The 60948-nt window shown below is 51.8% G+C and overlaps 2 protein-coding genes and 1 non-coding gene across 4 annotated transcripts; 1 reads left to right on the plus strand and 2 right to left on the minus strand.

The window, feature by feature from the left end:
* Nucleotides 1-1286: 1286 nt before the first annotated feature.
* LOC127491929 (small nucleolar RNA U13) lies at nucleotides 1287-1390 on the minus strand. The gene has a single exon (XR_007920853.1). It is a non-coding gene; the product is annotated as a small nucleolar RNA U13 (small nucleolar RNA).
* Nucleotides 1391-25080: 23690 nt separating this feature from the next.
* On the plus strand, nucleotides 25081-41044 carry EPHA1 (EPH receptor A1). The gene is made up of 18 exons (XM_051849013.2): nucleotides 25081-25238; nucleotides 26176-26243; nucleotides 31083-31364; nucleotides 32643-33045; nucleotides 33258-33413; nucleotides 33715-34059; nucleotides 34191-34318; nucleotides 34567-34717; nucleotides 34991-35087; nucleotides 35290-35348; nucleotides 36104-36229; nucleotides 37043-37228; nucleotides 37358-37419; nucleotides 37512-37718; nucleotides 37869-38018; nucleotides 38302-38495; nucleotides 40424-40579; nucleotides 40665-41044. The coding sequence occupies exons 1-18, from the start codon at nucleotides 25160-25162 to the stop codon at nucleotides 40741-40743; spliced, it is 2928 nt and encodes a 975-aa protein (XP_051704973.1). The 5' UTR covers nucleotides 25081-25159; the 3' UTR covers nucleotides 40744-41044.
* Nucleotides 41045-41080: 36 nt separating this feature from the next.
* ZYX (zyxin) lies at nucleotides 41081-49724 on the minus strand. Of its 2 annotated transcripts, none has more exons than XM_051849015.2 (10): nucleotides 49445-49724; nucleotides 49092-49311; nucleotides 48407-48606; nucleotides 48157-48249; nucleotides 47501-48043; nucleotides 43509-43629; nucleotides 43211-43380; nucleotides 42943-43121; nucleotides 41994-42114; nucleotides 41081-41641 (listed from the first exon to the last, which is right to left on the minus strand). In XM_051849015.2, exons 1-10 carry the CDS (start codon nucleotides 49604-49606, stop codon nucleotides 41537-41539), a joined length of 1914 nt encoding a protein of 637 aa, XP_051704975.1. In that variant the 5' UTR covers nucleotides 49607-49724; the 3' UTR covers nucleotides 41081-41536. The 2 variants fall into 2 exon arrangements, with proteins under 2 accessions (XP_051704975.1, XP_051704974.1); XM_051849014.2 differs by having other exon boundaries at nucleotides 49092-49314; nucleotides 49445-49636.
* Between the last annotated feature and the right edge of the window lie 11224 nt (nucleotides 49725-60948).

Below are 60948 nucleotides of genomic sequence, written 5' to 3' on the forward strand. Positions count from 1 at the left end.
CTGAGTAAAGCCACCGACTACAACGCCAGCATCCCATGTGGGTGCCGATTTGTTTCACACGCTGCTCTGCTTCTGATCCAGCTCTCTGCTGTGGCCTGGGAAGGCAGCAGAGGATGGCCCAGGTCCTTGGGCCCCTGTGCCCACATGGGAAACAGGGAGGAGGCACCTGGCTCCTGGCTCCTGGCTTCAGATCGGCGAAGGTCTGGTCATTGTGGCCATTTGGGGAGTGGACCAGTGGAGGGAAGACCTTTCTCTCTGTCTCTCCTCTCACTGTCTGTAACTCTGCCTCTCAAATAAACAAATAAAATATTTTAAAAAATCAGATAACTTGGGGCCAGCATTGTGACGTACTGTGTAAAGCCACCTACTACAACACCGGCATCCCATGTGGGTGCCGATTCGTTTCACATGCTGCTCTGCTTCTGATCCAGCTCTCTGTTAATGGCCTGGTAACTGCTTGGGCCCCTGCCACCCACATGGCAGAGCTGGATGAAGCTCCTGGCTCCTACTTCAGCCTGGTCCAGACCTGGCCATTGCAGCCATCTGGGAAGTGAACCAGTGGATTGAAGATTCTCTCTCTCTCTCTCTCTAACTCTCTCAAATAATAAATAAATCACATTTTAAAAAGATTTATTTATTTGAAAGGCAGTTAGAGAGAGAGAGAGACAGAGAGAGAGAGAGAGAAAGATCTTTTATCTGCTGGTTCACTCCCCAAATGGCCACAAAGGCAAGAGCTGGGCTGATTTGAAGCCAGGAGCCAGGAGCTTCTTCCAGTTCTCCCACAAGAGTACAGGGGCCCAAGCACTCAGCCATCTTCCACTGCTTTCCCAGACCCATTAGCAGGAAGCTGGATCAGAATTAGAGCAGCCGGGATTTGAAATGGCACCCAAATGTGATGCATCACAGGTGGTAGCTTTACCCACTAGGCCACCATAAGTAAATTAAAAAAAAAAATAAGTAAATAGGAACCATAAGTAAGTAGGCACCATAAGTAAATCTTTAAAAAATAAAATCAGATAACGTGAGGTTGTTCGAGTTCCTCATATATTATGAGTATTAATTCTTCATCAGATGGGTAGTTTGTGATTATTTTCTCCAATTATGTATATTATCTTTTCATTTTGTTAATTCTTACTTTAGTTATGCAAAAGCTTTTTGGTTTGATGTAATCAATATTCATATCCAAAACCTCTTTGCTTGGTCTGATATCCTGAAACATTGCCCCTATATTTTCTTCTAATATTGCATAGTTTCAGATACTACAGGTAGGTCTTTTTTTTTTTCCAAGTAAGATGGGTAACAGGCTAGTGTCATAGTAAGATTTGAAGGAGGCACATCTCACATAGTAGCATGAAAACCCAATCATCACACTAATGAACCGCAAAAAGATCTACACTTAAGTCCTCCACGATTTGCGTTGATTTTTGTATATGGTAGAGACAAGGGTTTGGCTTCCCTCTTCTCCATATCTGTTTTCCCCAGCAACACTTATTGAAGAGATTGTTCATTTTCCAGCATACACTCTTGGTGTCTTTGCTTAAATAAATGTAATAAACATATGGATCTATTTCTGTATTTTATATCCTGTTCCATTAGTATGTCTGTATATTTTTAATCCCAGAACCATATTGCCTTGGTTACTATAGCTTTGTGGTATGTTTTCTTTCTTAAGATTTTATTTATTTATTTGAGAGGTAGAGTTACAGACAGAGGGAGGGAGAGAGAAAGACATCTTCCATCTGCCGGTTTGCTTCCCACATGGCTGCAATAGCCAGAGCTTGGCTGATCTGAAGCCAGGAGCCAGGAGTTTCTTCTGGGTCTCCCACATGGGTGTAGGGACCCAGTGACTTCAGTCATCTTCCACTGCTTTCCCAGGCCATAGCAGAGGGCTGGATGATAAGAGGAGCAGCAGGGACTAGAACCAGCACCCATACAGGATGCCGGTGCCACGGTGGAGGATTAACCTACTAAGCCACAGCACCGGCCCCTGTAGTATGTCTTCAAGTCACATACTGTGATGTCTCCAGCTTTATTCTTGTTGCTCAGGATTGCTTTGGCTTGAGGGCTTTTATGGTTCTATATAAATTGTAGGAGAATTTTTTCTATTTCTGTAAAGAATGCCACTGACATTTTGATTCCACTGAATCTGTAGATTACTTTAGGTAATATGAATCTTTTAATAATATTAATTTTCCTAATCTATGGACACGAGATGTCTTTTTTGGGGGGGGCCTCTTCATTTTCATCAGTATTTTATAGCTTTACTTGTAGAATTCTTTTTCATTAATTGAATTTATTTCTGGGGATTTTATGTTTTGTAGCTATTGTAAATGGGATTGCTCTCTTGATTTCATTTTAGCTAGTTTACTTGTGGATAGCAGTGTTACTGACTTTTGCATGTTGATCTTGCATCCTGCAAATTTTTATCAGTTCTTAACAGTATTTTGGTGGAGTCTTTAGATTTTTCTATACGTAATATCATGTCATCTACAAACAGGAGTTTTTAATTTCCTGCTTTTCAATTTGGATGCCTTGTATTTCTTTTCTGTTGCCTAATTGCTCTGTGGCTTGGATGTCCAGTAGTACATTGAATAGGGGTGGTGAAAGTAGACATCTTTGTCTTGTTCAAGACTTGGGGAAAAAACATTCAATGTTTCCTCATTCAATATGACGTTATGCTCTTTGTATATCTATTTTGTATACTGAGCTTCAGGCAAGCAAATGCTCAAAATTAAAAGTTCATTTTCCATGTCCTCTTTTTCTGGGAGCTCCTGGAGAACGTTCTCATCTATAGCCAGAAAGAAATTCATGAAAAAGGAAGATATATGACAGCCCATCTGAAATCCCAGATGCAGGAGAGGCAAAGGGCACCACAAGGATGACTGTTAAGGTAGGTCTCAACAGGTGCACCCAACACAGGGACAAGTCCTGACTATAACAGAAGAGGCTTTAGAGGAGTTTCTCATGCAAATAAAAATTTTCTAATATCTGTTTTGTCCAAAATTATTGAAAAATATTTATGAGTGAAAAGAAAACAAAGTAAGGAAATTGCTAGTCAGTAGAAAACAAAATTAGAAGAAGTGACTGGGGCTGGTATTGTCGCCTAGCAGGCAAAGTCACCACCTATGACACCAACACCCCATATGGGCACCAGTTCATGTCTCAGCTGCTCTGCTTCTGATCCAACTCCCCGGGAAAGCACTGGAAGACAGCCCAAGTCCTTGGGTCCCTGAACCCATGTGGGAAACCTGGAAGAAGCTCCTGGCTCCTGGCTTCAACCCACCCCAGGCCTAGCCATTGCCACCATTTGAGGAGTGAACCAGCAGATGGAAGATCTCTGTCTCTCCTCTCCCTGTCTCTTTCTCTCTCTCTCTCTGTAACACTGCCTTTCAAATAAATAAATAAATCTTTAAGAATATAAAAAATTTAAAAATTACATGGTTCTACCACAAATAGCATTTACTCTGTCATATTATGTTAAGCACTGAATATTTATTAACATTACAATAAAAGTACACGCCACAGACGGGAGTGAGAAGAGTTTTAATATTCCACAGGGAGAACTATGTCCAAGTCTGAAAATTCTAAAGTAGGAACACAATCTCGTAATTTGGAGACAAAGACATATACAAAACTCTCTCACACAGACACAGAGAGACACACCATCTGAAAGAGGTTAAGTAGTTGCCTTAGGAAAGAGGGAAATGGTGGATGACGGGTACTAGAAACCACTGTTTCTCAAAACAAATCTGGTAAAAATATCTGTCTTTTTAAACTAGGTACATACATTACTTTGACATATATATATAACTTGACAGAACTCTAGAAATATATAACTTTGAAGGAATATTTTTTAAAAATTAGAAAAGGCAACAAGTGGATAGCCAGACACAAAATGTAACCCAATTATGCTTCCATGGTTTTTGTACATGATGATGCCTCCTAGAAGTAAAGATTGATTTTCCTCTTGCAATTAAGTACTGGACTGCTGCTCCTGTAAACATAAATTATAATTATATAATTTTAATAAAATCTTCCAAGTGTGTGTTTCTCATAATAATTTGGAGGAAGAAAAGGCAGAAAGCAACATGAGTCATGTTTCATGGGATTCTGGCACTACAGGCGGTGGCTTTACCCGCTACACCACAGTGCCGGCCCCAATATTTCTATTTCTCTTTTTTTTTTTAAGATTTATTTATTTAAAGTCAGAGTTACACAGAGAGAGGAGAGGTAGAGACAGAGAGAGGTCTTCCATCCGCTGGTTTGCTCCCCAGTTGGTCGCAACGGCCGGAGCTGCGCTGATCCAAAGCCAGGAGCCAGGAGCTTCCTCTGGGTCTCCCACGAGGGTGCAGGGGCCCAAGGACTTGGGCCATCTTCTACAGCTTTCCCAGGCCATAGCAGAGAGCTGGATCAGAAGAGCAGCCAGGACTAGAACCGGTGCCCATATGGGATGCCGGCGCTTCAGGCCAGGGCTTTAACCCACTGCGCTACAGCGCCAGCCCAGGATTTCTATTTTTCAAATGATGCTTTTTCCCTTGAATTTTTCTCTCTCCACCATCCTGCATCTTGTCTCTCTTTCTACCCCTGGACAGCCCCCCTCACCACACACCATCATATCCCTTTTTGGAAGGGAGTGTTAGTAGTACCAGGTCACAAAGCACTTCTCAAGATGAGACCAAAATGTAGTGACCTACATACCACTCTTGGTGGTATGATAGTGCTGGGAGTTGGAGACCAGAATGAAGAAGCACCCACTATCTTCTCAAAATGGTATGGAAACTCACACATTTCCTCTTAAACTCAATGGAGAAAAAAAAGAAATTCAAAAAGCATTTGCAGCCCTTCCTGACCATCCTCATTTTGTCTGCACACGTAGAAATCAAGAAAATACAGGAATTTGGGCAGGGAAAAAGAAGCAGAGTTTCCAAGCAGGTAACCCTAAGGAGGGATTTCAGAGGGCTTGGCTGAGCACTGGGAAAGTGAGTGAACCAGCCAGAAATGGGTGCTAGCTTCCCAGTTGCACAGGTGAGCACATGAGCCAGTGGTGGTAACAGCTCTGACTGTGGTAACAAGAGGAAGAGTAGAAAAATTAAATCAAAGATATTAAGTGGTTCCAGAGCAGAAATACCATCTATAACAGAGCAAATTTATACTGAACACCTAACGTGGCTGGCCTTGTGCTCAGCACATGTGCCTCCACCATACTCTCATTTAACCTGATTTAGGAAGGAAGAATGCCCTACATGCTCCAGTTTTGTTCTTTATTACTACACACACTGTGTACGCCTCTGTTTTCTTTTTTTAGATAATACAGTCAGTCTTCTGCAACTCTACCTTTGCCAGAGTGGAACATCATGATACCACCGTGCCTCAGTATTCTTCATGGTGTGACAATGCCAAAAGAAAACAGCTTTATCTCCTTGCCATTTTTCAGTGATTAAGTCTCAAGCTTCTGAACAGAGATTGCTGTTTTGAAAAGCTGACAAGTGTTTTCTCACCTCCCTGTTTCTCCTGCTCCCCATAATATTTCTTACTTACCACCAGGTGGCAATGGGTAAATACACCCGAGCAGGCAAACATTAGAAAGAATCTAAGAAAATACATGACATTCCAAAGAAAGTAACAAATATAGAAGGTGCATCATAACACTCTACAAGTTTACATGAATTTAGAGCCACTTTTTTTGGAAAGGGCATATAATTTAGATGCAGAAGTCTGGGGCTTGTGTTTTATTTCTGTCACTTTTTCAACATGGACCCTAGGATAAGTTCCTCCCTTCTTTTCAATCTCAGTGTTTACAAGAACATTTGTCACAATAAATTCTGGCAAAGTCATGAATATCTGATGTGGTAAAATACATAAAGATATTTTTGCACACTGTTCAACCCTGTATATTTGTTATGAAGTAAACAGACGCATAACCTAGAAAAGATAACAGATACAACATAGAAGGAATAGGATGCAAACCTCCTCAAGTATCTGTCTGTTTTTCTCTTATAAAGGGAGAAATCCCCACAACATTCCTTTTTTTTTTTTTTTTTTTTTTTTTTTTTTTTGACAGGCAGAGTTAGACAGAGAGAGAGACAGAGAGAAAGGTCTTCCTTTTTCCGTTGGTTCACCCCCCAAGTGGCTGCTACAGCCGGCGTGTTGCTCAGATCTGAAGCCAGGAGCCAGGTGCTTCCTCCTGGTCTCCCATGAGGGTGCAGGGCCCAAGGACCTGGGCCATTCTCCACTGCACTCCTGGGCCACAGCAGAGAGCTGGACTGGAAGAGGAGCAACCGGAACAGAATCCGGCACCCAGACTGGGACTAGAACTGGTGTGCCAGCACCACAGGCGGAGGATTAGCCTAGTGAGCCACGGCTCCGGCCATCCCCACAACATTCTTACTCCAGAATCTTTCCTCACTTAAAGGGAAAGGTTGAATTTTCTATTTCTTGCTAGCAAACAAATCTCAGGTCTTATAACAGCATCTTCTTAATATTCTGAGATCCCACTTCGTTTTGTCACATCCAAGGGTATCCTGCTTCCTCTGTGGTCTCAAAAAGGATCCTCAGCCACGGGACGGGCATGCCAGACTATGGACGAGATCTCCTGGAGGCTCCCTGCTGGCCTCAGATTTCAGGATTCTCTTCTTCTGTCTTTCCAAACCGTTGTCTAAGAACTTTCACTTCATCAACCTCTCCCTGGACAAAGTCCAATTTTACTACCTTAGTCTACTTGTGCTGCTATAACAGAATACCTGGGACTGGGAAATTTATAAAAACAGAGACTTCTCGCATTTCTTTGGGTTGGGAAGTCCAAGAGCATGGTGCCTGCATCTGATGAGAGCCTTCTTATTGCTCTCATGGCAGAAGGCAGAAGGGCAAGAGTGAACAAGAGGGAGGCAAACTCACTTTTGTAACAAACCTGCTCTCATGATAACAAACCCACTTCATAATGATGACATTATTCCATCTGTGAGGGCAGACCCCTTGCGACCTAATCACCTCTCAAAAGTCCCACATGTCAACACCATTTCATAGGGGATTAAGTGTCCAACACATAAATTTGGGGGGCACATATTCAAACCATAGGACCACCTCTTCAAGTTCCTCCAAATTTTCTACATGCATAATTAAAATACTTCTCTAATAATGAAAGCTGCCCACCTTGCTCCTATTCCGAACCTGGCATGTGCCCAAGGAGTGGCACCACCATCAAAGGGATGTCTCTCAGGAAATCACGCACTGTTACAGGAGGTGAGTCAGAATCAAAGAGGCGGAAGAGTGGGGTTAGCTCTTTGAACTCATGAGAGGGCTTCCAAGAGCAGCCTGCCTCAGGGGAGGACTGGATTCCCAAAGAAGGGAGGGCGGCCTGGGCTCCAACCCGTATCAGGAGCCAGCTGGAGAGGAAAAAGAGAAAGTGGAGCAGAAAGAAGTCTCTGTTCTTCAGAGCAGTCACCTCTGTGGCCTCCCCAAGAGTGAGGACCCCTTACCTGAAACGAGGTGGGACCTACCTTTCCTTGAGCAACTGTTTTCACATCCATAGAAAGATGCTCCTTCAGGCTTTGTTGCCGATGGTAAAAATCTGGAGGGGAAAAAAGCATAAAAGTCATTATTAAGTCATTTACTCCTTTTTTTAAGATTTTATTTATTTGAAAGGTAGAGTTACAGACAGAGAGGGAGAGACAGAGAGAAAGGTCTTCCATCCACTGGTTCACTCCTCAAGTGGTCAAACAACGGTCAGAGCTGGGCCAATCCAAAGCCAGGAGCCAGGAGCTTCTTCTGGGTCTCCCATGTGGGTGCAGAGGCCCAAGTACTTGGGCCACTTCTACTGCTTTCCCAGGCCACAGCAGAGAGCTGGATCGGAAGAGGAGCAGCCGAGACATGAACTATTGCCCATTTGGGATTCTGGCACTGCAGGTGGAGGTTTAGCCCACCATGCCACATCTCTAGCCCCAAGTCATTCACTCTTAATGAGGACAGAGTCATTGCCTAATTAGAAAATTTATGCAGGGGTTTCTGATTGTCACCATCATTGAGTTACTGCTGGAATTCAATGGTTGGGGCCAAGACATATCCCACACAATAAAAAATTGTCTCCCTAGGCATCCCACTACACATTTGTGTAAGTGAAAAACATATGAGCCAAGAATGCAGCTACATGATATATAAACACAAAGAAATTTTTGTGCTACTATAATATATAATGAAGTTTCTAAGAAGGGACCAACCAAATAAATTGGGAGACTTTGGAATCTTGTTTAGCTTGAATCATCGCCGTGAGCTGTTCATCATCTCAGGAAAATCACTACACTGATGGCAACCTCACCCACGGTAACTAAATCAGCAACAAAACACTACTAAATTCGTCTGTGTGTTTGGAGCTATTGTGCTCATTTGAGTCTCCATATGGAAGCCTGCATCTGCCTCCTTTGTTAAGTCATCTGCCAGAATGTACCTGCACCATTTATATAGCAAAATGTGTGGCTTATTATAAATTGTTTTTCTCCATATCCTCATATTAAAGTTAGGACATTACAGAGTTTTAATCATATTATAAGTAAATTAATATTCTTTGTTAATTTCATTTTAGCATAACATGGGAGTCAATCCCCAATATTTTTTAAAAGGGCACATTATTCTGAACATTAATTAATCTTTAATTAAATGCAATATATTATATTAAGCCATGGAATGCAATGCAACAGTTAAACAGATTAGCTAAATCTATGTCTACTGATACAAGAAAAGTTTTAAGACATAAAGCTGGAAGAAGAAACATGTTTCAGAAAAATTTACTCACATTGTACAGCTGATATCAATTATATTAAAATTGTATGCACACAAAGCCACACGATGTATGGTTACATTCATAAACAGAGAGAAAACAAATGAAAAGTCAAAGTTCACAAAATAAACCAATAACGAAAGAATTGAATCCTGAATGATAGCCAGGTGGGTTTCACTTAATGGTGCAAGGTTTGAAAGTGCGCAGAGAGGAGGAATGCAGGTATTCACTACATAACTTAAAACTGCTAAAGTAAAAACTCTGGGAAAGAAGTGCTGAAAAACTGCATACGCCACGTGCCAGTGGTTGTCACCAGAGTATTGCTGCCTGGGCTGCAGGGTAGGTTTCTGTAAAACCAGCTGCCTACGCTGGGCAACACCTCCCTGGAACCAGCACTTCCTGGGTGCTGGAGGACTTCTCCAGGCCTGGCATGCTTGAGCCTGTCTGAGCCCAGCCCACAGACCCTGGTCAGTCATGCTGAATTCCTGCACCCTTCTGCACATGAGACAGGAATAGAAAGCACTTTGATTTAGGGCCCACACTAGCCCTGGTGGCACCCTCTACTGCATCTGAGGCCTGTGGGAAGTGGCTAGTCCAATCCAGAGGTTTGCTGCTCTGGGAAACAATATCCCATTGCTATCATCAGTCACAGGGCAAACCCAAAGCTTCACCAGGCTTTGGGGTTTAAATGCAAAAAAAGCCAATTTCTTTGCAGCCATCAGGGTAAGATTGAGCCAAACTATGTTGCCACCCTCTTTTCCATGCCAAGATTCCAATAAGCATTAGGATATCCCAGAAGAGGTGGGGCTGAACCCCAGGGTGCCAGCCACCACTAAAGCGGAGAGGGTACTCTGCACTCTGAGGCAGAAGTGGGTGCCTTACCCCCCATGAGCAGTAGAGACCATCGCCTCGCTGCAGCAGGGGTTCTGGTCAGCAGGAGGCGTCCCTCCCAGAAGTTCCCAGGGTTTGTTGTCCATATCAACAGCAACAGCAAAACCAGAGCTCACCCCTTGGTGAGACAGCTACAGCAAGAGACTTATAGTCTAGTTTGGAAGAAGAGGTTTTATATATAAAAGATCAACTTGCACACAGTCCTAACGTTATGTACCCAGGTCTTAACAGCTTGGTGGACAAGTGACACATCACAGTGGCACTAGGCTCTGTGCACCCTGCCAGCTTGCTCTGTGGTCTCTAGACCTGGCCCTCTCATGAGCTGCTGTGCCCCCACGCAGCTGCCCGGGTTCTGCTACCACAGCTGTCAGCTCCCTGCTGTCGCTGTCCATCTTGGCTGCAGCTCTGCCTGGCCATGACCTCACCTGACCACTAGCATGCAGCAGCTCCCAGACTTAGGGGAGTGGTCTTATTTGTGGAGTGGCCTTACCGAAAGGTGCTCTGTCCATCAACGTTGCAGAGTTGCGCCTTGAAGTGATCACACAAACATTCTTTTCACAGTTGGAGGCACACTCTGGGTGGGTATCTAGGGACCTAGGTACTCTGGGAAGAGCTTGGTGTCAAGATCATCAGCTCATACACCTTCACTCTCTCCAAACCTGGATGCACGCTCCCCAAGGCCCAGAGAACTAGGGAGGCACCATTCTTTACTGCTCTTTCACTTTTTTAAAGTTATATTTGTTCAATTATTTGTTAAGAGAGAGAGAAAGAGAGAAAGCTTCCATCTCCTGGTTCACTCCCCAAACGCCTGCAATGACCCAGGCAAGCCAGAGGACAGGAACTCAATCCCACATGGGTAGCAGTAACCCAATAACTTGAGCCATCACTGTTGTCTCCCAGAGTCCACATTACTAGTAAGCTGAAGTCAGGATCCAGAGCCCAGAATCTAACCCAGGCACTCCAATGTGGGATGCGCACATCTTAAATGATGCCCTAACCACTGGTCAAAGCACCTGCCCTTACTCCTTCACTTATTACATAATCCGAACCCTCAGAGTCCCAGGACCTGGCCATCACTACCAAACCCTTCCCGAAAGTAAGATTTCTGGTGTCTCCTCAGAGAGGCGAGGTACAGATGCAGTGACTGAGGGTGAGTTCTGCAGGCAGTCATGTTGGGTCTGAAGGCTGCTGTCACCGTTTCTAGCTACAGAACCTTGAGCTACAGAACCTTGGTCTCCCTTGATTTCAGCTTCCTTATCTATAAAATGAGCAAACCACGTGAGTTCTTCTAAGATTAAATGGCAACATACATGAAGTGCGTAGCACAGTTCTCTGTCTCCTATAGGAACAGCAAAGCAATGTTCTGTCCCAGGCCCACCTAAAGAGGTGTGCAAATGAAGCCTCCAGTCAATGCTCCTACACAGCAACGTGCATTTTAAAGGCCTGTTTACTGGGCCAGGTGTTGATGCACACTGAGATACCTGCATCGCATATCAGACTCTGGGTTTGAGTGCCAGCTCTGCTTCTGATCTATCTTCTTGCTAATGCACACCCTGGGAGGCAGCAGTAATGGCTCAAGTAATTGGGCCCCTGCCACCCACACGGGAGACCTAGATAGAGACTACAGTTCCTGGCTTTGGCCTGGCCCAGCCACAGGCGAGCATTTGCAGAGTGAACCAGCAGATGGGAGATGGCTCTCTCTGACTCACATACCATCTCATTTTCTTATTTGTTATGTAACTTATTGCCTGATTTCAGAAATCTTGCATGGAAAGCAAGAATTCTGAAATCCTGCCAGACCAATTATGACTTTGTTTCTGAGAACTTCTAGCAAATAGCATTCAGGATTTTAACACTGGAGGGGTTTTAGGAGATCAGAAGGCCCGACTTCAGGTAAGATCTTATCCACACTCAAAGCCAAGAGAGATCAAAAGACTTGCCTAAGGTCTCATATGTAGTTAGTAAAGACAGAGTAACCAAAAGCCAAAGCAACCTGGGATTTATTCAATAAAACTAGAACATTGGGTCGTTTCCATTGGATGAGTGTCCATGGCTCTTGGTGTCCTACTCTCGACTCCTCAAGGACCAAGAGAATTTTCGTACAACTGTTTGTACATTGCTGTCCCCACAGGCAAGTCACAATTAGGTGCTTTGTGAAGACTGAGTGATAACGGTGACAATAATTATAATAATGACAAAGTAAATGCCATTGTCTGTTAGCCTATTGGTACTGTTTTGTTTTATTTCTGAGACCTAGAAAAAGACAGGGAGAGCTGTATCTCAAGCTGAAAAGGTGATAAACAAAGACAGAACAAATCCTCACAAGGAAATAAAAGACCAGCGAAGCAGTAAGTAAACTTCAGAGCCCCTTCTGGACAAACACAACCTTTTGGCAGAAGGCCAGACCCACAGGGAGGACTGTGGGGGAGGCCGGCACTGACGGAGAGCACTGGAAAGCGAAGCAGCCATTAGGCAGTGACCTTTACTTTCAATCCAGCAGGACTGTTGGAAGATACAAATCAAAAGCCACGTCATAGAGCAGAGGCAGAGTGCCAGACACGAGGATTAGAAGCACGGGCGGCAGGAAGAGCAAGCACGAAACAGAAAAAGAGAAACATCAGCGCTCCTGAGACACTGACCCGTTCCCCGTCCTGCCAGGTAACGAGCAGCAGAGGAAAGCGGGACTGCTGACCTGGCCAGGGTAACTGCCCCTGCCATGCTCTTCTCTCCAGAAAGCCAAGGTTCCGGGTCCAAAAGCACCAGGTGGACTGCGTTTTTATAGAAAATCCCATGGAGAAGCGAGGGAGGCTTCACCCACCCCACACCTCCACACAAATGTTCACAAATGTCCCCTCAATTCTCCTGGCTGCTTTTAACCAAAGTTCTGTTCTGGAGGGCATCTGGGATGTCTCCACCCACACCCTTACCTTCACCCTCGTCCAAGCCTTTCTGGCTCCTGCCTCTCAATCGCCACTGCCGACCCCACTTCCCAAACGCCCTCAGCCTGCACACCCCACTCAGCCAAAGCCCCAGTACATCACTGTTGTCTCTGAAGCTTATTCCCAAGAAGGGGCCGTCAAAGGAGGAGGTACCTTTCTATGAAGGGAGGAGAGAACCTCCACTTTGACTATGGCCTTGTCTAAATAAGGTTGGAGTTTGTGAACCCAAGAGGCTTCCATAAACTTGGCAGCTCATGACAAGAGCCTCAGGTGATTACTGACGTCATAAACAAGAGTGTCAATCGTTAAATCAACAACGGGAGTCACTGTGCACTTACTCCCCATGTAGGACCTCTGTCCTTAATGTGCTGTACTATGCGAATTAACGGTAAAACTACTACCCAAATAGTACTCTGTACTTTGTGTGTCTGTGTGGGTGCAGTCTGTTGAAATCTTTACTTAGTATAGAGTTGATCTTCTATATATAAAGATAATTAAAAATGAATCTTAATGAAGAATGGGATGGGAGAGGGAGTAGGAGAAGGGATGGTTAGCGGGTGGGAGGGAGGTTATGGGGGGAAGAGCCGCTGTAATCCAAAGGTTGTATTTTGAGATTTATATTTACTAAATAAAAGTTTTCTATTAAAAAAATAAAGTTCATTCCCAGAGAGCAGATATTCACTCCAGCACCCCTGCTTCCATACTGAGATATGGATTTTTTTAATAAAAGTATACAACTTGGCCAGTTTGATTCCAGTAGCTGCTTAACCTCCGTAACCTGCATGTCCGACCAACCAACCCAGCCTGTGATTCTACAGATAGATGCCCTCATGCACTCCCTCCTGTATTCACTGCCAACTTTGAGCCCTTATTCCTTCACTGACCACTGTGGCTCTGCCCTGCGCCACCTGTTCCTCCAGTCAGCCACCAGAGCTCAAACCACTCATGTGAGCTTGTGGCTCCAATATTCAAAACTATTGCAAGCTCCAGGTTCCATAGGGAAGGAAGCTCCAACTCTGTGAGCTGGACACCAAGGCTTCTCTCTCCATTTTTCCCTATTACATGGCAGCTCATCACTCCACTCTGCACACTGTTACAGTTATCAAGCTGTTGCCTCCTGGGCCTGAAACAGCCCTCACCACACAGTGGACTCTCGCCAGCCCCTGCAGGACCCTCTGAAGCCATGCTTCAAGCCCTCATGTCTCATCACGCTAAGACAGCAGCCAGCTAATTTATCCCTTGGTCCTCACCCCCAACCCATCCCCATCTGTTCTCTGCACACCAGAGTGTCGCTCCCCTTCTTCGCGGAGGAACGACACAGAACCCTGCGCTGTTCTTTTGTCTGCTCGGCCCTCCCCGGGTTTGCTGCTGGTTCTTCCTGGGTTGGCTACCGTCCCTTCCACCTCCGTGGAAGGGCGGTTCCCCCTGCCACTTTCCCCACTTCCGCGGGGGAGCGGCACACCGCCTGCCGGCTCTCTCGGGGGCTGCACAGGTGTTCCTCTTAGATGTTCCTGGTGCATGTTGTCTCTCTCCTCCTTTATAGTCCTCTTCCACCAATCCCAACTCTGCTACCCACACGCCGAGTACGCTGCTCTCCTCCAATCAGGAGCAAGTCCTACAGTTTATTGGTTGAACTGGAGGCAGCTGTGTAGAAGCTGTTACTCCCTTCTCAGCGCCATATTGTGGGAGAGCAGATGCATAGAATAAGTCTTAATTCCAGTAACTTAGTCTAGTCCGAGTTGCTCCCAGTTGCTCCCCACACCAGAGCCACCTGCTCAAAGGAAAGCTGGAATACGCATCTCCTTGGATTGGACCCCAGTCTCATTCAAGGTCAAAGCCACGGTCCTTCCAGCAGCCTGGGAGGCCCTTTGTGGGCTGCTCCCCACCCTTTGCCTATTGCCCCCTCTCTCACGCTCCCTGACCTCCCCGCTCCCCCGAACATCCATGTTGGCTCCCTTGGGACTGCTTCCTCCACTGCAGGTGCTCTTCCCTACAACAATCTGTGGGACTCATTCCCTCTTCTCCTTCAGCTCTGCTCAAAACCACTGTATCTACAGAATAGACACCTCCTCACGTAAGTCCAGGTCCTCTCACCCTGTTTTTTTTTGTTTGTTTGTTTTTGTTTTTGTTTTTTTGACAGGCAGAGTGGACAGTGAGAGAGAGAGAGACAGAGAGAAAGGTCTTCCTTTTGCCATTGGTTCACCCTCCAATGGCCGCCACGGCCGGCGTGCTGCGGCTGGCGCACCGCACTGATCCGATGGCAGGAGCCAGGTGCTTCTCCTGGTCTCCCATGCAGGTGCAGGGCCCAAGCACTTGGGCCATCCTCCACTGCACTTCCTGGCCACAGCAGAGAGCTGGCCTGGAAGAGGAGCAACCGGGACAGAATCCGGTGCCCCGACCGGGACTAGAACCTGGTGTGCTGGCTCCGCTAGGCGGAGGATTAGCCTAGTGAGCCGCGGCGCTGGCCTCTCACCCTGTTTTAACCACCCTCCCAAGCCACTATTTCTCACCATTTGAGAACCACGTTTTGTTATTTATTTCTGTGCTGTCTCCTCTCCCCCTAGAAAGGGAGCTCGAGGAGGGCAGGGTCTGTGGGTTTTCCATTTTTGTGACCCAGTGCATCCCCAGAACCAACAGCAGTGCTGGGCTCCCAGTAGAGCCCCAGTATGTTTCCGCTGAATGGATGGATAAAAACTGTCCTATTGAGGGCACACTGCCAGGTCCACCTTTTTTCCATATCAATCCTGCCAGAATGAGCCCCTCCCCCCATCTTCCCGGGGTGTTGGCCTCTGCCTTGACCTTGAGGCTCACCAAAGGCCTTCCCTGTGGGTGCACCCCTGCCACAGAGGTGCTTCTAGAAGGCAAACGGAACCCATCTGAGGAAGCTCGGTCTCAGGCTAAGAAAAATGCTCAAGGTCTTACACCAGGAGGCAAAGACCCAAGACTTAGCTGAATGCAAAGGCTACCAAACACCATTTTTCTTAACCCTAGTCCCTGTCAAAACAAACAAGAAAAAACTTTCTAAGTCAATTAATCACTCAGTGCAGTGGGTACAAGGTTTAATTTTGGTCTAATATATAACACTGCCCAAGAATTATTGGGAAGGGAGGAAGGAATGGGGGTGGGGGGCAGACAGGCATTGGGTTAAGCTCCCACTTGGTATGCCCAAGGAGTTCTTGGCTCCTGGCTTTGGCCTGGCCCAGCCCTAGCTACTGCAGCCATTTGGGAAGTGAATAAGAGAATGGAAGATCCATCTCTCTCTCTCTCTCTCTCTCTCTCTCTCTCCCCCCCCTCTCTCTCTCCCTCCTTCCCTCCCTCCCCCCATCTCATTTCTGCCTTCCCTTCCAGTCACTCTGCCTTTCAAATAAATAAATAAATCTTTAGAAAGAGAAAAGAGAGAAAAGGAAGGGAAAGAGACAAGGAAGGGAGGAGGGGAGAGAGAACAGGAAAGAGGGAAGACAAAAGGAACAAGGCAGGCGGACCTGGACTGTGGCACAGCAGGTTAACGCCCTGGCCTGAAGCTCCGGCATCCCTTATGGGTGCTGGTTCAAGACCTGGCTGCTCCACTTCTGATCCAGCTCTCTGCTATGGCCTGGTAAAGCAGTAGAAGATGCCCCAAATCCATGGGCCCCTGTACCCATGTGGGAGACCCGGAAGAAGCTCCTGGCTCCTGGCTCCGGGCTTCAGATGGGCACAGCTCCGGCCATTGCAGCCAACTGGGGAGTGAACTATTGGATAGAAGACCTCTCTCTCTCTCACTCTGCCTCTCTTCTCTGTGTAACTCTGACTTTCAAATAAATAAATAAATCTTTAAAAAAAAAAAAGAAGCAAACAAACAAGGCAGGGAGAAAAAGAAAAGAAATACTTTTGTAACATTGGATTTTGTTCTATTTGTTTGTTTTAATTTTATCTGAAAGGTATACAATAGAAAGCTATCACCCATCCACTGGTTCACTCCCCAAATGCCCACAGTAGCTGGGACTGGGCCACACCAAACCAGGAACCTGGAACTCCATTTGGGTCTCCCATGTGGGTGGCAGGAACACAAATATTGGACCTATTGTCTGCGGCCTCGCAGGCTATGCATCTGATGCTCTTCCCAGCTAATAGGGCAGCTTTAGGATAAGATTGCTTGATGGAACACAAGTATCTCTCTCTCACTCATAACAAACACACACTGCAAACAGCAATTACCCCTTACCCCAAGCCTGTGCCTCCTAGATGATCTTGTTTATGCACTCCGGAGTGTGCACAAAGCAGGAAGCCTAACATAAATCAACATCATTGCAAATCTCTTTCTCTTCCTTCTTCACCTGGACAGAAGGTAGCCATAACTGAGATAACAAAGCAAGGTAAGATGGCTACCTTATAGCCTAAGAGACTGTCCATATTTAGAACAATGGGAACATGTGCAAATCATTGTCACTTTCAAGTATTCCCATGATATTCTGAGATTGTTCAAACAAGTTATCCTTGGAGAACATACCAGGAATTGGAAGATACAGGTGCAGTTACCAACTTTGCTCACTAGGTGGCTCTCATAGGAGTATTTTATGACCCATGGCCTGGATCCCTTCCAAACTTAGGGACAGATTGATTTGGAAATGTGTACATTAATTTCTTAACAGAGGTGATTGTTATCTGTATTCAAATGTGTATGTTTCTGCACATACGAATTTACAATAGAAACCTTCTGACTGCAACTTTTTAGAAGAAATTATAGATTGCCCTATTAGAATCTCTTTTAAAATGATCTATTTACTTTTCATCTACTTGAAAGAGTGACAGAGAGAAGAGACTTTCCATCCACTGGGTCACTCTCTTTTTTCCAGTCCCCCTGAGTTTAACAGCGGAACCAGTCTTTTAAGATGTAACAGGGCCCTTCCCTGGACACCTCCCAACAACTCAGACCAACGCACCTATTCCGTTTGACCTCCTTCTTGGGTGACCTATACTATTTCCCTCCAAAGGTCAGCTTTATAATGAAAAATACCCGGGACGACCGGAGTGGGAGCTCCAGACGCTCATGAGAAAATGAGAAGGCTCTTCCATCGCCCTGGGCCTGTCTCTCGGGTCCTCCTCCTCCTCCGTCTGCATCAGTCCCGCCACTCAGGCTTCTCCTCCTCCTCCTGTCCTGGCCAACACTCAGCTTCTGAAACTCTGAAGACGTCCTTGGGGAAAGGGTTAGGGATCTGTGTCTGCCCCTTCCTGTCCGGGGTACGTGTGTCTCTGCTTAATCCTGGTCCTTGGGTCCTGCAGGAATTCACTCCTCACCATGTATAAACTCCGAAACCACGTCCAGCAACTGCTGGGGGCTGGCCGCTGGCTGGCTGCGGGGCCATTAGCGAACGCGGGCCTCCCCGAAACCCATGTCCAGGAGGGAGCCGGGGACCCTCTCCAGCGGTGGGGGCGCTGTGCCGCAGCGGGGCGCCGAACCACGCGAAACCACGCCCGTCCCGCCCCTAGGTCCGGTTCTCGCCTCTTGGGCCCAACACCAGACGGCTCCTCAAGGCCGCCTCTGTGGGAGGCTGTGGTCACTCCCCGCAGCGCGGCGGCCTTCGCGGCTGCCCAGGACAAGGAGTGTGTCCGGCCACAGGGTCCCAAACTGGGGGCAGCAGGTGGCGCCAGGCCAGGAGCGGCACCACCGCTGGGCCTTGGTCAGCTCACAGGCTTCCGACGCCCTCCGCCCACCCGCCTGGTTCCCTCTTAAAGTGCCCGCAACAGCCGGGGCTGAGCCAGGCCAAAGCCAGGAACCAGGAACTCCATCCCAGTCTCCCACGTAGATGGCAAGGACCCAAGCACTTGAGACTGAATCAGAAGTGGAACAGCCAGGACTTGAACCAGCATAGCAAGAAACCCTTTAACCCACAGTGCCACAACACCACCCCCAGATTACCTTTATAAATAGCTTCTTGAAAGCGAAATTTGAAGAAGAAAAAAATAAAGCAATTTGTGCCTAATTCAGAAGTTCCATTCTTATAAAACATGTCTTTCATAAGACAGTACCACGATATGACTTCCAGACTACAGCAACAGTAACTTAAAAACAGTAAGTGTAGGAGCCCACGCTGTGGCCCAACAGGTAAAAGCCACGGCCTGCAGTGCCAGCATCCCATAGCTCTCTGCTATGGCCTGGGAAAGCAGTAGAGGATGGCCCAAGTCCTTGGGCCCCTGCACCGGTGTGGGAGACCAGGAAGAAGCTCCTGGCTCCTGGCTTCAGATCAGTACAGCTCTTGCGGCCATCTGGGGAGTGAACCAGCGGATGGAAGACCTCTCTCGCTCTTGCTCTCTCTCACTGCCTCTTCCTCTCTGTAACTCTGCCTTTCAAATAAATAAACAAAATCTCTTTAAAAAAAAAATAGTAAGTGCCAATCTTCTTCCAGGTCATCAGTAGAAGTCAGCTTCCCAGAACTCCTAGACCAGCAATACAGTCATACACTTTCCAAATAAACTGTGCTTCCCTAAACCAGACGCCAAAACTGATGGTTCATTTCAGCCCTCTGCTCATCTAGCTAAACTAAGATCGACTTTGAAATGTGGCTGATTTATCACTGTCTCTTCCCCTCCTGAGATCCCACTGGTAAACTTCTTGACAAGGACCAACTCTTGCTGTGCTCCCAAAGGGTTTGGGTGTTCGACACTTGTCTCAACTTGTTCGTATTAAATGTCTGACACGCCCCAGTTCACTGAGACACATTTGTTCTCTTCCTTTCCCTCCCTTCCTTACTTGCCCAAGCATTAAGACAGCGTGTTAATTTCTCAGGTTATCAACACCATCTTCCCATGCAGCCAAGCAAACAAGTGAAGGTGGAAGTACAGTAATTTTATAAATATTGTCATAAGAAACTTTGAGAAGTAAGTGTTGCACGCACTGACACCTTGTCATTTCACTGCTCCAAAAACAGAATGAAATACTAAGATGACGGTGAACTGGCTCTGTTTTTACGTTGGTGTGAAGCTAGTTAAGAATGGGGGTGAGGCGGCAAGGGAGCATTCGGCTAGTGGTAAAGGCACCAGCTGGGATGCTCACGTCATGTCAGAGGTCCAGCTCCACTCTGGATTCCAGCTTCCTGCTAATGTGCACCTGGGAGGCAGCATGAAGATAATTCAAGTAGTTGGGTCCACACCACCCACATGGGAGACCTGAATTGAGTTCCTGCCCCAGCGTTAGCCCAGTCCTGGCTCTTTTGGGCAATTGAGGAGTGAACCAGCAGGTGAGATCTCTCTCTCTCTCTCTCTCTCTCTCTCTCTCTCTCCCTCCCTCTCTTTCTTCCTCCCTCTCTTTCTCTCACTCTGTTTTTCAAATAAATGAAATAGTATTTTTTAAAAGACTGGGGGCTAAGGAAGGTATGGAGTTAAAGGCTTGTCTTGAAATACACACTTGGAAGCTTGGATGTAATGCATAACCTCAGACAAATTCTCATTTGACCCTCTTCTCTCTCTCAACTCCAGAAACAAAACCATCTCCTTCTCTGCGGCTGCTGCCACCCATTCCTCAGTCTGAGGCTTCTCTTTCCTGCGGCTCATGCTGCAATGCCATCACCACTGCTTTCTTGCCCTTAAAACAAACAGAATGTCTGGAGAAATTTAGTGTTGCAAAGACAGATACAAAAGTCTTAAAAATAAGCCCGTGGAAAAGTGCAGAGCATCCTGAGTGCTACGGCATTCACGTCACCATGCATCACAATGTACATGGATCAGGAGTGGTTTCTCTGACCTCCACTCTCTGGACATTCAAGCTGCATCCAAATAACCCTGTCCATCCAAGGGCCGGTGCTACTCTGTCTCCTTCTTCCTTCAACAGGCTTCCTCCCTGATTCCCTCACACCTACTGGCAAATAAGCCTGCACAGAGGGACACAAAAATCATAAGGATCAAGTTGACCCAGGAGCCTTGGCTTGCCTCATGCATCACAAAGGAAGAATCTTTGACCAACATCAGTCTCGTTTGTCTTGGCATGTTTGCTGTTGGCCCGAGGTCAAGTGGAAGGTCAAGGCTGAAGAGTACCACACTGGCGTCTGGTGAAGGCTTTCTTGCTTCATTGTAACATGAAGGAGAGCATCACGCAGTGACACAGAACAGGTGTGCTGTCTGGGGTCTGTCTTCCTCCTCTTACAAAGCTACAAATGTCGGTGGGGGGCTCCACTCCCATACCCTCATCCATTACAAACTGCTCCCAAACGCCCCACCCCCCAAATACCATTAACATATGAATTTTGACATTAAGTTTCTGACACATGAACTTTTGGAGGACACGCTGAAATCATAGCCCTTTCTCCTATTTTGCAGAAGAGAGAGTTGAGGCTTTGGTGATTGGCCCAATATCATACAGCTATTAAGTGACAAAATCACATCTTCTAATAGACAATTCTGTTTCTGACATCTCAGAAACAAGGTCAAAGTGCCTCTATCTGGGAGTACTAGATTCTGATATGAAGAATCGTCTACCTAGACAACAGCTTGTGTCTTCTTCTTGGCAAAGCGACAAGGAAGGAGAGGGAGAGACGTGCAGGTGTGGAGGAGGAGACTCGAAGCGCTATGACTGGGGCCTGTGATTCTGCTCACCTGGCCTCTGCAGTGGAAGAGTCATCTGGACTAACTAAAAGACTGCTTCTGGGAGGATTAAGCCTGTTTCCTACCCAGAAGGACAAGCCAGATAAGCCATGGGAGTCACCCAGCTATAGCAATTCCAGTGTAGATCACTTAACCATAGACCAAGAGATCTTCAAAAACAAGGTGATCCTCACACAATGAATGAGGGTGAATCACACAGCAATGAGGGTGAATCAACACAAGGCTGCGTGAGTAAATCTCACAGAGGCGAGGGTAAATGAAGAACTCGGACACCGAGGGTTACATTACAGGTGAATCCCTTTTGCAAAGCGCAAGAGCAGGCCAACCTAACCCAGGGCGCTTCAAGTGAGAACACCTGTACTTCAGTGGGGGTGGGGGGAGGAGTAGTTAAAGCAAAAGTGAGTGCTCCTGAAACCCCCAGAAGGAGTTAGGACCGCAGACCCAGGAAGCAGACAGAATTGGATTCAAATCTTGATTCTGCAACTGAGTGACTTTGAACAAGAAATTTAAACTCCTTCTACCTCAGATTTTTCCGTCTATAAAGTAGGACTAATGATACCTTCCTCAAAGGGTTGGTGTGAGAAGTAAATGAAATAATGTATGTGAAGTGCCCAGCAGCATGCGTAGGTGCTGTCATAAATGCTAACTATTATTATCCCCGCCCTAGTGCCTGATAGTAAACCTGGATCAGAGACAGATAGGTAAGAGCACGGGTGAGAAGCCGAGAAGGACCAAAGGAGGCCTAGGATCAAAGTCATGCACCATGCGCACGAGCAATACACTGGAGAGAGCTGTCTTCTCTTCCCACTGCCCACACAGTCTCCCGAACTTGCTGCCTGCACGTGTGGGCCAGGCCCGTGCAGCCAAACCAAGTACTTTGGGCCCACCCATGCAGCCCTTGCTAGGGGACTTAACACTAGTCTGATAAATTAATTTGTACTGATACCATCGGGCTGGTTGCTAGCACTTCTCTGGATTACCCTCAGTAATGTGAGTTGAGTTTTAACTGGGGACTGTGGACATATAAGACCTTGACCCAAGCTGGGTGCAGTTTTACCCTCTCCCAGGTCAGAAAGGAGTGGCAGGAGTGAGACAATATAACCAGGGAAAGTTAAGGTCAAGGGTGCAAAACCAAGAGAGCTCAGGAAGTCACGAATGCAGACCAAAGACTGTCAGTACCAGACATCAAGGTCCTCTCCAAGTAGGAGGAAAGAGAGGCACCCCTCTGGGCAGCCCCAGATACCAAGAGGGCTTTGACACCCAGCACACAAAGCAGAGGGAGAATTCGCCGCTGGGATGTTGTATGAAGTGATGTCTTAGGGCAGACACACAGGGAATACTGCACAGGAGTGAAAAGGAGCAAACTGCTGGTGCACGCAGCAACACAGACAGATCCTGAGGGCTTCAGGCTAAAGGGGGTCGGGGGTGCAAGATTCCAGCGACTGCATACAATTCTGGAAAAGGAAGCACTTACAAATGCCGACAGAAAGCCAGGGACCGGAGGAGGGACTGCTTCCAAGGAGCGCGGGGGAATGCTTTTGTGATGAAAGTGTTCCGTAGCTTACTGAGGTGGCATAGGGCGTTTGCCTTCTTCAGAGTCCACGGAACTGGACACTTGGAATGGGTGCAGTTTATTTATGTATGTTATTTCTCAATAAAATTGTTGCTAAAGGAAAAGAAGTGATGTCTTACTCATAGCTGTTGTTCCGCTCTGGAGCAGGTGGGAGGCCCAGAGGAGAACCTCAGCAGGTTCTGACCTCCAACATCCACCTGGCAAATTAATGTTTGCTCGGTGCTTGACGGTTAATAGGCACTTTCTCCTCTTTTGACCAGCACACACACTCTATGAGGTGGGCATGATTAATCCCATTTTACAGGCAAGGAGACAGAGGCACGAGTGGCTAAGGGACTAGCCTCCGTCTTCTATTTCAGAGCTTGCTATCTTTCCGTCATCCCAGATTACCCTCTGGCAATGGCCTCAGAGATCATCCAGGTCTGGAGAAACTGAAGCCCTGAGAACATAAATAATGCGAGAAAAGTTCTGCAGCCAGTGAAGGACACAGCCCAGAACTGAAGACAGGTGCCCACTCACAAAAGCCATACCAAGAAAACGTCAAATCACAGTCGTGCTGAATGGCGACCAAAGAACATCCACACCCCATAGGCGAGACATCCAAGGTTAGAGAATCTATCCTAAAACAAAAGCCCGGCCCCCTTCCAGGGTTCCAGACTCCACCTCTCACTGTGTAGAGCGGGTTCCCCACCCCCAAGCCCCCGTCTCAAGGGTCTTATAACTTTAACAAACTACAGCAACCAGCACATGCATTACCTCACCATGGTCTGGCTTATTTCCTAGCAGCAATTGTCCAAAGCTTGTTCCACCTCCCCCCAACTGCTGGCTTTGCACCCGTCACCCATTCCTCCCCGCTGAAATCACAAAGTTCTGACCCCAGAGAGCCCACATGGGCCCCCTCCCCACCAGTGTCCTAAGCGTTAGGATACAGGCCCTGGTGCGGAGCAGTGTGCTTGATCCGGCCACTTCTGCGTACACAATGTGACAGCATGTATGCAAGGGGGGACAGAAGGAGGAGGGGGGATGCAGGATGGGGTGCACTTGGGGGGGACAGGAGGAGCCCTGGGAGGATCACAAGAAAGAGTTGATGGTGGGTAACTCAGGGGACAGATATTGGAGGGTGCAAGAGGGGAGGTTTCTACTTTCCATTTAGTTTCATTCTGTTCAACATGAGTCTTCTAACCAATGCACATGGGTTACATTTATTTATTTATGCCACTAAGAATAGTCTGGGCCAAGACATTATGAGCCATATTTGTCTTATCTGTACAAGGACAAAAAAAAAAAAACCTAAGCCGCATTAATATTTGAAAATGAAACAAGCACCTATAATTCACCGCCTCCCTTCCTTCACAGTGACCAAAACAAGCAACAATTTAAATGATAGAAAAACTGCATGTGAGTCACCTAAATGAGATGGAGCCAGGGAAGGGCGTGGGAAGGAGGGGCCCCAGGAGTGGAGCCTTGGGCCTGTGCTTCCGCATGGCTCCCCTTTCAACCACCCAAGTTCCTTCCTGCCTGCCATATTAGCCGGCTGTGTGCGCTCTGCTCTCTGCCCTGACCCCCTGCCCTCCACAGACACAGCTTGGTTAGGGCAGGGACCGTCCTACACTTCTTGGGCCTTTGGGGCTGAAGCCGGAGGCCGGCGCTCTGCTTGGCTACCGCCACCACCCAGAGCCGCCACCTGCTCCTCAGGCCTGCTCTGCAAGGGCACAGCAAGGTTCGCACTCCCTCGCATGTTCACCAAGACCTTCCCTGCTCCAGCACACACCTGCAGAATGCCCTGGCTCCCAAGGCGAATCCTGAGCCCAGCTGTCAAACTGGCCTGCTCGCCTCTCCCTGAGCTCCTTGCCTCCGGGCCCTGGCTCACGCCTTTCTCAGTCTCCCATTTTCTCCCTGGGGACATCTAAGGCGCCTGCTGGCCAGGCTTGCTCCTCTAAGCTCCCAGCTGCCTCGCCAGGGGTTCTAACCCCCGTGGTACAGCATGTGCACGTGTCTCTCACTCCTGCCTTCCCCGGTATCTGTTACAGGTCTGCAGCCTGCAGAAAGCAAGAGGGCGAAGGAGGACTGTCCGAGTGTGGCTCAAGTCAGAAGCAGAACTAGGTAAGGCTGGTTCAAGACTGGCCTGGGTTTAGATCAGGGCAGGGTTAGTCAATTCCTAGTCCCACCCACTAGGCGGCGCCCGCAGCCTCGTTCCGGTCACGACGCCTTCGGTTTTTGAAGTCTATTACCTGTCTGACAAGTTTCCTTCCTGCCCTACTGTCCCTTTAAGAAGGTGAACCAGGTGAGGCCCGGACTCCGCCCAGGGCGCTGGCCCCGCCCCCCGCCCCCGCCCGGCCCGCCCGGCTCGCCCAGTCCCCGGCGACCTGGCGCAGCCGTCCGGGCCGCGGTCCCAGGTCCCGGCCCGGCGCCATGGAGCGGCGCTGGCCCCTGGGGCTCGGGCTGCTGCTGCTGCTGCTGCCACCGCCCCCGGGAGCGCGCGCCAAGGAAGGTACTGACCCCCGCCCTCGCGGCTCCCACTTCCCCTCGGACCCAGCACCCCCCTCCCCGCCTCGTGAGCCGGCATTCCAGAAGAGGCCCTCCTGCCCGCGCCCCCTCTCCAGCCGCTGGGTTTGCCCTGGCCGCCCGGTTATCGGCTGGCCAGGCCAATCTTCGGCCTTTAACCCGAAACTGCTGCTGTCCCGAGTCAGTCACCCCGCCCCTGCCCGCCGGCAGCTGGCCTCTGGAGGTGGACAGTGTGCTCTTGACCGCTGGCAGGAAGCGGCGCCTGCTCCCCGGCCCCAGGCTTCGTGGGACCCTTCATTCCCAGGCAGTCCCAGCCTGGGGTGCCCAAGCCAGGGATCCCAGCCTTCAAGTTTGGGCTGGAGAGTCGCCTTATGCCAACTTGGGCCTGCAGAGCCAAGGACCTGCCTTGGGGTGAAGGGTTAGGACTTGCTACCCTAGTTCCCAGTTACAGGGCTCAAACCTCACAGGCTTGCACATCCTCTGAGGCCATGCTCCCCACACTTCCAAACCCGGAGCCGCGCTGCGCACTCCCAATAACAGGCCGCAGCATGCTGGCCGTGCAGGAACCCCCTTCCCCACCGTGGTATCCACGGCGGAGCAACCCCCTCCTGTCCATCTATTCCAATTCTGCCCCAGGCTGCACCAGTCCAGGTGACAGAGGGTGCAAGTCTCTTGGGGCTGCTCTCATGTTTCCTGCATCGACTTTCGCCAAAGATTCAGCACTCCAAGCCTTGTCCTACTCTGCCATCCTTCTTCCTCTGGAGGGAGACATGAAACCCCTAAGCTCTTCACTCCCTTGTCCCTGGGCCCTCTTCCTTCCCCAAGCCTCAGAAAACCTCAGCTGTCGGGAAGAGGCTGTGGAGGCCTGGGGCTTGGGCCCCTCCTCTCCAGAGGTGACCGGCTCATTTTCTCCCCACCTTCAGTCACTCTGATGGACACAAGCACTGCACAGGGAGAGTTGGGCTGGCTGCCGGACCCCCCGGAGGATGGGGTAAGTATCAGGAGGGAAGGATTTGGCAAGGCTCAAGGCTGCAGGCCAGTGGGAAATGGGGCGGAGAGGTGGGTGGAGGAACCGAGAAAAGAGCAGGAAAAACTGGAAGTGTCTCTCCAGGAGGGGGACGGATGGGAGGCTGACTCAGAGGCTCCAGAATGGGACCTGGGGAGGGGGGTGTCAGACTTCACCCCATAGAGAATGTCTCAGTGGCCTGGCTCCTCCACCCCCAGTGGGGAATGCCTGGGAGGACCACAGCAGGGGGCGGAGGATGAGCCCACCTCCCTGGGGAAAGAATGCCCCAAGCTGGGGTGGTTGAAGGCTGAAGCCAGTGCATTGCTTACAGAGGGACAGAAACACCAGGTAGGCATCCTCGATCTAAGAGCCATGCTTTGCAGTGGAGCTGCAGAGTTAGGTTTCAGGGTGTCAGGGAAAGCGTGTTATTTTCAGAGAGGAAAGCCAAAGTGCCCACCAAATCCTGCAAGAATCTTTGACTCCCCATGGTTAAAAACCTTCCCCAGCCCTTGGTAGGCTCTGCACTCCCACCCAAGCACACGGCATGCACACCGTGCATTCCAGCGGCCGAGCAGCTCTGTGCCCTTTCCCTCTGTGGGTAGGGTACCCCTGAGATGCAGTGAGTGGAGGTCAGTTATGGGAAGTCCAGGGAGCACCTTCTGCCACCCAGCAGAGCTGGCTCCGAATCAGGCCAGGCTCCTGAACTCTGCTCTCTGGGTGTCGCTTCTTACTTCAGTGCAGTCTCTGGCTCTGGGGTCAGAATTACTGTGTCTTTCCCTTTGGGTCCTAGGGTCCTGGCTCCATTCTCTGCTCTCCCACAGAGTGGCCTGTAATTAGAGTTATAGACTAAACCATAATGTATCCTCCAGGAGGGGCTGTTTGGAAAATCCTGGATTAGGCCAGCCCTAATAGGCACTTCATCTCATAAACCAGCTAATCACTCTACAACGACGGCTGCAGGTCCATCTGCTGGCTCCCACGGGCTGTTACCCCACCCAAATAACTCTCTCCTAATTGGGCTGTGTAAGTCAGTCCCCCTCCTCTTCAGCCTAGGTGAAAGAGCCCAGTGCTGGGAAGGCTAGAACACAGCCAGCACACACACGCTGCCTCCCTCCAGCAGATCCCCTCGCCTTCTCCCCATCTTTTCAAAACACGCGTGCATGCACACATTCTGGGTCAGGCTCCCCAGACTGCACCCGTGTGGAAGCCAGCAGGCTGAGTGATGGGTGAAAGGACCCTTCCTGCTGAGCCCAGACAGCTGGTTGTCCCCCATCTGTCACTGCTGGACCTGGGAGAGGAAAATTACAGCTGGGAACATCTGCTTCTCCGGGCTCCAGCTGCAGCTGTGGCACTCGGGTTAATGTGCTGCACATTAACCACCCACCACCCTGTGCACCTGGCCGTGCACTTGGGCTTCCCAGCACAGCTTCCTCTTAGGAACAGACTCCAGGTGCCTTTTCATTGCCTTTCAGACACTGCTTGCCCGATCTTTGAACTTCCCTAACAAAATGCAGAAATCACAGCAGTATGTATTTCTACCCCACCCCACCCAGAATGCGTAATTAATGGTGCTTCCTGCCTTCTCCCAGAACTGAGAGCAGAGCTGAGAGCCCGTGCGTTGCAGTGGGCAAAAACTCCAGGAAAGTGAACTTTCCAGGGGCCTTATTCTCTATCCAATTATGGGTTGCAACCAAAATGGAATATTTATGGAATCTGAACACATCTTTCATAAATTCATCCAGCAAAGAAAATACTTAAGAATAATTGAGAATGCTTTTTGAAGAATGAAATGGGCAACTTGTCCTACCACAGATAGGGACTATCAGCTGCAGTTAATACATGTGGCATTGCACAAGAATACTCAGCTCAATGGAAAAGTACAGAAAGTCCAGAAACTAACCCACATATATGAGGTTTTAAGGTGTGATAACATTGAAATTACCAATCCATGTAGAAAGTATTGGAGGGAGAGAAAAAATTCTACCCTCTGAAGGTCTAGTAATGGAGTCTATGAGATAATGAGCAGTAAGCAAGGTAACATCAGAAAATCCACTTTTTTAAAAAAATTTATGTATTTATTTGAAAGAGAATTACAGAGAGGGGAAGAAAGAGAGAGAGAACTTTGATCTTCTGGTTCACTCCCCAAATGGCCTCTAAGGCCAGAGCTGAGCCAGGCTGAAGTCAGGAGCCTGGGACTCCATCAGGGTCTCCCATGTGCGTGGCAGGGGCCCAAGTACTTTGGCCTTATCCACTGCTTCTCCAGGCACATTATCGGGGAGCTGGGTAGGAAGGGGAGCAGCTGGGGCTTCCACAGGTGCTCATATGGGATGCCAGTGTCACAGGCTGTGGGCAGCCTACCCTGCTGCACCGCAATGCCTGTTTAATCAACAACAACAAACACTGGAGTTCCACAAAATAAGAGACTTGAAGGGTCAGTTGATTGAGCATGTGTAGCTTGCTGAGCTGCAGAAAAGGAGTGGAGCTCGGGGCTGGGTTCACCTGTGCATTGTGAACAAAGGCTGTCCTGCTTTGCGATTAGAAGTCTCAGGAAGCACAAGTCTGGAAGCAGCACTTTTCCTGATACAGCTAATTTACAGAGGTAGATTTCCCTTGGAGATGTAAATGTCCTTTACAAAGGGCTTTTCGAGCTACACCCAGGTCTGCAGTTTCTCAGAATAGCTAGCTTGAAATAGGCCAAATAAGTACTTGGGAGTGTTGTGTCCTAAGCCCCAACTGTATCAACTAGTCAATAAATTGACAGTGGCACTGTAAAAGAAAAATGGTTAAAATATGCCTCCATTTCACACTGTACACAGAAAAATAAATCCTAGGGAAATCAAAATCCAAACCCAAAAAAAAACTTACAAAAATCTTAGGAGAAGATATGGGATTGGCAAAAAGTATATTAATATCCAGTGTTGATGAGACTTTGAGAAAATGAGCCCTCTTGCATTGTTGGTGAGCCTTCTTAGAAGACAATTTAGCAGTATCCTAAAATTTGTAACCTGTCTACCTTTTGATACAGCTATTGTAGAAATCTTCTAGAAGGCTTTCATTAAGTGTACATATTTGCTTTAAAAAAAAAAGCCTACCCAAATGTCCAGTAATAGGTAGTAATTAAGTTATCTATGTCCATGTAATGGAAGCTATTTATAGACTGTTAAAAGAGAGATAAATGATTGCATGCTCTTGTGGATACCTTTCAAAGGCTTATTTATTACAACAGAAAGTAGGTTACAGAATAACACTTGCATGATCTCATTTATGATAGAAACAAAATAGAAGCATTTTCAGATGTTTCTCTGGAGCCGTTGAAAATGTTCTGAAAAGTTTTGCTCCAACTCGTTAAGAGTGGTTGCCTCTGGGAATGAGGGTGAAAGGTTGGGAAGGGACGTAAATGTGTTCTTCTGTGTAAGTCTTTATGCTTCGGCTCTTGATAATAAGCACAAGGAGACATAATGATTAAGAGCACAAACTCCAGAGCCTGGAGTACCTGAGTTTATGTCCCAGCTCTGCCTCTTCAGAGCGAAGTCCACTGGGCAAGTCATTCTGCACTCTGCCTCAGTTTCCCCATGGAAAGTGCTTAGAACAATGACTGGTTATGGTAAGTGCTGTATTAGTGCTAGCCATTGTTATTATCATGTGTAAAAATTGTTTTAATGTGAAAGAAGTTGAGGACTACCACCTACAGTGCTGGCATCCCATATGGGCCCCAGTTCAAGTCCTGGCTACTCCACTTTGATCTAGCTCCCTTCTAAAGCAGCGGAAGATGGCACAAGTTCTTGGTCCCCTGTCACCCACGTAGGAGACCTGGAGGAAACTCCTGGCTCCTGGATTCAGCCTGGCCCACCCCTGGCCATTGCAGCCATTTGGGGCGTGAACCAGCAGATGGAAGATCAATCAGATCAATCTCTCTCTCTCTCTGCCTCTGCAGTTCCTTCTCTGTAACTCTGACTTTCAAATAAGTGAATAAATCTTAAAAAAAAAGAAATAGTTTAGGAGGGCCAGAGTAGTGTCTAGCAGCCCCGCCACTCTATTTATTTATTTACTTATTTGCTTATTTATTTGAAATTGAGACAGATATTCCATCCACAGGTTCACTTCTCAGATAGCAGCAATAGCCAGGTCTGGGCCAGGCCAAAGCCAGGAGCAGACATTCCATCCTGGTCTTCCACGTAGAGGGCAGGGGCCCAAGTACTTGGCCATCCTCTGCTGCCTTCCTAGCTCATTAGCAGGAAGTGGATGGGAAACAGAGCAGCTGGGCCTTGAGCTAGCACCCCAGTAGAGGGTGCTGATATCAGAAGCAGCTGCTTAAACCTGCTGCATCACAGTGGTGATTTTTTTAACAGCTGTAACTGGCAGGCATATCGGAGAAGGTGGGCTTCCCTATACAAAGAGTTCTGTGTTTGTTTTTGCCCTCCAAAAGCATACAGATTTTAATATTTCAAAATAAGTTTTCTCTTCTCTGAACAAGTAGGCAGAAGGGTTTTGTGAATGAGCTTTGCTTTTGGGGTACCTGACAGCTCTGCAGATGAAATAGGTAAAAATTGGTGCATACACGTACTCTTGAGGTTGGAGATGGCTGACTGAAGGGACCAGGACTGGCTAGGGGTGTTAAGGGACTATTGTCCATCCTATAGCCAAATAAATCCCTAAGTATAAACACTTACCCACTATCCTGGGACCAAGGGGTGGGGAGAGGCAGGACAAGTAGTATGAACCTGGAGGGGCTCTGACACCAGCTACTTTTCTTCAGCCCTAATATGCCTGGGTTTAGGAAGCAGGTGAGGATCTGATGCCTGGCTCTTCCTTCTCTTCTCGCAGTGGAGTGAGGTGCAGCAGATGCTGAATGGGACGCCCCTGTACATGTACCAGGACTGTCCAATGCAAGAAGGTGGAGACACTGACCACTGGCTCCGCTCCAACTGGATCTACCGGGGAGAGGAGGCTTCGCGTGTCCACGTGGAGCTGCAGTTCACCGTGCGAGACTGTAAGAGTTTCCCTGGAGGAGCTGGACCTCTGGGCTGCAAGGAGACCTTCAACCTTCTGTACATGGAGAGTGACCAGGACGTGGGCATCCAGCTCCGACGGCCCTTGTTCCAAAAGGTGCTGCTACTGCCCCACTGCCATCTCAGTCCTGACAGCGATCCTTGCCTTCCTTACCTGACCCCACTCAGCTAAGAAAATTGAAGAAAGTGGCAGAGACAGGGAGAGAGTGCAGATGTGGAGTAAGGAAAAGAATATGGAACTAGTGCTGGCGTTGAGTCCCTTTTCCCCTGTCTCCTGGCTTTGGAAGTATCAGTTGACCTCTCGAAGCTCTGGTGTCCTTATTATAAGATAGTGATAATAGGGCCAGGCTTATCTTCTAGAAGCTTTTACAGGCATCCACTGAGATAACACGATGCCATAGTAGAGGTGGTAGAGGAAGTATATGCAGTGCAGAAGCAGTCAGACTTCTCCCTCTCCGCGCACCTGCCGTGCAGGTGACACACCCCGTGAGTACAGCAGGAGTTATGTGGTGAGACCATTCTCTGCAGGTGAGGTCTAGTACCATGCCTTTTTTTCCTACTGAGGAAAGCATACAAGCATGCAAAGGAGCAAAGAGTATTTTATAGGATATGCTCTCCTTTCTTTCACATAAGAAAATGTTGTGGAATTTTTATTAATAATTAATTATGTCCATTGCAGCTGATCATGTCACCAGCACTGGGGTTGGGAACCCCTCCAAATAGTGGAAATTTTATGGACCGTGGAGTCCCACTGCTTGGGTTCCAGTCCTGGCCCCATCACGTAGTAGCTATGTGATTTCGCACGAGGTCTCTACATTCCCTTAGCTTTCTTTTCCTCGTCTCTTAAGTATAGGTGATAAGTCACCCTGTCTAGTAGATTGTTGCATGGGGTAATGAGCATAATGCACATAAAATGCCAAGCCTGCTACCTCACACCATAATCAAGTTGTAAAGCACAGGTTGCAGATTGTTTTTCTGAAATGCTTGGGGCCAGATATGTATTGAATTTCATAATTTTTCAAATATTTGCAAATATATAATGAGAGACCTTAGGAATGGGACCCAAAACTAAGCAAGAAATTCATTTATATTTCATATACACCTTATATCCCCAGCCTGAAGGTAATTTCCGCTGTTATTTTTAGTGTGCCTGCATTCTGACTGAGACCTGTCACATGAGATCAGATGTGAAATTTTCCACCTGTCAAGTCAGAACAGTGCTCACAAAGTTGTGGGTTGGGGAGCATTTCAGATTTGGGATTTTCGGGTTATGCATGCTCAACCATTTATTGCCAAAACCGTTGTCACTGTTATGCAGGAATGAAGCATGACTCTGCCACCCCGCCCCTCTGCTCACCCCCCTCCCTCCTCCCAGGTCACCACAGTGGCTGCAGACCAGAGCTTCACCATTCGAGACCTTGCATCTGGCTCCATGAAGCTGAATGTGGAGCGCTGCTCCCTGGGCCACTTGACGCGCCGTGGCCTCTACCTTGCCTTCCACAACCCAGGCGCCTGTGTGGCCCTGGTGTCCGTACGTGTGTTCTACCAGCGCTGTCCTGAGGCCGTGCACAGCTTGGCCCAATTCCCTGACACTCTCCCAGGACCCGTTGGGCTGGTGGAAGTGGCAGGGACCTGCTTGCCCCATGCACAGTCCAGCGCGGGGCCCTCGGGTGCACCTCGCATGCATTGCAGCCCCGATGGCGAGTGGTTGGTGCCTGTGGGCCAGTGCCACTGCGAGCCTGGCTATGAGGAAGGTGACGGAGGCACGGCATGCATTGGTAAGGACAGAGGTGGTGAGAACCCGGGGACCACGTGGGCTGGAAGGAAGCCTGTGCTCCATCCCAGTGATTTTTAGCCCAAGTGCCTGAGAGCAGGCTGGGGGGAGGGGGCCACCCCAGCAGAGATGTTTCCAGTACAAGGGATTGGACAGGTGCTGGTTCTGCCTGTGAAAACAGTAGACAACCACAATTCTTCTACTTTGTCTCTACAGCCTGCCCTAGTGACTCCTACCGGACCGACGTGAGCACACCCCATTGTCTCAAGTGCCCCCAGCACAGCACAGCCACCTCTGAGGGAGCCACCATCTGTACCTGTGACAGTGGCCACTACAGAGCCCCCGGAGAGGGCCCCCAGGAGGCATGCACACGTGAGTCTGAGTGCAGGGCTAGCCATCAGGAGGAAGGGCTGGGCTGTTGCTGAGCCCTTATGAGGGCCAGAATTTTCCAGAGCGTCTCAGATATTGGAGACTGTCTAGGGTGGCAGGCACTTGTCCCTCGCCTGGTCCCCTGCTCTCCCTGGGAGAATGCAGAAATGTGCAAATGTTCCTTTATCCTCAGTAGGAATTAAGTGTCTCCACGAGGACTTTGAAAATCAGGGTGGGGGGAAGCAGGGCTCAGCAGCTTGGTGAGGACAGAGCTACAACCATCATGGCTCCTCTTCTTCCACAGGTCCACCCTCGGCCCCCCAAAACCTGAGCTTCTCTGCATCGGGGACTCAGCTCTCCCTGCGCTGGGAGCCTCCTGCAGATATGGGGGGACGCCAGGATGTCAGATACAGCGTAGGGTGCTCCCAGTGCCAGGGCTCAGCCCAGGACGGGGGGCCCTGCCAGCCCTGTGGGGCCAGTGTGCGCTTCTCCCCAGGGAACAGGGAGCTCACAGTACCCAGGGTGCGCGTCGATGGCCTTGAACCCTACACCAACTACACCTTCAACGTGGAAGCGCAGAACGGTGTGTCGGGGCTGGGGAGCTCCAGTCCCGCCAGCGCCTCCTTGAGCATCGGCATGGGGCATGCAGGTAAGGGACCTGGAGCAAACGGGAAAACAGGCGTCAGCTGCTGGACAGGAAGTCGTGTGTAGTATTGAAACATGACTTAAGTGATTTCCTCTTCTCCTTCCACATCCAACTGTCTGCCTGTGGACTCCCAGAGTCGCTCTCAGGCCTGTCTCTGAGACTGGTGAAGAAAGAACCCAGGCAGCTGGAGCTGACCTGGGCAGGGTCCTGGCCCCGCAGTCCCGGAGGAAACCTGACCTATGAGCTGCATGTGCTGAACCAGGTCAGATGCTGCTGGCAGGCACCTTCCGAGTCTGCACCAGGATATTCCCTGACCTCGCTAGCCTGGGGTGCCATCTTGGGGGGAGCCGCCCAAGCTAACTCTGTAGCTTTCCTTGGACAAAAGGCCACCAAGAACCCTGTCCTTATCATTCTGCTGGGCAAACCCTCCCCACCTGCTTGCACGACTATCCGTCACCTCCAGCCAGGTCTGTCTGGGCACAGCCCAGTGACTGCAGGTTCCACCCCCAGGACGAAGAACGGCACCAGATGGTTCTTGAACCCAGGGTCTTGCTGACAGAACTGCAGCCAGACACCACATATATCGTCAGAGTTCGGATGTTGACGCCACTGGGCCCTGGCCCCTTCTCACCTGACCATGAATTCCGGACCAGCCCTCCAGGTGGGTTATCTCCCGTTCTACCCTGCACCCATAGGTACACACCTGTTGTCCACTGAGACACCTCAGCTCCCTTTAGAATCGCTGATCCTGCCTCTTTGTCTACACACAAACTCAGACCCCCACACGCACTTCCCAGAGTAAGGGGCAAATGCATACACAGCACCCGGTGACAGAACTGACTCTGGTGTCCCCAGGGCCAGGCCCTTCTGACCCCCTCATCCCTGCGGGCTGTGAGCCCCCCACCCCAGGCCTCCTCACCCCATTTGCCTGCAGTTTCCAGGGGTCTGACCGGAGGAGAGATCGTGGCCATCATCTTCGGGCTGCTGCTTGGCGTGGCTCTGCTGCTGGGGATTCTCGTGTTCCGTTCAAGGTGCTGACTCCCGTCCCCTCCCCTTACACCTGTCCCAGTCTCTGTCCCATTAGAAGCCCCTGGTGGTAGCTCTGACAGCCCGCCCATTCCCTGGTCCTGAAGCTCAAACGCAGCCCTTGCTGCTGGAGCAGATTCTGCCAGAGCCCGTGGGGCCCCTGAGTGGTCCCAGGGCCCTGAGGAGACGGACTCCTGCCTCTCACAGGAGGGGACAGCGGCAACGGCAGCAGAGGCCACGCGACCACGTCACAGATGTGGACCGAGGTGAGTGTGAGCACGCGTGCATGCATGTGCATTCGGACACGCGTGTGTGCATGGAAGGGTGCCGCTGAGAAGGAGTTCATGTTTGCCAGGCTAACCCTGGAGGCCCATGTAGAGTTTTTGTCCGTGGGGCTTTTGTGTTTTGCTACCTAATTAACTTTGGTTAATTAACTCTGTCCTGATGGCCCGCCAGTGGCTCTGCTGCAGTTATCTCTCATTAGCTGTTGGTGCCACCGCGCTGTCACCTTGGGCTCTGGGCATCCCAGTGACCGGGTCTGTGAGCTGAGGCTGGGCAGCAGGGAGTGGAGGTCCTCGGAGGCACATGGACGTCCTGCTTGTCACCTCATTAGATGTTGTGCCTTAGGGGGATCAGCGGCCATGGGAGGACTAGGGTGGGAGCGAGGCTTGTCTGAGAATGTGAATGAGGTGTGAGTGACGGAAGCAGCATGGGGGGAGGCGAGAGACTGGAAGCAGGGTCAGAGCGGGGGAAGGTTGGGTAACTCACGCCGGGGGTGCTTCTCGGCTCTTGGTTCTGACCCACTGCTTTGGACCTTGGGGAGTGAGGATGGGCAGTTTGGAGCATAGACAGGAAGAAGGAGGCCCAGGCCTGGAGGCTTAGTGGCTAAGGATAGAGACGACTCTCCCACTGCATGCAAAACAGCACTCACCTCGGGGACCTCCTCCACTGCAGACCCCCTGCTCCTCACCACCCACCACCCACCCCCAATACTCCTGAGCCCTCCTCGCCCTCCCCACAGAGGACAAGCTGTGGCTGAAGCCCTACGTGGACCTCCAGGCCTATGAGGACCCTGCGCAGGGAGCCCTGGACTTCACCCAAGAGCTGGACCCAGCCTGGCTGGTCGTGGACACTGTCATAGGGGAAGGTGAGTTTTTCTTGCTATGCACTGCACACAGCCAGTCCTCCGTGTGGGAGCACGGAGCTGCCGTGGGCCCCTCCTCCGGCCTCCCTGGGGAGCCCAGAGTTCCCAGCTGAGGTCCCTGGACTCTGCCCCACATCCCTTCCATCTGCTGCCTGAGGCAGCCCCCACCTCCTGCACACTCAGATTCTGTGGGTATGCAGGTTCGGACAGTGTTCGATCCACCGTCCTTGTTCATGGAGCTGTTGCTGTGCTGAGACTCCTGCTCTTCTCAGATGGCTCCCAAACATGGGAGAGACTGGCAGCCTCCCTAGCCCAGCATTCCACCCCATCCGGGGCCCAGTGTCCTTGGGCTGCCCTGATCCCCTGAGTCCCCAGAGGAAATGGATCTGAGTAGAGAACAAAGCTTGGCAGTGTCCTTGCCTGTTGTGTGGCTAAGCCAGCTGAGCTGTGACTGGAGGAGCTCCCGGAAGAGAGGCAGCCAGGGTCAGCCTCACCTTCCCCTGTCCCTTGGGCTGGTCTGGCTTGCTCTTCCTGGACACACCCCAGTCCCATTGCTCAGGGCAGTTAACTGCACACTTGCTGTAAATCAGCAATGGTGCTGACATGGAAATGTGAAAAGCAGCACTGAACATGTTGCAGAGCTTCCCTGCAGACCCAGCCACCATCCCTTCCCCAAGCCCTGTCCCAGGAGGCAACCTCCGTGTTCTGGGTCCTCCAGAGAACAAAAGGGGATTGGAGGGCCAGAAGGAGCCACTGTTGCCTCCTGAGAGAGCCTGGCACTGCACTGGGCCATGTCCCCATTTTCTTTCCACCCAGGAGAGTTTGGAGAAGTGTACCGAGGGACCCTGAGGGTCCCCAGCCAGGACTGCAAGACGGTGGCCATTAAGACCCTGAAAGACACCTCTCCCGATGGCCAGTGGTGGAACTTCCTTCGAGAAGCGACTATCATGGGCCAGTTCAACCACCCTCACATCCTGCATCTAGAAGGCGTCGTCACAAAGAGTATGCTCTCCACCAGCCTGGGGCGAGAGGGTGGGAAGGAAGCGGGAGACCGCCAGAGGCGGAGGGAGGGCGTGCTGCCAGGGGCAGGCAGACAGGACTGCACATGGTGACGTGTGCCTCGTGTCTCAGGAAAGCCCATCATGATCATCACGGAGTTTATGGAGCACGGAGCCCTGGATGCCTTCCTGAGGGTGAGGGGGATGGAGGACCCGCTGGGAGGGTGACATGCTCTCTGGGGGGAGACCCTGCCCGTCCCCTGACTCACACACTCACTCTGCTGCAGGAGCGGGAAGGCCAGCTGGTCCCTGGGCAGCTGGTGGCCATGCTGCTGGGCATAGCGTCCGGCATGAACTACCTCAGTGACCACAGTTATGTCCACCGGGACCTGGCTGCCAGGAACATCTTGGTGAGTCAGAACCTGTGCTGCAAGGTGTCTGACTTTGGCTTGACCCGTCTCCTGGACAACTTTGATGGCACCTACGAAACCCAGGTGAGAGCCCTGTACACACTGCGTACACTTCGACACGCGCCGCGCCGTTTCCTGTCGTGCGCGCGACCACGAGGATCCGTGCTCATGGGCGCACAGCAACCTCCCATCTGTGCCCTGAAATACCACTTCCTGTCCCATGTGCCTTCTCAGGGAGGAAAGATCCCCATTCGCTGGACAGCCCCTGAAGCCATTGCCCACCGAATCTTCACCACGGCCAGTGACGTGTGGAGCTTTGGGATTGTGATGTGGGAGGTGCTGAGCTTTGGGGACAAGCCCTACGGGGAGATGAGCAATCAGGAGGTGAGTCTGGGACATTCTTCCCCAAGTCATCCAAACTGACACCTCTCAGCTCCCAAAATCTCCCACGGCCTTTTCCTGCAAAGATCCTTATTTCTTCTTCTCGATCCACAAGTCTTCTACACTCCTGTTTCTTTGTTCTGGTCCCTTTACCAGCTCCATACTACTCTCAGCTCTGCTCAGAGGTGCTTGTGGGCACCTTGCAATGATTTGTCTGGCCTCAGGTTTCTCCGGGGCCTCCAGGGAGGCCTCCTCCCCTAGGGAAGCTCTCTGCTCTCACCCTCAGGTGATGAAGAGCATCGAGGATGGGTACCGACTGCCGCCTCCCGTGGACTGCCCTGCTCCTCTGTATGAACTCATGAAGAACTGCTGGGCATATGACAGTGCCCGCCGGCCCCACTTCCACCAGCTGCAGGCGCACCTGGAGCAGTTGCTTGCCAACCCCCATTCCTTGAGGACCATTGCCAACTTTGACCCCAGGTAACCATGCTGAGGAAGGACAAGGGAATTAAGGCAGATCCTGGAGAATGGAAGTAGGTGTTCTGCCCCACCCACCAAGTGAGAGCCTGGGAAGCCCTGCATGGAGCCCAGCACGTGAGGTGGGACTGTGGTAGGTGCCCTGAGGAGAGGCCACCCCGCTGGTGGACATGCAGTCCCTGCTCCAGAGCTCTAGTTTGAAAGAGGATGGGGGCAGGCCCCGCGGCTCACTAGGCTAATCCTCCGCCTTGCGGCGCCAGCACACCGGATTCTATCCCGGTTGCCCCTCTTCCAGGCCAGCTCTCTGCTGTGGCAAGGGAGTGCAGTGAAGGATGGCCCAAGTGCTTGGGCTCTGCACCCCATGGGAGACCAGGAGAAGCACCTGGCTCCTGGCTTCGGATCAGCACGGTGCACCAGCCGCAGCACGGCGGCCATTGGAGGGTGAACCAACGGCAAAAAGGAAGACCTTTCTCTCTGTCTCTCTCTCTCACTGTCCACTCTGCCTGTCAAAAAAAAAAAAAAGAAAGAAAGAGGATGGGAAGCAGAGGCAAGTGCTCCTGGAGAATCCTGAAAGGTACTGCTTGAAGTCTGCTGCAGATTATCCACATTCGCAGGAGGAGTTACAGCTAGGGCCCCAACTCCTTGACTTCATGGTTAGTCTCCATCCCGTTCTCCGTCTCAGCTGCCTATTAGATCCTCCCTGGAGTTCTTGCCTATTCCGCTGCATTGTACATTCTCTGAGGAACTTTTGTGGCCCAGTTCAGGACCTGGGAATGCATCTCCCACCCCACAGAAATATTCCTGGGTGTGAAGGAAAGGTTCAGTCAACAAAGTTTGCAGTACCCACGGGTGCAAGCTCTTTGCTAAATATTGAAGACAAACCAATGCTTACCATCTGCTACCTGTTCCAGGGAGCTTGGGCAGTTAGGTGGGGATGAGGAAGGCAGGGGCAGCCTTGAGGTTCTGGGAAGGCTGCCTGGTCCCATGGCCAGTCTCACGGGAGGGGAGAGCTGCAAACTGACAGATTACAGATGTGTAGGATGATAACAGCATCCAAAGAAGTTGGGGAGGCAGCAGAGGTCAGTGCAAAGAGGACCAGTCCTGCTGAGAAACGTGGACTTTGTCCTGAGTACAGAGAACCATCAACCAACATTTTAAGGGTACTCATAGGAGGAATATGGTCAGACTTGCATCTTACCAAAACATGACCAGAATGCAGGGACTGAACTGGTAAGAGGCGGGGAGGGGTGGGGAGGCAGGCCAGGCTGGACTTGCCATGCTTTATCTGGCAAACCAGCCCGGCGTACTGGCCTGTGTATCAAACCACCATATATAACCTTGTTTCTAGGAGAAAATGTGTTCCAAGTTCCAACTTTCGAAACTGTCTTTGGAGCACAACTCCCTCGTACGCTGGAGACTGCATGTGCTAATCTTTCTGGAATGTTGGATATTTTTTCCCCCAGCAGATTTACTTTGCTAATGGTTTTTGGCTCTGGCAGCCTTTGGTGCAGGAACACTCATTGTATTGTGGGTGTCAGAGTGCAAGAATGACAGTGGAGGTTGAAGGCAGCAGGCAAGGGCTGCTCCCAGGACTCAGGCTGCCACCCTGGAACATAACAGGACCACACCCGGCCGCTGGGCCTCTGTTGGCTTTAAAATCTGAAGCAGTTCCCAGGCAGGTGCCCAGAACCAGGAGCTCCAGGGTCTGCTTCTGTTGGGAGACTCCCTGGGCTGCCATCTTCCCTTGGCCTGTTGACATAGCACGGTTGCCAGCCTCCTGCTGCAGTGAGACACGAGAAAGCAGGAAGAAGTGGGTCCACAGACAGTGGTCTGGCTCCTCTCTGCACCCAGGCTGCCCACCTGAGTACTGGCTGCGGCTGCACAGTGGCGGAGGCTCTGGAGCCCCTAATGACAGAACCCGTGTCCCACAGGGTCACTCTCCGCCTGCCCAGCCTGAGCGGCTCAGATGGCATCCCTTACAGAAGCGTGTCTGAGTGGCTCGAGTCGATCCGCATGAAACGCTACATCCTGCACTTCCGCTCGGCCGGGCTGGACACCATGGAATGTGTGCTGGAGCTGACGGCTGAGTAAGGAGGCTGGCGTGGCCCGGGCTGGGGAGGGCAGCTGGGGTTTGAGCATCAGGACTCACAGCGCCCCCATCCCTGCCCACAGGGACCTGACGCAGATGGGAATCACTCTGCCGGGGCACCAGAAGCGCATTCTTTGCAGTATTCAGGGATTCAAGGACTGAGAGCTGCAGGGGGGACACCTGGAGCCACCCCCTACCTCCCTCTCCTCAGCGAGGAAGGACAGGGCCAAGGTCACTCACCAGCCCCTTCCCTCAACCTACTCACGTAGGCGATCGGTGCTGCTCCTGCCCAGTCTTCCAGAGGCAGCAGCCTCTGGGCCTTGGGAGCCTTTGTTTTAAAAAGGGAGGTAGAGGTAGAAGTATAACAGTGATGTGGGCAGGTGCTGGGGGAGGGTTTAATATATATACACATACATATACATATATATTTTTGTAAATAAACAGAAACTGAGTTTTCACTTTACCCCCTCTTCCCTTGAAAAGAGTCGACTCCTGAGAATTCTGGAAAATAAGGGGTTTTTATTTGTAGCTGTAGCCACAACCTGGCAGCAGGGGAGGGTGGGAACATCCAGGCCACTCAGCCCAGGCTCCCAGAGAGTCAGGACCTCTCCCGGCCTCAGCAAGCAGAGTACAGAGGCTGCTCAGGGCCAGCCACGGGCGTCGGTGCAGCAGTGAAAGCAGCAGCACTAAACTGGTGCCCCCCCAAGGTGGGTACCTGGGGGATGGTGGGCGGGCGATCCCTGCAGGACGGGTGAGGGCTGGAACCCAGGGCAGGGCTCACCGTCTGTAGGCTGTGCTGGGGCCCTGGGGCAGGGCACTTGGGATACTGGGGCAGGGTTTGGAATGGAAGAGGGCAAGACATCAAAACAGTAACAGGTGGGCGAGGCTGACTGGTCTCAGTGTGGGTGGTCCACGACGGGAATGGACGTGCAGTCTGGAGGCAGGCCGGCCGCACTCAGGTCTGGGCTCTGGCAGTGTGGCACTTGCGGCAAAGCACGTGGCCATCCAGGGGGAAGCAGCCGTTGTCGTCTGCCTCAATCGACAGGGGCTTCCCACAGTCCTGCAGAGGACAGACAAGAAGGCACTGGCTGAAGGGCCCCCCCGCCCCCGACCCTGCTCCACCCACTGTGCCGCCTTTCAATTAGGTAGAACAAATGCTTCAGGGCTCACAGCTGGACATACACATCTTACTAACCACACCACCTCCCCACGCCCACGCCACTTACACTAGGCTGCCAGGCTTCTCCTACAAAGGATGGGTAGCAGGCCTCCAACATGCCCCCCAGTGAAGCCACGGGGCCTCCCCCAGCCTGTCTCAATCCATGCTGACCTCACAGACTCCCCCATCCACTGCCTGCCACAGTAGAACACCGCACTTCACCCCTCCCGTCCCCCTGCACCGAGGAGCTGACCTCGCACTTGTAGCACTTCATGTGGAAGTTCTTGTCCAGAGCGACCACGCGCACCGTCTCGTCACGGCCAGGCTCGGGCATGATGGGCTCCCCGCAGACAGAGCACCTGGGGGCATACTGCCTGGGAGGGGCAGAAAACAGGGCCCCACAGGCAGGGTCACTGGGGGCAAGGTGCCCCCCAGATCCCATCCTCCCCCAGTGAGGGCCCAGGGTATTGTGATGGAAATCGTATAACAAGGCAGACCTCTCTGCTCCACATCCTCACCCAAAAGGCCCTTGTCAAGCACAACCTCCCACCTCTCTGTGCCCTCCCCAAGTCCCAGGTGCACATACCTCTCCCACTAGCTCCCAAGCCCCCAGCACCCCATCCATACCACAGCTCCTGCAGGGAGCATACAGGAGATGCTCCTCCCACTCCCCACCCGTGCCCAGCCCAGCTACCCCCAGTGCCCTGCACCTCAACCCAAACAGAGGTGCAGTGCAGAGGGGTGTGGAGTACTGGCCAGCCAGGATGGAATCCTGGAGCTGAGCCTCCCCCAGACGCAGGGTCCAAGCTGGGAGTCAGAGTCTGCAGCTACATAATGGGATTTTGCTGGCTGGCCTGAAAAGTAGCCACCTTGTAAACACCCTTTCTAGGGGAGAAAGCAGCATGGCAAACAGCCCATCACACAGAAGTTCAAAAGCCCAGACTGTATGTGAAATACAGTTACCCCAGTATACATACCGCCGAGCGCCACACACACACACATATACACATGCGCGTGCACGCGTGCGTCAAAGGCTAGGGTGCGAGCAGCCAGCCCCAGGATTCACACCCAGGCCCTGCACCACGGCACTGCTAAATCCAGATGACCCGCTCCCTGCATCTAGTGACAGGACCAGGGGCCGGAACACGAGACCAAGGAGACGGCCTGGCTAGAGCCCAGAGAAGAGCTGGGGTGGTCCTCACTTGTGGTAGTCGGGCACGCAGTGGGGCTGGTTGGCCTGGTCCACGATGAAGGAGGTGCCCTCCAGCGGGCAGGCGCAGACCACACAGGTGAAGCACTGCGGGTGGTAGGCTTTGCCCGTGGCCCTCAGCATGCGGTCAGTGATGGGCTGCCCACACGTGTTGCACTTCTCCAGGGTGTCCTGAGGAGGCGGCGGGAGCAGGTTGGCAGGGAGCTGGCACCCAAGGGCCGCGTTTCCAAGGCCCACCCTCAGCCCCAGCCCCAGCTCACCGTGTAGCAGCTCTCGCAGTAGGGCGAGCCCTCCAGGCTGTAGAACTGCTGCCCCTGGAGCTGCTGCTCGCACTGGTGGCAGGTGAAGCAGCTGATGTGGAACAGCTGCCCCAGTGCACGGACTGCGGGCTGCGCGCGGGCCAGGGGCTGACTGCAGCGGCCACACGTCTCTGGAAGGCCACAGAGGACAGCCATGAGCAGGAGGCAGAGGCTGAGGCCTCAGCTGGCTCAGGCAGCGAGTGGAGCCCAGAGCACAACGGAGGGGGCGGTGTCGGTCCCCACGGGGAGCAGGGCTCACCGCTGGCAGCCACGTTCTGCCTCTGAGGGTGCTCCATGTCCTGCATCAGCTGCTGGGTCAGCTGCTCCAGCTCCTCCACCTCCTTCAGAGTCAGCGGTCCCGGGGCCCCAGGGGCGCGTACCTGAAACCCCAGCACTTTCTTTACACTCTGTAGGGTCTCCCCCTCCCAGGACCCCCCCCAGGTCAGCTGAGCCCCACTTCTTCCAGTGAGGACCTAGAGCTCCGTTCATTTCCCAGAGGCTCAGGCTCAACCCTCAAAGCTCCTCCTTCCCCGCCCTGCCCACCCGAACCCCAGCATCACACAGGTAGCGGAAGGGATGGGGTGGCCTTAGCCTGGACCTCCTACGGTGCCACGTCACCCGCTCCACCCAGCCCCCTCCCAGGGCAGTCACAGACAGGCCAGGACAACTGAGCGGACGGAGGCCATACACACAGCAGCTCGAGTCACTGAAGCACCAGACACGCCAGAGCCACGCACCAACTCCACAGAGCATGCTCGGACAGGGGCCCGCACGGAGGGCCACGCAAGGGCGTGCACACACGTGCGCGCGCACACACACCTACCCGGCCTGCCTGCTGCTGAGCAGCCCCTGTCAGCGTGAGGATACAACACAGGCGGGAAGCACAGGTTAAACCCCCAGAGCTATCTGCAGGAGCCTAGCCCTCAGCCCCAGCTCCCCACGCACAGCACTGACCCCACTCCCTCCCCAGGGGGCTACCCACCCCTGGAGACCAGGGGTGGCGAAGGAGTTGAGGACAGGCACTGCTGGTACCCTGAGAACCTGACCTGACCCACGTTTCCATGAGACATTCCCTCAGGAACGCTGGGCTGCTCTTCTTGCTTTCTGGGTAAGTCTAGAAGGACCGCAGCCCCTGTCACTTGAGTGTTCACCTGCTAATGCCTTCATTCCTGCAACACCCACAATCCACAAAGCCTCCCTGCCGCCTCTGCCCACAGCCCCTCTCCCCACAGCCCTGTCTGTATCCAGCCCTACATCACAGCCACACTCCACTCCCCCAGATCTCAGCAGTCTTCTCCTAGGATTCTGTCCTCTCTGACACATGTCCCTGAAATGCAAGCTTTGCTTTGTTCCTGTTCCCATCTCCCCTTCCTAGTATCTTGGGGACAGAGCAAGGGTACTGAGCCAGCCCTTGCTTTCTAGTGCAAATGCCTGTTCCGGTCTTTGGAAGGATGAACTTCTGTTCTACATCCCTTCCCCCGGGGTGTCTTCCTCTGCCTGCCAGCGTCAATGTCATTGCCTTAGACCTCTAGCTCCGCAACTCCAAGGCTGGAAACTTCCTTCCACCATAGTTGCCCTTCCTCCACAGCACAGCTCAGACCTGACATTGCCTGTTTGCCTCCAAGACCCACTGTAACCACCACCTGCCTTTCCCTTTCATCAGTCACCCCTACAAAGTGACCCTATGCAAAAGGCTTTAGCTCCTCTCAGTCCCCACCCACCCCATGCGCCTTGTCCATCAAGCCCCTGAGCCAGGCTCTGTGACCAGCTGTTTCTACAGGGCTCTCTCACTGTCACCCTCAGCTATCTGGCCCAATCTCTAACCCTGGGTCACACCACCGCCCGCTTCCTGTTTCTGCCTCCAAGCTGCAGAAAGTAGGTGGAGAGTGAACACTGCAGTGAGAGTCCACAAAACACTGCAGCGCCCTCCACGCACCCCTGCAGCCTCGGCTTGCCTGTCTGGTATTTGGCTCTATCACTCCCAGCTGCCTTCCCCACAGCAGCTGTTCCAAACCCTTTCCACCTCCCCAAGTCCCCCAGAGCCTCACCCCTTGCACCCACCGATGACCTCATCTCCCACATTCCTGAGAAGCCAGAAACCAGCTGACGCTCTCTCCTTGTGCTTCCTCTCCACAGTAACCCTGGGGAGACCCTGCTGTCTGGGGATGTCTGGGGGTGGGGGTGACCGAACCCCATCTTGAAAGTCATCGCTGACTGCTCCTCACTGGCCCTTCCTCCTGGTCTACCCACGTCCCTCAGCCCTTCTCCCCAGCGAAAACCACACACATACACGCACGCTCACACATTCTGACCTTAGTCCCTTTCTCCACCAACCATTGAGAGCCGGCTACACCACCACCTCCTTACATCCTGTCCCCTCCACGGGACACAAATGGGCCACCCAAGGCCATCTGCCATGCCCTAACAGACCAATCACTGGCCTACTGGAGTGTCCCCACACTCCTCGAGCCCCAGGCTGCGGGGGCCCCAGTCATCACCCTCTCTCCTCCATGATTCCATTCCAACATGGGGTGCTCCTCCTCAAGCCTTTCCCCCACTTCTTTGCTGGCTCAACTTACCCCCACCCCACCACCATCAGCCAAGCCAGGGTTCCATCCCAGGCCCCCAGTTCCCCTGGTCCACCCCGACTGCAGTGTGACTGCACATGATTGCCATGTGCACCTCATCTCCAGTTGTGGGCCTCCTCCCGAACCCTGGGTCTACGTGGCTAACTGAATGACAGTACCAGCTGGAAGGCAGGCTTTCTGGAACCCATTGCTCAACATGCTGACAGCTGACCCCTCTTCTTCCTGTCCAAACCACTTCCGCTTCTGGACTTACCTATTTTGTCAGCAGTGCTATCATTCCTGACACACCCCCACTCTGGCATTTTTTTCTCTTCCCCTTCCCCCTCCAACTGCTTATCAGTTGCTGCATCCCATGGGCTCTTCCTTTTTAACAGTGCTAAACATGGGTCTTATTTTCCATTGAGATGAATGTTACTGCTGCCTGGGAGTGAACTCACACACATCATTACCTCCTTGCCTCTACCACACGTCTCTGCTAGGAACTTTCCAGAAAGCTCCCAACAGCACTGGCCTCACCAGCCCTGGAGACCCAGCCACACACCTACCCCAAAGCACTGACCCCGCAGTGCTCACCAGCTCCCCGGGTGTGCCTACTCCCCGTAGCCCCCACCTAGTCTCTAAGTATAGCTCACGAACTTTCCCACAGGAACCTACTGCTTTCTGCTTTCCAAACACCCCTGTGTAGCTGTGCCTTGCATTCTGCTCATGCCGTTCCCATCAAATGCCATTCCCTTTCCTCTCGGATTCTTAAGTCCTGCCGGCCCTTCAAGACACACCAGCCCAGGAAGGCTTTCCTAACTTGCCAGCCCCAGGCTGGCTCCCTGTTCTGAGTTCCTGTAACTTGTGCAATTCCGCAAATCTCACTGGCACCTGGCATTTCTTCCTGTACAGTACCTGAGTATCCTCAGACATGGATGCTATCAGATGACTCTCTGGATGCTTGGATTAGAGGTCCCTCAGGGTCGCTTTAACTCACAAGATCTCATCCGAACTGCAGGGCACGCTTTGCCTCGTGCTTTTCCATTTAGGGCATTTATGTAATACCGAACCCAGCACTTCGCAAGCATTCATCCAATTACTCTTCACAACCACTATATGGGGTAGTGTTAATTTTTAAAGGGGAAACTGGGGCTTGGAGTTCACCTAACTTGCCCAAACAGCAGATGAGATGTGGAGCTGGGGATTCTATCCCAGCCCCATCTGACACCCGGAGGCCAAACCTCTCTGGGAGATCACTTCGCTCCCTTGTCCCAGACTCCAGAGCACAGAACACAGTGCCTGGCATCCAGCTGATGTTGGCTCAGTCTTTGTTTACTGGGGCTGTGGCTCTTATCTCCAGATGGGCCCTCGGGCAGTGAAAGGACCAGAGGAGCTGCGAGATTAACTTAAGGCCCAGGAATGGGGAAAAACCAACATTGGACCGGTGATGTCATCCTCCCCTTTAACCTCCCAGGGCAGAAGCGCAAGAGAATGTGCACCAAATCCTCTAATTCCAAATCTGGAGCCACGCCCCAGCCAGCCCCTGCAGAAACTCTCTCCCTTCCCATTGTCTGACCGATGGACCCACCACACTGATGCCCACCCCATCTCTCCCAAGCCACCTCCACTGTGATTCCCTCCCCCAGCACCCTGGTCTCGGCCCTGACCTATCTCGCCCCCTCACCTGGTTTTGCTTCTGAGCAGGTGGGGGCACTGGGTGCTGCTTCTCCTGCACGCGGGGCTTCTCTTTCTGCTGAGCATAGGTGAAGCTGGGGGGTTGAGGGGAACCCGTGCCAGTGGAAGAAGCAGCTTCCGGAGGTCCCAGCTTTTGACTGGGCTGTGACCCAGGGCCACCGGGGGCTCCAGGGCTGAACTTGGAAGCCACGGGAGTAAACTTGGGAGCCACTGGAGAAAACTTAGGGGCTGGTGCTGGAGGTGGAGCTGGAGGACCTCGGGACTGCGCGTTAGCGGAAGACACAGGCTGGGAATGAGCCTGGGGCTGAGGCTGCACATGCAGCTGGACCTGAGGCTTGGTCTGGGGCTGGGCCTGGGGCTGAGCCTGGGGCTGGACATGGAACAGCGCTTGGCTCTGAGGCTGGGACACGGGCTGGGAGCTGGGAGGTGCCTTCCAGGGGGGCAAGGGTGCTGTGCCCCCGGTCGCAGGCTTAGTACTGGACTTGGGAATGAATGGAGTGGCAACTGGAGGGGGCACATATCCAGATGACACCTGCAAGAGAGGCAGAGGGAGAGAAGCAAGTTAGAGGCAGGGGCTGCCCTCCACGCTTCCTTCTCCAGTCTCTCCTCCCTGGCACTCAGGGTGCCTACTCCCCAGGCCCTTACCCGGGCTTTGAAGGGATCATTCTTGGTCATGTCATCCAGCAGTGAGGACAGAGAGTCGATCTCCAGGTCGATGCTGCTCACCTTCTCCCTGGGCTACAGGATCAGGGGTCAGAGCATCCATCCCCGTCTCCCATTCCCACGCCACCCCTCCCGCAACAGGGCAGAGGTACAGGGGCAGGTCACAGCAGGCCCCCTTCTCTCCTTTCCTTGAGGCGTCCCAGTGCACTGACCCCTCCCCAGGCCTCCATACCTGCGGCGGGGGCGGCATGGGGGCCTCGGGCGTGCCCTCATCCTCCAGCGGGGGCGGTGGAGAAGGAAAGATGTCCTCCTCGGAAGGTGCAGGGGGGAACGGTTCCTCGATCGGGGGAGGCGGCGGGGGGAAGGCACCTCCCAGCGCACCCTCCGCGTCGTCGCCATCCCCAGGTGGGGGAGGCGGGGGTAAGGGAAAGTCTAGGGCGGGGAGAGAAGCGGCCATCGGCAGCGGCCCCGCCACCGCTGCCCCAAGCTGCCCTCCGTCCACAGCTCTGACTCTAACCCTAACCCAAGAACTGCCTCGGGGGTCCTGGAGTGTGCGGGAAGGGAAAGGAGGGGTGCAGGGCGCCCAGGGGGGCACAGGTCAGGAAAGGCCGGAGGTGGGGGGGCACGGCCGAGGAGTGGTGCGGCTCCCGTTACACTTGGGAAAACGGACCCACAGGGGAAGATTCGTGGCCCACATTCCCGCCTCCCACCCCCAGGCGGGGACTTGGAACGATCCCAGGAGCCCTGGCTCCCAGCCATGAGCTCCACGATGAGGTAAGAACATCTGCTCGGGACAGGGTGGCTGCACCCAGCCCCCTCCGCAGCTACCTTTGCAGGCGTCCCCCCGCCCCTTGCTCAATCCCACTGCCCCCACCCCGCCGCCCGCGGGGGTCCAGCCCCTCAGCCCTGCCGCATACCTTCCGGGGGCGGCGGGGGGATCTCGCCCACCCGGCCCATCTGTGCGCGCTGGGCCCCGGCTGCCGCTGGAGGCTCGCCGTCCCCGGGCCGGAAAGGATTTACTTTGGGCTTCGGTGCCACCACCGGGCCGAACTTCTTCTGCGGGGCGTAAAACGCCGGAGCCGAGACCGAGACGGAGATCGCGGGAGGCGGGCGGGGGGCCGCCATGGCCTGGCCGGGCTGCTGGGGGTGGGTCTCCAGGTTACGCGGCGCCGAACTGCGCTGGGCTGGGCAGGAGACTCCCCCGGAGGCCCGAGCGCCTCCCGACGACCCCCACCCGCCGCCTCCCGGAGCCCCGCGCCCCGCGCCTCACCGCGGACCGGAGCGTGCGCGCCGCGTCTCCAGTGGCCGCCTCGGCGCCGGGTCTGCGGACTGTGCGTCCCGGTCCCGAGCAGCCTCCAGCCAGGCGGGGGAGGGACGCAGGGAAGAGGAGGGAGGGCGGCAGGGGGCGGGGAGAGAGCGGCGCCGCGACCATACAAGGAGCGGCCCGGAGAGGGGGCGGGGAGAGACAGGGCGGGCGCGGCAGGAAACTCCCCCAGGAAGGGGCCCAGATCCTGCCCTGGGCCGAGGGCTCCGCTAAGGTCCGCCCGCCCCCGCCGCACTCCCAGCCGTGCTCGCAGCCCTGGCCGGTCGCAGACCACCCCTCCCTGAGCACAGGCCTCTGATGTCATTTCCTGACCTGCCCCCCCACCCCCAACTCCGCGCCCGTCAGCGGGTGCCGGAGATCTGACTCACTGGCCCCACTCCGGGCTGAGCCGGCGGAGGTCGAAAGGGTCCCCCGAGGCAACGGAGCGAGCAGCCCCCTTGCGCCTCCGCCCTGGCCCAGCCGCCTCCTCTGGGGCCTGCAGTTACCTGCGGCCCTGCCACCCTCACGGCTGCACCTCCCACGCCGTCGGCAGCACCGCGCCCCGAGAACCCACCGGCCAGCGCTGGCTGCAGGACCAGGACCAGGGCCGTTCTCGTCCCGCGCCCTCCTGGCAGGCCCTTCGGCGATCGGTGGCTGTGTGAGCCTGAACCTCTTGCGACCTAGGGGTATCGTAACTTCCAACCCTAGGCAGCCTCTGCAGGCTTCTAGGAATTCGCAACACTGGCGCCCCCGGCTGCGGATCAGTTGCGCCAGAGATATTCTGGACCAGCGGGCCCGAGGGAGGTAGGTAGGGGGCTGCTCAGCCCTGGCCAGGGCAGCCGGAGGATCTAGTAGGACCCGGGGAGACGTGGACGCGAGCAACAAGCCTGCCACAGCTGAGCCTCCGCCGCGACCCACGCCTTCGGGAGCCTCCCGAGCGACACAGCTCGGTAGAGCCCCCACTCATCCGACCGGGTTGCTCAGCCCCAGGCTACGCCAAGGAGACCAAACCTGAGTGCCACTTTTTATTTTTTAATTGCGCACGGAAACTTACCCAGTGGCTGAACTCCACGCTTGCAAAGCTATGGAGTCTAGGCCTTTGCCCTCTAGTCCAGTATCCACCCACTCTCCACTCTCTCATTCCATCAGCCCTGAGTGACATCTGAAACAGACCTCTTGTTGACTCAGTGTCTCCGCCCTGGCCCTCCAAACCGACTGAACCCCACTGCCAAGGAGCATCTGGGAGATGCTTTTGAGAGCATCCAGACTCGCCCCTTACTTCACGCTGGGGAAGTGGAGGCTGCCCGCTGAGGGGGTGGGCCCGGTCACACCCACGAAGCAGCCGGCTTCCTCCAGCACCTGCCGTCAGGTGGAGCAATGCTAGGGCCAGCCTGACGCCCAGGCCAGCCGGCCTCTTCCCACTTCCCCTTCTCCACTTGTGAAAGAGCCATGGTGTTTCACCCACCCCGCTTACTGCATTCTACAGAAGTAAATGAAATGCCATGTCTGCAAGTGCTATATAATCCTCAGTGTTATTATTTTTTAAAAGACTTATTTATTTGAGAAGCAGAGTTACAGAGAGAGGGAAACACAAAGAGAGAGGTCTTCCATCTTGGTTCACTCCCTAAATGGCTGCAACGGCCAGAACTGGGCTGATCTGAAGCCAAGAGCCTGGAGCTTCTTCCAGGTTTCCCACGAAGTTGCAGGGGCCAACACACTTGGGCCATCTTCTGCTGCTTTCCTAGGCCATCAGCAGGGAGCTGGATCGGAAGAGGAGCAGCGACACTTGAACCAGCACCCATGTGGGATGCTGGCATCACAGACGGAGGCTTAACCCACTACGCCGTAGCGCCGGCCCCTCAGTATTATTAGCATCCACATCTCAGTTCTGCCAAGGATGGAAATTCTGTCACAGTTAAACTGAGGAGTTCCCCTCATGTGTCCTCTTCTGGGAATGCGCAACACTGTCTTCTTCCTGCTGCCTTACTAAGTCTGTGATCGTACTTAAGACTACGTGTTCATTGCTGTCTTGGTTTTTCTTTGCTCTGGCATCTTACCGTCTCGTCACCAGTGTCTCACAGGCAGAAGCATGTGTGGCCATGTACGTTAGGAACTGCACAGGCACACAGCTCTCCGACAGCACAAGCCTGTCCTCCGCCAGTCCCTGTGAAGGGCTATTAGAAATTTGAGGTTGGATTTCCTGATTGAGTCTTGGGTTTTACAGAGCCCAAGTCTTATCACCAGTTCTTGAAAATACGCCCGGCTGGAGACAAAAAGTTAAGGTAGTTTCCAGATAGCTTCGCAGGAGTAAAAGTCCTCTACCCTCGCAGTGTCTCCTGAAGGAATGTGCTTGTGCAAATAGAGTATGTGTAATTGTTAGACAGCTGAGCCTGTTTATACATCCAGAAGGGAAGAGTGCGTAGGCAGGTTTAGTTTTACTGACAACCAAGAGCATTGGAGACACAGAATATTAAAGCTAAGAGTGCTACACTGGTCATTCCAAATAAAAGGAGAAATGGGGCCCAGAGTATCCCAGAGGCTAGAATCACTGGCCTAAGATATCTCAGATGCAGCTGCCGAGTCAATGCTATTAAAACACAGACAGCAACAGGAGCAGCAGTGAGATTCTTAGGTGCTTTTGTTAGACAAGCAATTCTAATTGATATCCTCAGGTAGCAGGTGTAAAGTGCAGAAAATAGTAGCTGTCGCTGCCGAAAGTGTGTTCGGCAGCTTGGGATGTGTGGTCAGAGAGAGAAAGTAAGAAAATGAAGGCTGGCCTTTGCTGCCTAAAGCAACTCTGCCTAGCTCCAGGGGTTTATATCTGTCTACCAGGTACCAGAAAGCTTTTTCAAGGGCACACAATTTAAGTAAGAAGTTTCTAACACTTAAACAAGAAAAAGGAAGCAACAGGGGAGTTATCAGAAATGAATTTCAAGATGGAAAGCAGAATGCTATCAGGTGGTTCTTTCCATATGTGGTTGCAGATGGGCAGCGGCTCCATACGTGCCAGGCACGGGGCTGAGCCTCCAACAACAGCAAAATCAGCACTGCCCGAACAAGAACAACCACAGTGAGACTAGCGCAGCCTGATGTAGAGCTTAGTAGCTTGTTTTAGGCACAAGGCTAAGCACTTTAGGTATGTTAACCTGCATTTACTCTTACAAACCTACAAGGACTATAGGACGTTATCCTGTATTTCAGTTAGGGAAACCGAAGCCACCTAGATGTTGGATTTTTCACCTCCTACATTGCAAGAATTTTTGTAACACCAGTATTTTGTTATTTTAAGATATTCCTGCCCCCTCCACACATCCTTACATTGCATTACTTCTTTTTTTTTTTTTTTTTTTTTTTTATGACAGGCAGAGTGGACAGTGAGAGAGAGAGACAGAGAGAAAGGTCTTCCTTTGCCGTTGGTTCACCCTCCAATGGCCGCCACGGCCGGCGCACCGCGCTGATCTGATGGCAGGAGCCAGGTGCTTTTCCTGGTCTCCCATGTGGTGCAGGGCCCAAGCACTTGGGCCATCCTCCACTGCACTCCCTGGCCACAGCAGAGAGCTGGCCTGGAAGAGGGGCAACCGGGACAGAATCCAGCGCCCTGACCGGGACTAGAACCCGTTGTGCCGGCGCCGCAAGGCGGAGGATTAACCTAGTGAGCCGCGGCGCCGGCCAACATTGCATTACTTCTTTTCTTTAGGTACAACAGCCTGGACCTTCAAGAGCCTAAAGTCTGCTTCCAACCCAGCTCCCCACTGTACATCCTTGGATCTCCATTTTCTTTTTTGTCTCTTCATCCCATGGCACTATCAAATTCTACCTATCCATCTGCATGCATATTAATACATACATTCTGTGTCTGTGAGTTGTATGCTACACAGTTATGCGTTGTTTAATGTGGAGATGTGTTCGGAGAACTGATCCTTAGGGACATATAGCTAGGCTATATGGTATGTACTGTGTATATGCCATCTGTCATTGACCAAAGTGCTGTGTGAAGCACAGGACTACACACATGTGTTTGTATAAAAGTAAATTTCTAGGTTTCTCAAGAATATTTTAAAATTTCTATTTGAGAGGCAGAGACAGAGTTCCCATCCTCTGGTCCACTGCCCCCCAGTTACCTCCTACAGCCCCTGCCATGGCTGCCAAAGCAGGGAGGTGGGAACTCAATCCAGATCTCCCACGGGGATGGCTGGAATCCAGCTACTGAACACTGCCCCTGCCTTCCAGGTGCACACTGGCAGGAAGCTGGAATCAAGAGCAAAGTCAGCTCAAACAAGCACAGCACTCAGGTTTGGAAGCAAGTATGCCAGTGCCCCAAGCCACATTATTTTTATTTAATATTTATTTTATTTGAAAAGCACAGTGACAGAGAAGCAGAGAGAGAGAGAGTGAGAGAGAGATCTTCCATCCACTGGTTCACCCCCCAAGTGGCTGTAATGGCTGGGCCTGGGCCAGGCCAAAGCTTGGAGCCAGGGGCTCTCTCTCAGTCTCCCATGGGGGTGGCATCTTGGGCCAACTTCTACTGCTTTCCTAGTGCTCCAGTTGCAGGCGTTGCAGCCAGCAGCTTACCTTGCTAGGCCACAGTGCAGGCCCCCCAAGCCACATCTTAACCACCAGGCCAAACACCTGCCCCTCAAGAACTGTTAACAGAAGTTAGCACTAGGGAGGAACATGGGGACACAAAGGGCTTTTGGACTGCTGTATTTCCCCTGTGAACATGCCTTAACCTTATCATCCATCTAAAACAAGAAAGAGGAGAACCAAGAGAACCATCAGGTCTTTTTCTTTAGCTCCGAGTGCTTTCCTTGCCCTGAGAACTGTGTGCACGGGCCTGCAGTTTCCTGCTTGCTCCTGAATTCACTGCCCTCCTAGTCCCGTTGGCGTTTGCCTGTTGGCACAGAAGAGTCCCTGCCAGATAGGAGTGCAGACACAAGGATGATGCTGGGTGGGAACGGCGATGCGGTGAGGCTGAAGCACTAAGCCAGACCCAGCGGTCTTTGTGGCTAAGGCCAAGTAGGAGTAGCTTCCTGCTCTGCCCAGGGGCCACCCCACCAAGAAAAAGCAGAACCAACGACCACTCGTGCCTCCCTGTTCCTCTTTCTTCCAGGGTTCGCCCAGGAAGCTGAAACCAGAGCATCATCCTTGATGCACTTTCCCTCCCATTCCCCCAGTGCAGTTTTTACCAAATAACTTCTGTATTCTTAGCACCCTGAAAATGATGATAAATAAACCCAGCTTTCTTGCAGGAACTCTCCACCTATGGGGAGAACATTTAAGCGGATACTTTTTAGTAGAATAAAACAAGTGTTAACATTAGAAAGAAACTTTCTAATACCCCCCACAATAGTGCCTCCTTGATGTGGTTACACTAATTACACTGTTTGGGTGACCTTCTAACAGTCACCTTCATTGTTATCCCACCAGGTCTAAAGCAGTGTTGAGGATTCGAGAACGAGGGGTGCTAAATGGGCACAGGGCATCTAAGGAGCAGAGGTCCATCCATCCCAGGGCTGGGCCAGATGGGCACCCAAAGGCACAGCGAGCGTCAGCAAGCCGGAAATGTGTTGGTTGCGGGAGGCAGAGCGAGGCAGATGGTCAGATGGCGAAGAGTCAGCAACCAAGGGAGCTGAGGAGGGCAGACAGGAAGAGACTCAGGGCTCCAACAGCAGCACAGGCAGGTTGCTGGCACCATGGCCACCGCTAGAGGAGCATCTGCTGCTTCCCTAGCCCTGTGCCCAGAGGAAGCCAAAATCAGAGAGCCTGGCTGCAATCGGAGGGTTTGCCACAGAAACCGCGGACACTGTCACTAGTGGGAGTGAATGTTTAGGGGAGCGGGCTTGAATACAGATTCGCCACCTGTCTTGCCTCGGATGCAGCACACTTAATGTCTCCCCTGTTGCCCCCTGCCTCCGCGCTCTCTACAATCTGGGCTGAATGGGGAGACACCCACGAGGGGATAGGATCTGACCCAGGAAGTGGTGTTCCTGAGGAAACCCTCAGCGCTCACTCCTTAGGCTGCCCTTCCTGCCACTCGGTTTGTTGTTGTTTACCTGGCCACCCCGAGGTGTGAGCATTGTCTCAGGAAGGGAAAGGGGGCTCCAGGAGCACAGAGCAAGCCAGTGCGCAGGCCTTTGTACCTGAGTGTGAGGATGCCAGGCCACGGCTCCAGGCTGCATAGCAGGAGCAGAGTAGGGTTCAACGCTGTGCCTGGCATAGGGCCACGGTTTATATACAAGTGCTGGCTGACATCGCATTCCAGAACCACTCAATTCTCACAGCAGATCAAGGCAGGCACTGTATTAGGTAACATTTATGGGCCTTTATGAAATATCAAATCGTTCATTCACTGCACACCTACTAGGCACTGGGAATCCAATATTAAAGACGTGATCCCAGCCCTCCACAAGTGTCCACACCCTTGAAGGACTGACTAGGGGAGAGATACAGCCACCAAGTAGCAACCAATGTAAACTGCAGCTCCTTCCCAGGTCCCCAGCGAGGGTGGGGGGGGGTACTGTATGATGCACCTGACAGAGTACGTCTATGTCACTGGAGGATGTAACCCGGCTGGCGGGCACAAGGAAGGACTTTCCAAGCCGAGATCTGAAAGAGAAGCAGGAGCAACCAGGCCAGGTGGGAGGGGAAGGCATGCCTGTGACTGCTGTGGGCAGTGTCCAGGCAAGGACCGAGGGAAGGCAGGAGTGGTGGGGGTGTCTGAGAGTGAGGTGCAAGCACAGGGTGAGAAAGGCCAGGCCGGGGCGTGTGGAGACTACACAGCATGGGAAAGAGTTCCGACTTTATCCCGAGAATAATGGGAGCCACCGCAGAGTTTTCACTTTAAGAGAACAGCTTGAAAAGAGCTGGGCAGTGTGGACAATAACAGGAAGGGCCAGTTCAGATGTAGATAGACCAATTAAACAGACTTCGGTAGGGTAGGGCGGGTGGTATAAAGGGAAGGTTTGTGCAGGGGGACAAAAGTGGGCAGATGGATTAGAGAGCTTTTCGGGATTTGAAATGTTCCATCTGAGGATCCGGCAATGAGCTGAATATGGGGAGGAAGGGAGAAGGAGGCACCACAGGCCCAGCTTCTGGTGTGACCTTTATGGGGTGTGGTGCTCCCCACTCAGAGGGACGGGCCTGAGAGTAAGACTGTGATTTCAGCGTGCATATGCTGAGAATAAGATATGCCCCGTGCACAGTGGGCAGTGGGATATGTGTCCAGGGCTGAGAAGAGAGCGTTATACTGAAGGTCTGCACTGATCAGTCCCCTGCCTCCAAATAGTGATTTAAAGCTGTTATTGGCTTTTAAAAATCATCTATCAATTATTGCATGAGAAGTCCAGAGTGTTGAGAATGACAGGCTCTGATGGACCTCAGCATTTGATGGATGAGTAGAGGAGGGAATGTATTAGTCAGCTTTTTGTTATTATAAAGAAATGCCTGAGGCAGACTACTTTGTAAAGAAAGGAGATTTATTCTGGCTCATGGTTCTGGAGGTGCAAAGTTAGGGACTGCATCTAGTCATGGCCTCACTGCTGGCAGGGTCCCAAGGTGGTCCCAGGTCCCAAGCAGTCTGTGTGTGGGGGGGGGGGGGGCGTCTGATCCTTCTTATAAAGCCACCCACATTCAACCATGAGGACTCTACCCCAATGTCCTTATCTAATCCTACTCACTACCCAAAGGCCTCCCCTCTAACCATCAGAGTTGACTTAAGTTTCTACCCTCTAAGACGTCTCAAAACACCAGTTAAAGGTGAACACACAGAGCCTTGGGGGGCACTCAAACCAAAGCAGGGAGGTGTATACTGTTAGTAAAAGGCTCCCTTTCTCAGACTGCCAGGCCTCGAGTCTTCTCCATCAGGACCAAAAGAAGCTAACGATCCCCAGCTCACCCACTTTCCACACCAGTAAAACCAGTCCTCTGGAGCCCACAGCCCATTCTCAGCCAATGTTCCTTGTCCCACTGATTCTCACCTTGTCTTTTTTCTTTTAAGATGTATTTTATTTATTTGAAAGACAGAGTTACAGAGAGAGGTAGAGACAGAGAGAGAGGTCTTCCATCCACTGGCTCACTCCCCAGATGGCCGCAATGCCCGGAGTTGAGCGAGCCGATCCGAAGCCAGGAGCCAGGAGCTTCCTCCGGGTCTTTCCATATGGGTGCAGGGGCTCAAGCACTAGGGCCATCTTCTTCTGCTTTCCCAGGCCACAGCAGAGAGCTGGATCGGAAGAGGAGCAGCCGGGACTAGAACCAGTTCCCATATGGGGTACCGGTGCTTTAGGCCAGGGTGTTAACCCACTGCGCCACAGCACCGGCCCCTCTCACTTTGTCTTACACAAACTTGGATGTCCTCCAAGGACGTAGCTCCTCTGAAACTCTCCCAAGTAACAGTAAATGGATTTTCCTCCCTTCCTTCCTACCACTAGCTCTGAATGTGGAACAGATATCCCTTTGAATCCAAACCGCCATGTCCCGACAGTACTTCCCCCTCCCTAAAACTCCCCAACATCAGGTCATCAAGCTATATGCTACTGCCCAGTCTCAAACATCCTCACGGCTGGAATAATGCTGTTCTAGTTCACTGTCACTGCACTCCAGAACGACTGTGCCGTTAATTCCCACTCATTTTGGTATCCACATAGATGAGCCTTGCTTTCACCTGCCTTGAATGTCCTTCCCTTCATGACTTTACCCACCTCAACCACTATCCCGCTGATGCTATCTTAAACCAGCCCTAGCTAATAGAAATATGAGAAGGATTCCAAAAATTCAAGAAAAATGGAATTAAAAGATAATGCACATTTTCTGTGAACTTTTTGAAGACCCTATGAATATGAGCCATGCACATATGTATTTAAAAAGTAAAAAGGTGACATTAAATTTAATAGGTTAAGCCAATATATTGAAAATATTATCATTTTAATCTTTACTTAGTATATACTAAGTTGATCTTCTGTATATAAAGATAATTAAAAATGAATCTTAATGAAGAAAGGGATGGGAGAGGGAGTGGGAGATGGGATGGTTTGAGGGTGGGAAGGTGGTTATGGGGGGAAAAATCGCTATAATCCAAATGTTGTACTTTTGAAATTTATATTTATTAAATAAAAGTTTAAAAAATAAAATAACAATCACAAGCAAAAAAAAGAAAATATTATCATTTTAACCTGTAGCCAATATTTTAAAATTATTCATGAAAGATGTAGCCTTTTTTGGCACTAAGTCCTAGAAATTTGCTGTGTACTTTACAGAATATCCAGTTGGACTAGTCCCACTGCAGGTGGTCAGGGTGCATCGCACTGTGTGACTCTCGACAGGCCTTGTAGCATCTCTTCACAATCACAACTAAAAGCCACCCTGTCTCTGACCAGCTCCCATTTTTTTCCAGCTCATTTTCTTCTTTTTCCCTAACTCTCTGGGGCCCACCAGGACCTATAATCCATGTCAGCTTTTGTCTCCACTTCCCTGCACGATACTCCCTGTAGCATGCTTTAAATTCCTTGGACAATCTTAGTCACCCCTTTACAACTGTGCTCAAATCCCGGTGCCTCTCTCTCACTTTGTGGTGCTCACTTGGCCGATCTGAGGTCTGGTTAAATCCTATTCCATCAACTGCACACCTGCACCATGAAGCTCAGTGGAGCTGAGGACAAACACACAGCTCTCTGACCAGTCTCACTGGAAAATTCGTGAAGATGGACTTATGGTGCCCTCTGGCAAGTCTGCTTCCTGATAAGTGGGACAACTTCCCTTGTCTGCTCATTCGCATGCTTGCTCTCTCTCTCTCTCTCTCTCTCTCTCTCTGAGGACTTGTAGACTCTCTCCTCTTATCAGTGTTTCCTTCCCCATCTCCATGCCCAGCTGATGACCTTGCTTCCTGTTGCGCTGAGAAAGTTGAACAAATTGAAAAGACCTTGCCTGGTCTCCACTCGGCGTCTTCCCAAGTCAGTCCCGCATATTCTGTGGAGCCACCTCCTGCTGCTCTTTCTGTTCCAGCCACATCAGCCTTCCTGCTGCTCCTCCAATGGCGGGGCACATTCCCACCTCAGAGCCCTGAACTTGCTATTCCCTCAGCTTGGAATGCTCTCCCACAGACATCTGTAGGGGCCACCATTGCCTCTTTCCTTTGCTTCCTCACATGCCTCCTGAGGCCCTCCACGGCCACCCTATTTAAAATGGTCTGGACCAAACCCTTTTTCTCTCCTCTCCTTTCTCTTAATGGCATGTTCACTGGAGTATCCCTCCATATCTGTGGGGAATTGTTCCAAGACCCCAGTGGATGCCTGAAACTGCCAATAGTACTTAATCTTTTTTTTTTTTTTTTTTTTTTTGACAGGCAGAGTGGACAGTGAGAGAGAGAGACAGAGAGAAAGGTCTTCCTTTGCCGTTGGTTCACCCTCCAATGGCCGCTGCGGCCGGCGCACCGCGCTGATCCGATGGCAGGAGCCAGGAACCAGGTGCTTTTCCTGGTCTCCCATGGGGTGCAGGGCCCAAGCACCTGGGCCATCCTCCACTGCACTCCCTGGCCACAGCAGAGGGCTGGCCTGGAAGAGGGGCAACTGGGACAGAATCCGGCACCCCAACCGGGACTAGAACCCGGTGTGCCGGCACCGCTAGGCGGAGGATTAGCCTAGTGAGCCGCGGCGCCGGCCAGTACTTAATCTTATGTATGTATGTTTTTTCCTGTACATACATACATACCTATGGTAAAGTTTAACTTGTAAGTTAGACACAATAAAAGATTGACAACAACTTATTAATAATAAAGTAATTACAGTAATATACAGTGGAGGCTGGCACTGTGGCATAGTGGGTAAAGCTGCCACCTACAATGCCAGCACCCAATATGGGCACCCATTCGAATCCTGGCTGCTCCACTCTCTGCTGTGGCCTGGGAAAGCAGTAGAAGATGGCCCAAGTGCTTGGGTCCCGGCACGCATGTGGGAGGCCCAGAAGAATCTCCTGGCTCCTGGCTTCAGATCAGCCCAGCTCCAGCTCTTGCAGCCACTTGAGGAGTGAACCAGCAAATGGAACACTTTCTCGCTCTCTCTTTCTCTCTCTCCCTCTGCCTCTCTGTAACTCTGCCATTCAAAACAATAAATAAACCTTTAAAAAATACAGTAATAAGAGAGGTGAATATTCTCTCTCTAAATATTTTATTATACTGTACTCACCTATTTTTGGAGCATAGTGGGCCACAGATAACTGAAATCACAAAAAGCAAAACCATGGATAAGAGGTGACTATTCTATGTCATTCAGCTCTGGGTTTGGACACCCAAAAATTTTTGACTCTTAATTCGTATATTGCTGTGCCCTCCCCACCACTTCTCACTAGACTATAAGCTTCACGATAGCATGGGTTGTGGCCGAGCATCTAGAGTCGTGCTGGGTAACATATGGTGGGCACTCTGTAGATATTTGTAAGATGGAACAAATGGACGAATGAATGAACTAATCCACCAACCAGAA

The sequence above is a fragment of the Oryctolagus cuniculus genome, chromosome 3 (assembly GCF_964237555.1).
Source record: "Oryctolagus cuniculus chromosome 3, mOryCun1.1, whole genome shotgun sequence".
Classification (NCBI taxonomy): Eukaryota; Metazoa; Chordata; class Mammalia; order Lagomorpha; family Leporidae; genus Oryctolagus; species Oryctolagus cuniculus.

What these genes read in the sequence shown, in the direction of transcription:
- EPHA1 (XM_051849013.2), top strand. Translation starts at nt 25,160, where the DNA reads ATGGAGCGGCGCTGGCCCCTGGGGCTCGGGCTGCTGCTGCTGCTGCTG. An exon ending in GGGAGCGCGCGCCAAGGAAG is followed by an intron (nt 25,239 to 26,175) that starts GTACTGACCCCC and finishes CCCCACCTTCAG; the next exon opens with TCACTCTGATGGACACAAGC. An exon ending in ATTGCCAACTTTGACCCCAG is followed by an intron (nt 38,496 to 40,423) that starts GTAACCATGCTG and finishes CGTGTCCCACAG; the next exon opens with GGTCACTCTCCGCCTGCCCA.
- ZYX (XM_051849014.2), bottom strand. Translation starts at nt 49,606, where the DNA reads ATGGTCGCGGCGCCGCTCTCTCCCCGCCCCCTGCCGCCCTCCCTCCTC. An exon ending in GCAGAACGTGGCTGCCAGCG is followed by an intron (nt 43,381 to 43,508) that starts GTGAGCCCTGCT and finishes GTGGCCTTCCAG; the next exon opens with AGACGTGTGGCCGCTGCAGT. An exon ending in TGAAGTGCTACAAGTGCGAG is followed by an intron (nt 41,642 to 41,993) that starts GTCAGCTCCTCG and finishes TGTCCTCTGCAG; the next exon opens with GACTGTGGGAAGCCCCTGTC.